The sequence below is a fragment of the Rattus norvegicus genome, chromosome 6 (genome assembly GCF_021556685.1).
Source record: "Rattus norvegicus strain SHRSP/BbbUtx chromosome 6, alternate assembly SHRSP_T2T, whole genome shotgun sequence".
NCBI lineage: Eukaryota > Metazoa > Chordata > Mammalia > Rodentia > Muridae > Rattus > Rattus norvegicus.
The window spans coordinates 19,152,827-19,224,915 of NC_141539.1; the positions used below are offsets into that span (position 1 = coordinate 19,152,827).

Genomic DNA, 72,089 nt, shown 5'->3' on the forward strand with positions numbered 1-72,089 from the left:
CAACAAAACTCTCAATTACTATAGATGGGAGAACCAAGATAGTCCGTGAAAAGACAAAATTTATACAATATCTTTCCACAAACCCAGCCCTACAGAGGATACTAGAGGGAAAACTCCAACACAACAACTACACCTAAGAAAACACAAGAAATTAATAATCTCACAGGAAAACTAAAAGAAGAGAAACACACACACACACACACACACACACACAACCTGAACTACTTTTTATTCAATGATCTCTAGATCAGGGAAGAAACAAAGAAAGAAATTAAAGATTTCCAAAAATTCAATGAAAATGAAGGTACAACATACCCAAACTTATGGGACACAATGAAAACAGTACTAAGAAGAAAGTTTAGACCAATAAGTGCCTTAATAAAGAAATTGGGGAAATCTCATACTAGCAATTTATCAGCATATCTAAAAGCTATAGAATAAAAAGAAGTAAACACACCAAGAGGAGTAGACAGTAGGATATAGTCAAACTCAGGACTGAAATCAATCAGTTAGAAATAGAGAACAATACAGATAATCAGCAAAATCAAGAGCTGGTTCTTTGAACAAATCAAAAATATAAACAAACCCCTATCCAAACTAACCAAAAAGCATGGATACAATACCTAAATACGAAACAAGAAAGAACAAACAAATTAAGGAATTAAAAGGGAGATATAACAACAAACACTGAGGAAATCCAGTACTCCTTAAACATACTCTTCAACTATTGTGAGTAAGGAACACTGCCAAATTCATTCTGTAACGCTACAAAGAATCACCCTGATGTTTGAACCACAAGAAGACTCAACAAAGAAAGAGAATTTCAAACCAATTTCTCATATGATCTTTGGTATAAAAATACTGAATAGAATTCTCAGACATTAAATACAAGAATTCATCAAAAATCTCATTTAACATGTTTTAACCATAACCAAGTAGGCTTCATTCCAGGAATGCAGAAATGGTTCAATAAACAAAAATCAGGAACAAGACAAGGCTGCCCACTCTCTCCCTTTCTATAAATCATAATATTTGAAACTTCAGCTAGGGCAATCTAACAACAGAAGGAGATCAAGGGGATGCAAATTGGAAAGGAAGAATTCAAAATATCAATATTTGCACATGAAATGATAGTATACACAAATGACCCCAAAAATTCTACCAGAGGACCCCTACAGCTTACAGAGAGCTTCAGTAAGTGACTAGAAACAAAATTAACCCAAAGAAATCAGCGGCCCTCCTCCATACAAATGATAAAGAGGCTGAGAAAGAAATTAGGGAAACAACATCCTTCACAACAGTGAAAAAAATAAAAATATCTTGGTGTAACTATAACCAACCAAGTGAAAGAACTTTATGACAATAACTTTAATTCCCCGAAGAAAGAACTTCAAGATATCAAAAGATGGAAAGCTCTCCCATGCTTGTGGATACATAGGATTAACCTAGTGATTTTGGCCATCTTTCTAAAAGCAATTAACAGATTCAATGCAATTCCTATCAAAATTCTGGCACAATTTTTATAGACCTTGAAAAAGCAATCCTCAACTTCATATGGAAAAATTAAAAATACAGGAGAGCAAAAAATAAATCCTGAAAAACAAACTTCTCCGGAGTCACCATTTCTGATCTCAAGCTGTGTTACAGAACAACAGTAATAGAAACAAAAAAGAAAGAAAGAAACAAACAAACAAACAAACAAACAAACAAACAAAAACCCTGCATGCTATTATGGTATTGGTATAGAAACAGACAGGGTGATCAAATAAACCAAATTAAAGACCCAGAAATAAAGCCACATACCTACCCACATTTGACTTTTTAGCAAGGAAGCTAAAACCATACAATGAAAAGAAAAAGCATCTTCAACAACTGCTATTGGTCTAACTTGATGTCTACATGCAGAAGAATGCAAATTGATCTATATCACTCTGCACAAAACCCAAGTCCACATAGATCAAGGACCGCAACACAAAATTAGATCCAATAAATGTAATAAAGAAAAATTGGAAAATAATCTTCAATGCACTTGCACGGAAGACAATTTCCTGAATGGAACACTGATTCAGGCTCTAAGATCAACGATTAAATAACGGGACCTCATGAAACTGAAAAACCCCTGTAAGGCAAAGGACACAGTCAATCGGACAGATCTGCTGCCTACAGGTCAGGAAAAGATCTTCCCTAACCCTATGTCTGGCAGAAGGCTAATTCCAGATATAAAATGAACTCAAGAAGTTAGATTCTAATGAACCAAATAACTAAATAAAAATAGGGTTCAGAGCTAAGCAGGGTGCTCACTAGAAGAGTCTCGAATGTCTTAGAAATACTTGAGGAAATGTCCAAGGCCTTAGTCCTCAGTGAAACGCAACTCAAAATAACACCAAGATCCATCTTATGTCCATCAGAATGACAAAGATCAACAACTCAAGCAACGACACATGCTGGCGAGGATGTGGAGAACAGGAGACACTCCTCCATTGCTGGTGGGATTGCAAACTTGTACAACTGCTCTGGACATCAATCTGGCAGTCCCTGAGAAATTGGAAATAGTTCTACCAGCTATACCGCTTCCAGGCATATACCCAAAAGATAATCCACGTACCATATGGACAGGTGCTCCACTATGCTCATAGCAGCTTTATTCATAATAGCCAGAAACTAGAAACAACCCAGATGTCCCTCAACTGAAAACCGGATACAGAAAATGTGGTTCGTTTAAATAGTGGAACAGTAATCAGCTGTTAAAAACAAGGACATCATGAATTTTGCAGGTAAGTGGAGGGGAACTAGAAAATACCCTGAGTGGGGTAACCCAGATGCGAAAGGACATACATGGTGTGTACTCACTGATAAGGAGATATTAGCCCATAAATGACAGGATACACGTATACACTCCACTGATCCAAAGAAGCTAAACAAGGAAAGTTCAAATGAGGATATTAGAAGGGGTACAAAATAATCATTGGAGACAGAGGAAGGGAGGGACCTGGGTTGGAGAGGGGCTGGGGAGGGAAATGGGGGCATCAGGGTCAGGTGTGGTGTGAAACAGGAGAGAGGGCCCAAGGGTCAGGAGAATGAATAGAAATCTGCAGCTTTGGAGGTAGTCTCTAGCAAGTGCTGGAGACCTGGGATGGGGGAGGCTCCCAGGTGTCAATGCGGGTGACCTTAGCTGAGATGCATAGCAGAGAGGACAGGGAACCTGAAGAAGCCACCTCCTGTAGCCAGACAGGTCCCCCGAGAGGATAAGGATACCAATCCATCCACCAAACTTTTAACCCAAAATTAGTCTTTTCTCAAAGAAATGCAGGGACAAAGATGTAGCAGAGGATGAGGGAATAACCAACCACTAACCAGCCCAACTTGAGGCCCATCCCGTGGACAAATACAGATCCCTGACGCTATTAAAACACTCTGTTATGCCTGAAGAAATGTATCTATCATAAATTTCCTCAGAAAGGCTCCACGAGGTTTGACTGAAACATATGTGACCCACAGCACAACTTTGGATAGAGTTCCATGGGACTTTTAAGAAAGAGTTGGAGGAAGGATTGAAGGCCCTGAAGGGGATAGGAACTCCACAGGAGGGCCAACAGAGTTAACTAACCTGAATCTTTGGGGGCCCTCAGAGACTGAGTCACTAAACAAAGAGCATACATAGGCTGGACTGAAGCCCCCCACATATATGTAGCAGATGTGCAGTTCAGTCTCCATGTGGGTCCCTCAAGAACTGGAGCATGGGCTGTCCTTAAAACTGTTGTCTGTCCATGGAACTAGTTCTCCCAACTGTGCTTCCTCAGTGGGAGAGGAGGTGACTGCACCTGCAGAGACTTGATGAACCAGGCTACGGGGCATTCGGAGGGAGACCTCCTCCCTGTCTCTCTGAGGAGAAAAGGAGATGGGATGTGGGGAAAGACTCTGTGAGAAGGGGAACAGGAGGGCACACAGTGATCAGGATGTAAAATGAATAAATAAAGAAATTAATGGAAAAAAAAGAGAAAGACACAGAGATTTGCCAAATGTAAAACATGGCTTCATTGTTACCAGATACTTTTGTTTCCAATAAACACAATCTCTATGTCAAACATGTTATTCATATAAAGATAATATGACTCTTATTTTCTTTGAGTTATTCAATAAATACATAGATTAAATACTTTTAAGTTATAATGTTAATAGATGTAATTAACCCACACAAAGGACCCAGCTCTGTTTGTCCCTGTGCAAAGGTGACTTAAATTATGTAGAATAGGAACTGCTTTTCGACCAACTGTTAGGTGCTTTGCAATGTGCTTTTTATTACTCAATTGTGTATGGGAAGCATTTGCTCATTACATCAATATAGTCATTCCTATCTGGCCATGTAAGAGCTCGTTGTTTAAATTTCTTTAGTCTGTGAATGACCAGTTCTTAAGCAGGGAAAGAAGGCATCCATACATGAATCCATATACTCTCCATTTCTTTTGGTAAGACAGGATTTATTTATTTATTTATTTATTTATTTATTTATTTATTTATTTATTTTGTCATTTGTTGTTGTGCGCCTGAGCCTTTAGCAGGGGAATCTCTGCTCTTTGTATTCAGCTCCCTTCCCTTCTCTTTCAAAGTATTTTGTTTGTTTCATTTTTTTCCACTCAGATAGTCTATGAGTAAATGTGACTATCATAAAATCAGTGAGGAAGATGGAAAGCCAGTCATTAATTAGGCATTTTCTTATCAGCTTGAACAGAATTCCTATAATCATAACAGCTTTGGGGAAAGAGACAATGGGGAACACCAAACACAATTGCCCCAAGCCCACAGGTGCCCAGCTGGTGTGCATTTAATCAAGAACAAAGAGTTTCTCTGTGTTTCACTGGGGTTGCTACATGAATATCAAAACAGGCGAACCCAAGTTACATTTTACTCATGTGTCTTAGGCACCGAACTTTAATTTAATTTAAAATCTCCCCAATTTTAAATTCCATCTGCTTTTATTCCTGTATGATCAACTATAGTTTTACTTCTGAATGTTATATCTCAACTTTAAACAGCTTAGATCATGGTGAGAGGAGTAGGATATCAAAGTCAGTGACTCACAGTATAAGCATGGAAGTCATATGGAAAGAGAACATCTCACATAAATAGTGGGTTCTCTTCTTACATTTAAATCATTTGACAAAAAGGGAACAAAAGATGGTTAAAGGTCAAGAAATTAGAAGCCAGACCTTTCAACTCCACTGTCTGTCTATCTTTCTATCTCTGTTTTGATGGCTCAATATTTCAAGTAGAAGATAGTCACGTCTTCAGATCATAATTGTATAACACTTTGAGAGTGACTTGAAACTTTACATATTTCATTTTGAGTAGCAAATCAGCATCCTATAGAAGTAAATACTTTATTGCCTGTATCACTTTGTTGATAGAGAGGCAGCTTAAGTCAGAAAAAGTTAACAAAGGTAAGAATAGAAACAGAGACAAGGACAAGATAGACATATATTCGAATGATCTACAGCGCAGTGACTTATTCAGATTTGAATAATGTCTCAGGAATTTAACAACCTCATTAGAAACCACAAATATCCTGTTTACAATAGTCTTTCTTGTGTGGTCTTTCCTTACATTGTCCATGAGACGAGTTAATGAGGAAAAGAGTTCTGTTGTGCAAACATAACAAGTAATGCAGTTTACAGTCTGCAGTTTCATGAGGTGACAGTTTGGGCATAAACACATTGCATTTATGGAGCTGTTTCTAGGGAAACTCTGGTTGGAAAAGGAAAGCAAGTCCTAGCACTGAGATGCAAAATTCATAGGCACTGGGGTTTCCTTCATAGACCTTGACTTATGGCTTCCTTAGCTTAAGAATTGATCAGGCATCAGCAACAGTTCTGAGAATCTGTGTATCTGAAATACACAGATAAGACAATCTTAACAAGGTACAAGTGACTGCATTTATTTAAAGGTTTCATGGGGAATTTTTTTTTTTGGTTATTTTGTTTTGTTTTGTTTTGGGTTCAGCTTTATTATTTAGCAATAGATCTCTAGTCTTAGGCTCTGCTCCTTATTTCTTGCCAAAACTATAAAATCTTAGCTTTATATAAGGAGGATAATATTTCTTTGAAATTATAGCATTCAGATAAATGTACATGTTGCTGTATATATTGCATATATGGTATATTTTAGTTTATTACTATGATTGTATGCAAAATCTTATATATTCAATCACTCATCAATTGATTAACGACTAAACAGATGCCGTTCACTTATAATGTATTCTGAATTGTGGAAATTATTTACAGTCTCTAACAGCCAGTGCATTCAAAAATCTGAATTCAGCACACTGTTTAAATCTAAATCCTGGGTTTATTTCATTTGCTTAACCAGTGACCTTGAATTGTGTGAACCATTTCTTTGCAGTCCAGATGGAAACTTAAAATGAAAGATGTTCAAAAGATATTGTGGACAATTTTTTAAAAATTTAATATATCCTCTACAAAGTAATAGGTTATATTGTTTCATCTTTTATCAAAAACACATAAATTATTTCTATTACTATAGTATTCAGTACTTTCAGTTCAGTTTGCTTTGATCATGTTATACACTGTAGTGAGCAGTAAATAATCAGATGGTTTAGACCTAGACATTCTTACTGGTTCTGTGAACTATAAACCAATTTCCATATTATTTAAAAGGTCAACCCATGACAGTCTCTTTAGTTAAGGAAAACAAAACGAACAGAGACAAAGCAAAACAAACCCCCAAAATGCAACAAAATAACAACAAAAACAAAATGAAAACAAAACCCTAGCTCTCAGGGAGACGTCTGACTTAAAGAAGGATGGCAAAGGAAAGTTGTGATATTTAAGTTCTATTAAGTTCATTCTTTTTTTTTTTATGAAAAGCCTTGTCGTTTATCTCATTTTGCCCTGACAGAACTGTGATAAAGTAGGTATATTTTAATCAGATTTGCTAGTGATGAAAAAATGAATTGTAGAAACTTTCAGCATCTTGCCCAAGATGTAGCAAAATTGAAGATTGGGGCAAAGACAAAAATCCCATCATGGAGGAGAGGAAGTAGACAGAGTCCCACCACAAGGCAATCCCACCACGAGGCAACCCCACCACTAGGCCACCCCACCACTAGGCCACCCCACCATTAGGCCACCCCACCACTAGGCCACCCCACCACTAGACTATCCCACCACTAGGTCAGAAGCTGTGAGAAACTACTAGCTGCTAAAAGAGGGACGATCATTTTTCTCAGTGGAATGACAACTGGCTATAACAACGACACCCAGGACAGGTCACATGCCAGGAGCAGTTGGACAATACAAATCAGACTTTATTGACCACTTTTGTTTGTTTCTGTTGTGTTTTGTTTTGTTTCCATAAGAGAGAGAAAGAAGATGAAGTTAGGTACACAGGGAAGCAGGGAAGATCTGGAAAGAAGTGGGGGATGAAAAATAATATAATAAAAAGACACTATATGAAATTCTCAATGAATACATAAAGTAAAACAAATTTAATAGGTCAAAATAAATAATAAAGGTTAGGAAAAGTTTTGTTTTGTTTTTCTGGAATGACAGTCTAAACTTCCAGCAATTCTGCTACCAAGTCTGGCAAGGCCTGTAAATGAGACATTTGTCTTAAGTTTGCTGGCATTTTATAGCATCTCATTACAGGAGGCAACTGTTTTTAGATTAAAGTATTTGGTATTGCCCCTCAAATCTCAGGGTAGCATTGCTGATTCAGAGATTTGTGTCTTGCTAACTCTCTGCCCATCTCCCTAAGTTACATGCAATGTTTAATTTAAACGTATGTCATTAAAACTTTCCCTGCAAGCATCATTTGACTCAGTGGCGGGTTGAACTGAAGATGGACACACAAGAGTAGAAAACATAAGAGAGAGAGGGAAGATGGGGTTGGGTATACTGGCAGCCCCGCCTATTCTGTCAGTCACTGAAAAATCCCTCCCTCTACTCTGCCAAGAGAGCCAAGGAGGAAGAAAAGGCAGAGAGGAAGAACTGTAAACAGAAGTAGGAGGGTGTGTCCATCATCTGTTTGCAAGTCCAAGACCATAAAAACGTTTCTCTTTTTTCTGTGTCATCTGTATCCACCATTTTCTAGGTGTTCTAATTGCTGAGTGGTCTGCCTACGTATATTCAATAAATGGTTCCCAGTCTAGGACGACGAGCCAAGCACTATTCTTTTATCTCTAGTTTCCCCGTCTTCTTGTAAATTCTCTTAGGAAAAAACATGACTTGCCCTTCTTTCACGCTAGTCAATGCGGTGACATGCACAGTGTAGTAAAAAGAGGACGAAACCGAAGAGGAGACACAGCTTGGCGTCTGGAGACGGAGTCCATCAGTCACAGTCAGAAAGAAATTACGAAGATTGCTTTGTTTTAGCCTGTTTAAAGAAGTTGGCTTTGGGGAGAGTAGCATTTTGCTGTCTCTGTGGGATAAATTTCTTCTAGGGGTAAAAAAAAAAAAGTCTCTGCTGGTGAGCATTTTCAAGGTGACCCAAAAGGCTTAGAATTTAAACAACAAAAATGTGAACAGCCGAAAAGAATGCTGGGGAAAATAATGTTGGTGCCTTCTGAGAAGAAAGTACAGCGATTTAAAAATGAACGCAGTTGGATCTTTTGATGATTGGCATGCTTTCTCCCCAGAGAAATTATGTGCAATTACAGTTGGGAACTAAGCAGTAGTCTGTTGTGTATAGCTGGATTTTTTTTTTTAACTCACAAATTATCATCAATAAGCAAGTCAAATCGAATCTTCCAGTTCTGGGGCTCAGCAGGTGTTGGGAGTTGGTAAAGTCTGTGGTAGAGGAGAGAGAATTTTTCCTCTTGCTCAGCCTGTGCGGTAAGAGAGGGTTGGAACTGGAAGAGAGAATGTGTTGGAATGAAAACACGGAAGTTGGTGTGTGAACACATTTTAGGAGCCTGTAAGGCACACAGCAATCAAGTTGAGTTTTAACCACAGTCATCATTATTGTGAAAGATACTGCTTGATTTCTATTTGACAAATGAGAAAATTTAAGTTTTATAGGCGTGTTTGGAGAGATGGACTTAGCTAAATGGTAAAGGTGCTTCTACAGCTGTGAGGACCTGAGATCAAGTTTCTGGGACCCGTGCAAAAAACCATGTGCATAAGGCAAGTACTTATAATAGAAAAGGGCAAAGGGAGAGGAGGAGGAGGAGGGGGAGGGGGAGGAGGGGAGGAGGGGGAGGAGGGGGAGGAGGGGAGGAGGAGGAGGAGGGGGAGGAGGAGGGAGGAGGGGGAGGAGGGGGAGGAGGAGGAGGAGGGAGGAGGAGGAGGAGGGAGGAGGAGGAGGAGGGGGAGGAGGAGGAGGAGGAGGAGGAGGAGGAGGGAGGAGGAGGAGGAGGGAGGAGGAGGAGGGAGGAGGGGGAGGAGGGGGAGAAGAAGATACAGAGTTCCCAGAACTGACCTACGGTTGTCTTCTGACCATTACATACATGTATGTACACCTCATGTTCATACGCACTCACGCAAGGAGTGTTTGTTCATTCCATATGCTCAGGAGTTCAGTTCACATTGTTTGAATCCAGTATTTGTACCTAATGAAATGTTATTCAGACATCTGTCTGTAGTGCCGTGTCTCTTAGACATTGTGACATTTTAATCTCTGTGGTGGAGACTCAGAATAATTGTAGGCCATCTATGGTCATAAAGTAGCAAATACACTCAGGAGGAAGTTCATCTGTGAGAGGGGTGGCCATCCTGTCCCTACCTGGTAGCTCTTCGCCTCTTTTCCCTGACTGTGGTCTCTCTGCCCGTGAGGAAGCTGGGTTATGGTTCAAACGCGCACCAGGGCACCTTGTAGTCAGTTCCTCTTAATTAACTGAACCTCAGCTCCCAAGGCTGCAAGTCTCTAAGAGATAGCAATGCAAATATTTCGTAAATCTTATGTAGAAGACTTTATTTTTACTTTCAAGACCATTCATAGAGGTTTGGGGAAATCTTGAAACAGTTATTTAAAAGCTCACTACGCCCAGCTTCAAGCTGATTGACGTAGCCGTTGGGAGCCAAGGCAGTGAAGTTCCAGATCCACACTCTGATAAGTTGCAAGTACTGAACAGCAAACGGGACGAGTGACACATGTGACGTGTGGTTGCTATTTAAAGCATGTCCCTTCCTGAACATTCCCAAAGTTTAAGTAAATCATCTCCTCAGAAAATGGCCAACTTTATCATAAAAATTAAAAAAATATGTGATAGCTTGCTGTGGTGCTGACAAAGGCCAGCTTTAGGAACACTTTTCCTGAGTTGTACATAGTTGAGTAAGCTTATTAAACTATTAATTATCAATTTTGTTTTGACAACGTTCTATGTTTGCTACAGCTAGCTCTTTCTGAATCATGGATTTCTTGAACGATAATTATTACACCATTGGTTAGGGACCATCATGTCAAGGCTCTGAACTCAAGCTCCGTGTAGCTGTGTTCCAGCCCGAAGTCTCAGCCTAATTCTAACCCGTCCATTAAAAGTCAATGCCTCTCAATTTTTAATGACAGAAAGAGAAAGAAATAAAGAAAAACCAAGCCAAAAATATTATGTTAAAAATCTCAGATAAGTCAGAGCCCAAAATTTTAACAAAATAGCAATTAAAAGTATAACTATTTTTCAGGATTGTATTTAAAATTAGTATCTTAGCTATAAATTATATAAATCTATTTACGCACATATCAATATATTACTTATCTATTAATTTAATAGTGATTTTCCCAGTGGTATTTCACTTATTTCCCAATATTGACATAATGTGCATTACTTTAGATGTCTATACTTACTGACATAACGGTGAGCTCCCTTCTCTAAGTGTGTAATGAAACCATATGCATGGGGCATCAGTGTTCTGATTTTTCACAATTGCTTACATTATATGGAACTGTTCCAAGGATGTCCTCAGATTTTATCACTGCTTCCTTTGTCCCAGTTACATAGGTAGCCCTGGCTGACATAGCCCTCACTTCAAGCTCACGCAGATCCACCTACTTTTGCCTCCCAAGTGCTAGGGTTAAAAAGCATGTGTCACCAAACCACTGCTCCTTTTATTTGCTTTTAAAGCGAGTGTTCTGACAGATTGTCATATTTCTGAGGTTTGAGAAAAATGCAGTTCAGCATAACATACCTTTCAATCAAAACAGAAACAGATTTTCAAAGATTTATCACACAGACATTTACTTAGATGTTTTCAAGTTTCGTTGGAGTAGTACGTTGTTTCTGTGACATCCTAGTCCTAATATGTTATGTGAACATTTAAAATCTATTTTCCTGAATGCTTTTTGTTTTACTTTATTTCTATAAAACCCAAAGTTGTATACAATTCAATTTTTCTCAGATTTCCCTATCACATGATCAGATTCACTACTTTGTGGTTTGAAGATGAAATTCCCTATAGGCCTATGTGTTAATATACTTGGGTCCCAGCTTGCAAGAACCTTGAGGTAGGTCCTCAATGGAATAAGGCTCAAGGGGAGGGCCTGAGGTTTGACTGCTTGGTCACACCTCATGTGAACGTAGATGAAATGTGACTACTGTGTTAAACTCCTCCTGATAGGACTTCTGCTAAAATGGTTTACAATGTGAGACAAAATAAAGACTCTTGTGACAGGGATTAAGTAACACCATTTTCAGTGTTAGATATAAATATGAGAAAAGTCATGAAAACTTTTCCTAGCCCATGGAATCTTGAGTAGTCTGTCCTCTGTCTTACTTATTTTCTAAGAGGTTTAATTCTCTCTCTCTCTCTCTCTCTCTCTCTCTCTCTCTCTCTCTCTCTCTCTCTCTCTCTCACACACACACACACACGTGCATACCAAACAAGTCTGTATTTTCTTATATAATGCTGCCAATTTACATTCTATTTTGACATTTTCTTAAGTCAGAGGTCTATTCTATATTAGTACAGGCTGATGGTAATGATTAATAATATCGACAAAATTCATCAAAGGGCAGCTACTAATAAAACAGAAAGAGCAGAGAGGGAAATGCCAGGGAAAACTTCCAGTTAGAGCACCAAATAACTTGGCTATCTGAAAACAACTTAACCCTTCTTGTACCCCAAACCATTCTACACTTGCTGTGGTTCCCATGTCTGTATAAGCACTTTTTGTTTATTCTGTGAATAACACACACATTAGAGACAAATTTCTTTTCACATCTAATGGTGGCAAACTCACGTTTCAGGCTTTAAGCATTAATGCCATCTTTGTTTTATCATTGTCAGACATAAAGTAAGAATTTGTGTTTTCAAACTTGTTGTTTGGAAATTCTCATGCTCCACGATCTTTCAGAAACAAAGATAATTGCATGTTGATTCTATACTTGAATTAATGAATAGGTGAAAGATTTGTATATTTTTATTATGTAAATAGATTAATACATATATTGTAAACTAAAGACTGCACATGGCAGACATTCTTAACTCCTGCAGTGGGAAAATAATACATATAATCAGTTACTATTATCCTGAATCCAGATAAATTGTTTTGTCATGATAGCAAGAAAGAAGAAAATTTAAGATTTATTCATGCTGCAATCAGTTTAATAATTCAAGAAACTGGGAGAAGTGTGTATCTTATGTCTGAGTAATGACTCACAGTGTGGGAACTCCTTCAAAGGTCAGTTAACACAAAGAATACCCTTGCTATAGAATGCTCACTGATACAATAATATCATTTATTATGTGAATGAGGACATCAGGGAATTTAATTGCTTTTAAATATCATCTACCATGTGGCCAGGCTTCTGCAGACCTGGGAAATCCACCAGCAACCTCACAAAATCCTCTTCTCATTGATTGTTCATTCATATTTTATGAAAATCACATCAATTTAAAAGAACAGGAAAACACATTTTATTTCCCATTCTAAATATAATCAGGTCTGAGTGTGTAAGAAAAAACCTCCAGGAACGGCCGAAGTGAGAACAGCAAAAGGTCATTTTAGATTTTGTTGTTGGAAAACAGAAGGCAAAATAAAACCTGTAAGAAGAAAACGTAGAGTGGGGTATGCTTAGTAGATATGTTTGAGTGCAGAATAGCAAGGCTAATACATGGATGTTTGAGCAGCATTGATTTGGTTGGCTCCTCACATGACAGTGATAAGTGGATTCATGCATTTTCACTTAGGAACTGATCCCTCGCCTGGTACCACTAGGTTATAGTTAGTTGTTATATATAATGGAGACATTTATCTAACATTCAGGAATACGCTGGCAAGAAAACAAAAACAAAAACAAAATCTAGAAGAGTCCATTTCTTTCTCAAACTTTGGCTTATTTGCATCTTCTATTTAGTGGAAAAATAGTTTGCTACAGATTGTGTTCTTAAATTCACATCTTTCCCATTGTCTGTAGCCTCACATGCTGCCTTCCTTACACTGTTTGCTTGTGATTACTGTGCTCATCTGTTCAAAACACATCCAAGATCCACTTCGAATATCACCAGCACCTTTCCAAGTTCCAGACTTCCCTAGACACTCAGCAGTCGCAGCCCCATAGACCATGGATCTTCCCACCAATCAGGAAGAAGTTAGCACGGTCTAAAACAGAATTACCAAATATTCCAGCTCATTATTTTCTTCTAGTGACTTAAAACACATCTGTGGCTTAACTGCATATTTCATGTGAAATAGAGTTAAAGTCATTTTCTGTGAGAGTGGCACACTTATTTTCTAAGTAACATCTCCCATGGGGGTTTGTTGTCTAGTACAGTCTATTTTGAACCATTCACACTCGCACACAAACACCCACATTCTTCCTCATTTGTCTTCAAAATACAGCTTAAAGTTCCTGTTGTTTTTTAAAACATTTCATTTAGCTTTTTTAAAGTTTTTAGAATTCCATACGTTGGTACCATTTTTATGTCATTTCCTCTTATTCTCCTTTCTACCTTTCAGCTCTTCCTTTGCCCCGTGGCTTTATCTGGAATTTATGACCTCTTCTTCTTTAAAATATGTTCAGTATATGTGATTAGCAATGCTCTAGGGACATGTGTTTAGGGCCGGCCATTTGTGACTAGGTACTTAAGAAAGTTTGATTTATTTATTTTTTATCTTTTCTTTCCAATACCAATTATAGTGGATATGTGGTAAATACATTGGTAAATTAAAAAAATTAAGATTATATTACTAATGTCTAATATGGATTTTCATGAGTATATCTCCTCCAAGAAATAACTAAGTTTATTTGAGATAAGTGGAAGTGAGCAGAATCTATTCCACACATCAGATGACCCCTGGCGGTATCAATTTTTGTGTATCTTCCTATTGACAATGCAAAGCAGATTTCTCCATGCATTAAATTCCCCTCTCCTGTGTGACATGGTTAGGCTGCTGAAACCAAAACAACATCTATTCTCTAAATAAAATAATCAAGATTGGAGGAGAAGGAAATTTCACCATATTGATAAGACCTCTACAAAAATACGCATCTATTTTCAGACTAAATGTGGAAATGCTCCAACATAAGAAAAACAAGTTGGACATTCAGCCTTCGTTTCTTCTGCATATTCGCAGCATGAAGGTCAAAGTTTGTAAAGTTATATTTGTAAAGTAAAATAAAAGCTGTAGACCATGAAATATAAGTAAAATTGTCCTTATGTTCCAATAATACAATATTGTAAACGAACCCCTAAATATGTATGTTTAAAAAAAATTTAAGAGTTATTTTCAAATTGCTGATTTTAAAATACTTCAGGAATATACAAAATATACAAATTATTACATAGACTGACTTGAAATACACTGTCAGATATTGAAATAGTTTCTAATTGAATCTTAACATAAGATTTGCAAAGGGCAAACACTTTAAACTATAATTTGATATGAAGTAAAGCTAAATGTAGAAGTGTATGAGCACACATACCATGTCCATGGATAAAAATGCTCAATATTAAAAAGGCACCCACGTTCTAAATTTATCTATGGAGTTGGTACAAGCCAAACTAAAATCAGAGCTGATATTTGGTTAGAAATAGACAAATTGTTTATATGAATCAAATCATCTTGAACCAAAAAACAGTCAGGAGGGTTATCAATGAACCCTATAATCAGTTTACCAAAAAATTGGAGCAATCACAATAATATAATATTAATGAAGGTAATAAATTTAAGACAATATAAGACTCACTCTAATAGAGTACAGTAGAAGTATTCTGAAGTGGAAAGTTCTGGTTGTCATATGATGCTTTCCTGAATCAGATTCATGTGTTGTTTTGCTGAAGCAGACCGGTGAGAAGACACGTGATATTTGGAGAGAGTATTAGTAGGTCCTGACAGAGTGACGTGCACTTGCATTGCTAGTCAAATGCTCCATTGGTCTTGCGTCTTAACTGATCTTCACATATTGTGAAGAGAGGCATGGCTGTTTCTGCTGGGTTGGGCCACAAGCAGCTGATTCGTGTTTGATGATACTTTTCAACTAGATGGTTGGTATCCTGACACTACTAAACGGGAGTGTTGGTATGTTGACAGTGGAGATTGGAATCTCCCCGGAAGAACTATGTCTAAACAGCTCCACATCCCCGTGTCTTATCTTCAATCTTTTCTCCACTACCTTTGGTCAGTGGGCTAGGAGGGTTGAAGTATTTGAGAACCTGTATTAAAGTGAGTTTTGAAAAATCTAAGCCTACAATACTCCACTAGAATCTTTTTTCACAGACAAGCTCTATACAATAAACCCAAAACAGATCATACAGTAAAGATCTTTCTCCTAATAGCTAAGCATTTAAAAAGCACAACTGCAGTTCGATGAACTTAGAAGCCATTCTGCTCACTCCTGTGAGAGAACTGACTTCAGAAATTTGCATCCCTAGTCGGTCATTTTGATCCATGAAGATTTCTATTCCTACCCTTATGGAGAACATGAATGGACAAACATATTAAATGGTACTTTGCTCACAGGTATCATTTCGATACTACAAATCAGTTACCAAACATAGGGAAGCCTTCCTTTTATGAGATCAAAGGGTGACATAGAGGCTGTGGCTTCTGTGAAGCTTTCTTTAATGATGTGAAAGGAAGAGTAATAGGGCCCAAAGCTCACAATCTAAAGTTGTCTTTTAATGAAGGGCCACACTTGCTCCTTCTATGATATTGATCAGGCAGCCCAGCTACTAATGACAACTAGACTTTACTCTCTTAATATACTCCAAGTAAGGGAGCACAACCCTGAACACTGGAGGACAGCAGAGAGCAAAGGGCAGGGGTGAAAGTGTCTTGCAGTAGACACAGGTATCTTTGCCATTATTCAATCAGCAACTGATTCAGGAGGCACTGTGGCCAGCTATTTGAACCCTGAGTCAGGATCCCACCTAGTTACACAAAAAATGTACTTAAGTACTATCTACAAATATAGATAGGTTAAAATGTACACCTCTGGTTTATTGTGACAGTGGCAAAAAGTTTGAAATGTTGGAAGAAGCAATTCATAGGACTAGAAAAAAATAAAGACTGGGGAGCTAGAAAAAAATGTTGATCTACTCTAAAAGTGTGTGTGTGTGTGTGTGTGTGTGTGTGTGTGTATGTGTGTGAAATCAATTAATTGCAAACATACCACTGTGCTCATTTACTGGATGCTTTCCTTTGAACTTATTATATTTACTAGATTTAGTAAGCAGGAGGATTTAATGAAGTTCAGATGTGACAAGGACATTGTATATTTAAGATGAAACATTGTGGCTGTAAAGAGAGCTGACGGTGTCTTCTACAAGATAGAAACACGATTCTTCTCTGAAGGTATGACTTAAAAGGCTGATGTTAAACAAACACAAAGCAGGGTAGAAAGGCACAAGTAAATTAAAAACACTTGAAGTATAATGGGAGATAGATAGCATTCGTCAAAAAGCAAGCCAGAATCAATACTGTAAATGCATCTAAGGCATAAGAAGAGTAAGAAGAGTAAAACAAATGAAAAGTAAAAAAAAAATCTGGATTTATCCCATCTGTACGGTTGACCTTTCAGAAATTAATTAATAGAAAGATGGCAAAAACAAGGATATTTCACCTTTGGACTTAGAGAGTAAGGATAAGAAGAGAGGACAATAGGTTGAGGCAACTGTCTCACATGTTTTTAACTTGATAGGCAAGAGGTAAAGAAGATGGTGGATGGTGTGCCATCTAGAGAAAAAGGGATGGCAAACTAATGGATACACTCTTGCTTTGGTAAGGCATCTAATGAACAGCTCAAACCATTAGATTCAACTTGCTATTTAAATAATTGTGCCAAAATCAAAGGTGAAACACAAAGTGCTTTGTATTTGAGCCCAAATAAGATATTGGATACTCATCCCCATGTTATAATGAAGGCTTACTACTTCCTGCAACTAACTGGATAGACTCAAAGTGATGCTGTAGTGTTGAGAGCTGCAGCTCGCTGTGGATCATCGTAACAGAAAATTTTAAGTTCTAATTGTGTCCGGTAACTTGGCTATGAATCAGGTAAGAAATGTGTTAGTAGAAAGCACTGTTTTTATATCATTTTGATGATAGATATCATAAAATATAAGTTGTGTTTATGTGAGTGTTTCATTCTCCAGCAGAACAATAAGCAGTAAATCTTCCTCTGTAAGTTCTACTCATTAGCTCTCACAATCCTCGTGGGACAAGAAAGTAGATGTCATTTACTTTCTCTTTTCTGGTGAGGGTTCAAAGACGAAATAGAATGTGTCTGCAGAGACCCAGCAAGTATATCTGAATAGATTAGCCAGCATTTGTAAGAGAGGAATGGGATGCCTAGTATATGCCACAAATGCCAAAATAGCCTGGAGAGCTATCATACCCACTGGTTACATAGCGGTATGCAGAAGTCAAAGTTCCATGCTCATAATGTCTATAGTACAGAGTAGAATGGGAAAGCTCCTGTGAGTTGTAAGACACTGAATTTAAAAACTGAAGTATTTAATCAGACACCATAGTAATGTGCAATTTGTGTGCACATTTTCGATTTCTTAAATCATTAGAAAACAAATTGTATAAAATATTAACACTCAGAATCTATTAGTCCAACTAAGTTATTTTCAGGAGTCTGTGGCAAATTCTGAGTTGTGGTTCTTTGAGGAGTGAAGACACACAATCACAACAGTGAGGACCACTAAGGACAGCAGAAAACAATACTAGCAAGATTTTTATCTTAATTCAGCATCACTAAACAGACTCTGCATTTTACTTAAGTAGTTTATAGGAAAGTGCACCAGATATCTAGAAGGAAAAACTGTGTGCTGTTTACTAAGGATCAACGTTTGAAGTGTTTTCCAGAAACCTCATCTGAATTGACTTATACTAAAATGTCCATATAAACTACAAGAGTAGAATTTCTAATGTTAAATTTTGGAAATATGCTCAAAATATTAAAGAATTTTATTATGTAGAAGGCTAGGAAGAAAGTCATTTAGGCACCAGAGGAACTTTGATATTAATTATACCCCAGCACCAATACAACTGGTTATTAAATACACATTTCCAAATATTGTTGTATTCTCCAGAGCTTAAAGGACAAGATAGAAAAGGCAATAAAAGTTTAAGGAGATTTAGTAACTCTTATATTTCCCATCAGTCTAGAAGCTTAATTACCTAATCCATTTGTTAATTTTCTTCTCACTATCTTTCAAAATAGCTGCTCCTAGATACTCCAAGGGGGAAAATGTAACAAGAATCTTGTAGATATTATCTCCGGGCCAGACTTCTTGTACATTTTGTTTACCCAAAGATGTTCAAGCAACAGCCACAGAGAGCTCTTTGCTCTGATATGATTTCATCTCCCCTTTGCAGGTGGCTTAAAGTAGTAGTAAGTGCAATCAAGTTAAGTGACTGGTATTGCAGGGAGACTTAGGCAGGATTAAAGCCTGCTTTCTGTATTTCATACTTTTTACTGCTAATTGCAAGAACACAATAAAACATAGCAACTTAAGTTCCTGTGAGTTTTTTCCTGCTGAGAACATGGGCCTCTGCCCTCTGCCCTCTGGCTACCCACCTTGCACCATTGATCCAAAATAGTAATCTGTGATCCTGCCTCAGACCCAGAACCCAGATTGACTGCTGCCCCGAAGCTGGAGGACAACTCGATCTGTCCCGGCCTGCTGAAGGAAGAGAAAGAATAGCAAGAAGCAACTGAACATACTGATGAGTACAAAACGAAGTAAACAGACTTAATGAACAGGCCAGTGAGGAAAGTTTGAAAGTGGAACAAAAACATAACAAAGTCCGCCAACCATTTTTTCAGAAGAGATCAGAAGCGATCCCAAACCCCAAATTTTTTAGATAACAACACTTGTCAGCCATCCACAAGTGTCTGTACTGCTTGGGGAGGAGGAGGGGGAGGAGTCTCAGAGCTGAAGTAACAGACTTTGAAGACATTAAATCAGGTTTACAGAATATTTTTGATGAAAATCCTTACTTTGGAAATGAAGTTTTCTCCAAATAATTACATCTGAATGAGAATGATGACCCGTCTTCAAAGTCCACCGAAATCAAATGGAAATCTGGAAAGGATTTGACAGAATGCTCAAGGCAAAAGCAGAATGAGGCCGGCAGGAAGAGGCAGAGAGCGTCTGTACCTCAGTTACTGAGCGTTCCGATGCGGGTGCTGACGAGTTAGAGAGGTCATCAGCTATATTTGGCCCAATCCCTCGCAGTACTAGAGGCAGAAGATGATGACTACAGTGACGACAAGGACAACAGTGACAAGGAAGACAGCAATGAGGAAGACAGTGACAAGAGGAAGGGTTGAAAGATATTGATGAAGAAGTGGATACGGATGAAGATGAAAAAGGTAAAAATGGCGATGAAGGGGCAGAAGGAAAGGAGGATGAAGGTGAGGATGACTACACAGAAGACCGATGGATTCCAAATTTTTTATTTGTTTTCTTTTTCTTTTTTAATTTTCTCTAGTCCCTGCAACCAAGTTGCAGTCATTTCCTCGCCCTCTCTCTTGGACGATTTCACCCTAAGCTCTTTCAGCATCATGGTTCTCAAGGAACTGGGGGGCAATACCTTGAGCAAAATACAACAGGAGAAGCATCTTCCCATTTCTGTTCTAAATTCATTTCTATCCTCCTGTCTCCAAATATGTGGATTCAAAACCATCACCATGCTCCGTGGGAAGAAAGAAAAGCTGTCTAGTTTCATTGGCTCTGCTAGAGGCTGTAGGTGCTAGGTCTCTGTGTCATAGTGCATGGAGTTCTAGCTTTTTTCCTTTCTCTATATATTGGGCTCAGAGATTACACCAAGTCTCCAAATACATACAGCATTTACCAATATGGGTCTGTCTACCTTCTTTTGTTTAATAAAAAGAAAGAAGCGAGGGGGGGTACAGTCAGTAAGGGTAGGTTTGATGTCCCTGGGAGCGGGTGGTAAGTAGTCATTTGACAACATGGCTTCTCATTTAGCATGTTTAATTGTGATGTTTATCAGACATCCTTGCAGTTTATGGTGATACTTTTAACCTAAAATTTTCTCCTAACGATGACTTTTCCCTGTCACTCAATGGGAGAATCAGCAAAACCTGTAGTATTTTATTTGGAGTTAGCATTCTCTGTTGTAACTTTATTTTTATTATGCATTTATTTATTTATTTATTTATTTATTTTGTTTTTTCACTGTAGGGAAATAGATGCTCATTTTAAATGTTGAAGAGTACAAGTTGCTTTGTTACAATAAAACCAATGTGTAAACAAAACATTATTATAACTGGGAGCTAGAAATACGGTAACAGCTCTGAACACCTCATTCCAAGTTCCAACATTCATGGAAACACAGAGCACATCAGTTACCTCAGGCCAAAGAGGTCAGACACAAGGATGTCCCGAAGACTCACTGACCAACCAGCCTAGACAATCAGTGAGCTCCAGTAGCAATGAAATATTATCATTCACCAAAAACATAAAGAGAGAGCAGTAGAAAAAGAAACTTAGGTCAACTTTGGCCTCCATGCATTCACAAAAGCACAAACATGCACATGTGTATACACACATACACACACACACACATAAACACTTTTTAATTTTTTTGAAGTCAGATAAGGTATGATACACACTTATCTTCAACACTGAAGAAATGAAGACAAATGCCTGGAGCTCACTAGTTGGCCAGCATATACTAATTGGTTACTCCAGACCTCAGTGAGATGTTTTCCCTCAAAAATAACTAGAGGGATCGGTCCCTGAGAATTAAACTGGAGGTTAACTTCTGGCATCCACAGGCACACTGTATACACAGGCACTGTCAACTATATTTACAAGTTCACACGCATATCTGAACAGGTATACATACCCACACAGCCACACCTCATCCCCTCCCCCACCCCACACACATACTTCTAAGTTCTTATAATTCAGTACTGTGCATAGAGCTGCATTAACAGCCATATTGGAACTGTAAAGAACATTCTGTATATTGATCCCATTCAAAACATACTTTTCTCCTCTGAGAGGCAATTGCATCTTCAATCCTACCAGTTCAAATTACACACTTCTTTTCTCCTAGAAGCCTGGTTTCTTTTATGTTTGGCCTGTTTGCACTGGGGTTCTGCTAAAACCCAAGTCACTAGACACTCATTATTAAAGTAATAGAAAGAAATGGTGTGTTCTCCACTAGTACATTTAAAAGCTCACATCTCTCCAAAAGAAGCTTATCACAAAGCCCCCTGCTTCCTCCTAGAAACATGATCAAGATACACACACACACACACACACACACACACACACACACACACACAAATTCTGGAGAGTTATACAGAGAAATTATTTTCTTATGTGTAAACTTATTTTCTTATTATTAAATATGTAATATTTAAAGACACTTCACTGGTATATTTAACTGATATATTTACTGAATGCCTACAGCTTACCAAGATTTGGTGATACATAAAAGTAAACAAACAAAAATGATAAATATACATGATTCTGATAGAAGTTCATTCCTAGTGAAAATAAGTAGAACAAACCAGAATCAATACTTAAGTTACATGATGTGTTTGGAGGAGCCAAACACTTAAGGAACAATCTTGAATGGGCAGAACCAATTGGCTTGGGAATCACCAGTTTTCATCTAATTGTCAGGGTGATATTTCACAGAAGAGTCAGAAACGAGGAGAGAGTGACTTGTGCAAATATCTATGGAGGGAAAAATACCCCAGATACCCAGATACAGGAATGCCTAGTGCACATACTGATCAGAAGTTGTGGGTGTCTGAAACTCTTTGACATGAAACTACATTTTCATTGTAAGGATTCAGACTTCGATGTAAATATCATTTCCACAAAGACACCCACACCTACCCACACCCACCCATACCCACACCCAAGAAACAAAAAACACACAAATAGACATACAGACACACATGTCACACCAAACAGACACACATACCCCCCCCCCTCTCTCTCTCTCTCTCTCTCTGTGTGTGTGTGTGTGTGTGTGTGTGTGTGTGTGTGTGTGTGTGTGTGTGTGTGTGTGTTCTTTCCCATGTCTCTGTCTCTCAGGATGCCCAGGTATGAGACTCGGTGTTTCAGATTCAGCAGCTCTTTTTATGTGGTTGCTGCAGACCAAAACTGAGGTCCTCAAGCTTCTAGAGCAAACACTTCAGATCCTGAGGCATCTTCTTACCTGGTAACTATACAAGCTCAGTTCTCTATGGATGCAAAAGTGACAAGTACTGTATCTGCTTGTATTCTAATGCTAATTGTGGTTTAAAACAAAACAAAACAAAACAAAACGCTTGCACTAAAACAGATGCATGGGAACCTTCCCCAAATTGGTTCTGATTGGTAAATAAAGATGCCAACAGCCAAGAGTTGGGAAGGACAGACAAAGGAGGGATTTTAGGGTTCCTAGCGTTGGGACCAGGAGGAGAGAGAAAAGCAAGATCTGCCACACCTGGAGAGTGTGGAAGAGAGGAGAGGGGCCAAGCCTGAGAATAGTGGAGAACAGGGGGGCATCGCCACCATGTAAAGGAGCCAAGAGAATGTGGCCTAGAGTGTTGTCCAAGATCAGTCAAGATATAGCAGCATTAGCAAGAAATAACTTGGGATTAACTGCATGGAGATTAGGCAGTAGTCCAGCTGTTGTGCTGTTTAAGGCACACTAAAAGGTAAAGGCAATGTGTGTGTCTTTCATTCGGGAACCTAGACTTCCGAAGCTGAAGTGAACCTGCCGCTGAGATTTACTATTGTTTGTTTAAACACAGTTCAGCAACTGTCCCAGATTTTTTTTCCTTAAATCTAGGGAAAGGGAGATGTTTTAGCTTTCAGCATCTGAGACAGATGTAATCCCTTCCTACCCCTTTACTGTTCCTAATGGTATATTATATTTTAATATGTTTCATATAATAATATCTTCCTTAAATGCATCTAAGCCAAAGAATAAACATTATTTTTTTCTGTTATATGTTGAACCTATGCTTTCTAATTCTAAGATTTCATCATTGACATATATTATAAATTCAATGGTTGGAAAAGTTTCTACTTCATTTACACAATTACCTCAGATGATTTCTATTTTTTTTCATGAAAATTACTTTCCTTCATGAATCCATTAGCTTTTATAAAAAATCTATTTTTCATTTTCAGAAATAACAAATATTTAAACCATATTAATTAAGATTTTTCTATTAAGTGTTTATTATAAAACTAGAGATGTTTCACTCATCAGATTTGGTAATAAACATAATTTTTATCATTTTATTCCCTTACATCATATATTTTCCTCTATCTTGGGTTTATTACTTGAAGTTATAAATTGCAGAGAACAGATTCTATTCTGACTCCTGTAAGCTTAATAGGATTTTTGAGCATTTTGGCTAGGTGCTTTTCCTCACTGAAGTCTGAGATGGAGCCCTGAGGGAATGAACTTTGTTGACAAGCATATTTATGTGTAGGTTTTATGGACTCTGAGAAATTCAGTTTACAGATTTCTTTTCCTAGTTTCTGATAAAAATACAAGCTTATGAAAGAAAAATAGTATCAAAAAATAGTATGCAAAATATTCTGGTGTCTCCATCCAGAAAGGGTGAATGGGAGATGGGGGTTGGGGGAGGATAACATAGATATTAAAAGTAGGAACTAGAGTTCCATCTGTAGAACTCTATGAGGAGTGCTCTGGGTACATTCTGGATAAAAGAGAGGAGGAATTGGCCAGTTTGAAGAGCTTCTTTGCCTTCTGCTGTTCTTTCTCCTTCTTTTGGTGCAGATGCACATAGATAGGCTGTCTGCAGCTCTCCATGCTATCTGATGTGTGACTTGAATGTGCACTGGCTCAGCATGGCAGAGCAGAAGGAACTTAGCTGCATCCTTCTTGATACTGCAGGGTCCTCCTGCGTGTCCTGGACTCCCCATACCTAAATTCCTTTGCTTTAAATGGGAAGTGTTTCCTTTCACTTAAACCATGTTAAAATGCCCATTTTATTTACAAAAGATCCAATTCCTTACTTATACAATCATTTGAATCTAGTCTTGGGAAATAGAATGCAGTGTTATGAAGAAAAAAATGTTATGAAACTAGAATAAGAGGATTAAATGTGGAGGAAGATGGGAGCCAAGGTAAAGGGTGGCATGAGAAGAGAAACTTGTTGGGTTTTTTTTCCTTTACTGTCTACTGTAATGCTAAGCTCTGTCCCCCAAGACCTGGAGTCTGCAAGTAGCCTCTGGGACTCTGTCCCAAGTTAATTCTGATCAGTGAATAAAGATGCCAGCAGCTAATAGTTGGGAAGAAGAAAGATAGTTGGGAGCTGAGTCTTTGAGGACTTGAGTCAGAGGAGAGACCACAGGAGGGAAAGGAGAATTCACTATGGAAGAAGAAGAAAGTGCAGGAGGGAGAGAAAAAGCCACCATGGGGTAGAAGTACACAAAATGTGGCCATGTGGGCTGGCCAATTATAATCAAGAGCAGCCCAGGTGAAACATAGTAAGTAATAACTTGTGTCATGGATAGAAAGATGTATTCTAACAGCACACAGGGTAGGCAGCTGCCCAGCTATTGTGTTGCCTAAGGCAAATTCTGGGAACATAAATGGTCTAAGGCAGGTAGGGACGCCATGCTGGGATTCCTTAATATTTTATAGCAACTGACTCTAATGGTCTGTTGAAAAACAAGGAAACCCACTGTGGAAAAGGCCCCAGGGAGTGGGGGACGTCTGGTGGGGTGAGGGTTAGGGGGTACATTCTCTTGGAGTCTGGGGACGAGGAATGGGATGAGGAACAGTCAGAGGGTAGACCAGGAAGGGCATAATTGTAAAATATGGATAATTACCAGATTGTAAAAAAAAGATTTAATAGTAATAATAATAATAATAATAATAGTAATAATAGGAAGAAGAAGAAGAAGAAGAAGAAGAAGAAGAAGAAGAAGAAGAAGAAGAAGAAGAAGAAGAAGAAGAAGAAGAAGAAACAGAAGCAGAAGCAGAAGCAGAAGCAGAAGCAGAAGCAGAAGAAGCAGCAGAAGCAGCAGAAGCAGCAGAAGCAGAAGAAGCAGAAGAAGCAGAAGAAGCAGAAGCAGAAGAAGCAGAAGAAGCAGAAGAAGAAGAAGAAGAAGAAGAAGAAGAAGAAGAAGAAGAAGAAGAAGAAGAAGAAGAAGAAGAAGAAGAAGAAGAAGAAGAAGAAGAAGAAGAAGAAGAAGAAGAAAAAGAAGAAAAAGAAGAACAAGAACAAGAAGAACAAGAAGAAGAATAACAGTCCTCTGGAATGCTTTTGACATAACAAAGTTTGTAAAAATGCCTGAGGCTTATGAACTCTTTACATTAAGAACTGCTGGGGTTCACAAGACATAGATGCATAGCTGTCTTTGTGATATCTTTTTTCGATTGGTGGAGTCCATACCTACTCCACAGAGAATTCCCTCTATTTCAGCCCAGACTCCAGTGCTAATATACTTTCCTTTAAAAGAAAGGGTGAGGTGGACAATGCACTAATTGGATTTTTACTGTACTATGCATTCTCTAAAGTCCTGTTCATACAGGTATTTATTGTGTGTACATAAATGCATACTGCATATGTGTACAATAATGATTATAACTTCATAAACATTTATTGAGCATCTGTAATTTGCTCCATTTAGAAAACTAACATATTTTTGTCATTCTTAAGATTTTTTTTTGTTTAACTCAATAGGGTTAAAATGTATATTAGTATTAATAAATACTTGAAAATATTATGAAACAGGACATTATGCTACAACAGAAAAATGTATTTCAGATATGGTTGGATTTAATTCTAGGAACATGATTACCTGGTGATTACTTTCCAAAATGAAATGGGCTTACCTGAGATGATTCTCCTTAAATTAAGAGAAATGAGAAAATCCTTCCCATATTAGAATGCTTTGTTCTTGCTGCTTGCGTTGTCCTGGAAAGCCACAAAAGCCCAAACAAATTAAATAGTGAAGAGGAATTAACCCAAATAAATTAAAAATTAGGCTTTTAATTAGGTGGTTCAACTTCTAATTTGTGTTACTTTCTTTCAATGCCAATGAGTTGTGAATTTATATTAGAGTAGCACTAGCACCCAAGTGAGACAAACATAATCCAAGGCATAATATCTGATCTGAATTCTATTGCTAATACGCCTTGAGGAAGTTTACCATAATAGACTGTGTTCTGTGTGTGTGCATGTGTGTGCATGTGTGTGCATGCATGTGTGTTTGTAGGTTTTGGAGAATCACAAATTCAGAAAAATGTTAACTGAATACTCTACATTGATTTCAATGAGACACCTATGTTGTTGTATGCACCCACCCTTCAAGTGGCCGAAGGAAAAATGACTTTGGAATCATCGCACTGTACAAAGATACATGATTTACTACTGACTAAATGACCTCAGAACAATTTAATCCATCTCAGCCTCCATTCTGTACCTGCCCTAGCTCTTACTCCTGGCCCATAAAGCACAACACCCATGCTTCCTTCCTAGCTTTGTCACTGATGTCCTCCATAACCCTCAGTGTGTGTCACTTGTTTGAATTGCACTTCAGATTACTTATAAAGTTCAAGGTTCACTTATAGAGGTCAAGGTTAAAACAGACATCTCCTTGCATTTCACTTCTTTTGTTGCTGTTAACTTTAATAAAAAATTATATCAAACTTACAGAAAGGATGACTAGCAGTAAAAATATCCTCCATATCCCTTCCCTAAGCCTTCTTAACTTACACTATATTTCTATCCTTCTGTCTTACAAAGTCTGTACAAGTATAATTTTCATTTGCATAAATTATTATTTATGTGTCATTTGGAAATGATGACCACATATTTTCAGTTTACCCATTCGTGCATATGTATATTTCTTAATGTATACAACTTATTTGACTTGATCATATTCAGATTTGAGAGATTATTTCAAACTATAAGGAATATATAAAATGTCCTGTGAAATCCAAAGAACTAATAAAATTGTAAATTGTTCCCTTTAGAAGCTAATCCAAAGCATGTTATAAAAGTCCTTGTGACTATATTTTCATGAAATCCTAAGGAGATGAAAATTTCATAATTTTTAAGTCTTTTCAAGGTGTTGGAAATATATTTATAATTGCCAGCAGCCTCAGGAAAAGTATTTTAGCATACTTAATAGATAGCATATTCTATGTATTAAAACACTGCATAAAGGTCCAAATTTACTTGCTTAAGTACATTTTAATTATATAAAATAAAGTCTACTAAAAATAGTATGTCCCAAGTATCACTGATGAGGGTTTTATCCCCAAATCTGATATCATTTTGCTTTTATAAATGCCTCATTACATTAATACATCAAATGTTAAATTGCCAGTTCAGATAGAATATTGCCATTTATGAAGCACGGTCATTTCTAATATTAAAAAAATGACTAATAAAGAGGCTTGTAAAACTTAATCCTTGCCATGGGCCAATCAGGCACATGTAGTATGTTGATGGTAAGGAGAGGATGTTACTTTGAAGGAAAGACATGTTTAAGGCAGAGCTAAGTGAAGCAAGACCACCCCCTCCAATTTTAAAGTATGTGTAACAAAGGTGTATTGAAAAATGACAATCCCTGGATTAGTTCTTAGGGGAGTCCCACTCTAAAGGGAAAGAAAAGTGTCTCCTACCTCTCTACCACCACAGGAGGCCAATTCTGCTGATGGCTGCTGTTTTCATTCCGTTGCCATGGAGAATGAAAGCATGTGTTTTGAGACCCTATTAAAAAGGTGTTTCTTTTTAAAAAATTTTTTTGAGATTATATAATTACAACCTTTATCTTTTCCCTTGATTTCTTGTAAAATATATTTCAATATCTGAAGAACAATATTGCATTTTCCATGTGATATTAGAAGCTTTTGCGATTTTGATCATTATGAGTTCCTCAAGCATATGCACAATTATTTCACCAACAGTTGTCTGGTGTTTATTTCAATACTTAGTGATTTAGTATTTTATGCAGAGAGAAATCAGGCTGGTATGGACCTGGAAGCTTCCTCATGCTGGCTAGCTTTTATAGTCCCAGAAGGTGCTGTGAAGTTTGCTGGGAGAAAAATAGTTATCAACAGTTTGACTCAACTGTAGACTTTGCCAGCTACAGAAACAACTTGCCTGGCTAGATATGTCCAATGATGCAATAGTGGTGTGAATATTTCAGGGACAACCAACAGTTCTGTGGTTGCATTTCAGGCTTGCTCCAGAGGACGGAACTGTAAACATAGCTTGGAATGTCATGTGCCCAAGAGAATACAAGCTATCGCTTTATTACATGTACATAGCATCACTGCCTTCTAAAGAGCTGTCCTCATATTCATAGCTTTGTGTGTCCCTTAACCCTTTTCATAGAAGCTTCTTATTGTTGGGGGTGGTGCTGAATACAGAAACCTAGAGCTAGTCAAAACACAGCAGATACATGACTGTGGAGTGGTCAGCCCCGAGGCTCAGGAAACATTCCTGTAAAGTTGTAAAAGTCAAAGATCAGAGGTCTTTAGGAAAGATTGCTGCAAAACAATGTCTTCTGGATGTAATAGGGTCATTGAACTAGGAAATCATACCCATTGTCATTGCCTAGTATGACTGATTCAAGATCAATCCATTTAATCTTCCAACATGGATGGGGTAGATGTTCATGTGATCCCACTCCTAGCTGAGAGTCATTAGCACTCAATGCCTAATAGAAGAAGGAGACATTTCAGTTTTCTTCGGGGGTCTGGCCACGTGTAGGTTGCCTGTGCCCCTGTAGATGGGCCTACAGCATGCACCTACATGGACTCAATGGATTATGTAGAAAAAGCAAGAAGAGAATATGAAGTCCTGAGGAAAACTTAGGAGTTTCTGGGAGTGTTGGGTAGAGGTGACAAAATATATTGTACAGAATTCTCAGTAGGTAAATTAAAAGTGTTCAGTTTTATAAATCTCATTTTGAGCTGTATAATTTCATCAGCATTTGCATACCTTGAAAGCTGCAGGCTAGTGTCATTTCTTCAATAGAATGGCCTCTATCTGGAAAACTAAGGATCAGATAATTTTAGTTACTGCAACACTTCATTTTTCATTAATAATAATAATAATAATAATAATAATAATAACAAAAACAGCACTGTTTTACAAGTCCTAGTTTATTCACTTGTGCTTTTTCTATCTTCATAAGAGGATATTTATTAGCATATCTGTACTAGAATTATCTGTGATTTTTAAGGCATATGTAAATATTGACTAAAGAAACAACTGTTACCTCTAAAATCTGAAACCTAAAGTTATTTTCATACATTTTAACCCATAGATAAATTGCACTTTTCCTCACTCTCTAACCAATGTTTCAGAATTTGAAGCAAGATATCAAAACAATTCTTCTACCTTTTCCCATTTTTAGGACTTTTGTTCACTAACAATAATGGTCAAATAGTGAGAGGTGATTTACAAAACAGGAACAAAATAAATCTAAAAACTGTTATCTTCAAACTTCCTAATTCAGAAAGTAACAAATTGAATTGAGTGTTTATTAGTATTTGTCATGTGTCATTATCTAATACTTATGCAATTAGATAAAGAAAACCAAATGTGATTTATTGGTAAGCCTTATGGAAGGAACGAAGTGTGTCATGTGTTACAGTGGTGGGTCACAGGAAAGAGATTCGGAACAACAGAATGGCATGTATTCGCACTCTGTTATATTAATGGATAAATCAAGGTCTTGTTCTGAGAGAGCTCACAGTAGACAGATTTTTGATAGATAAAGCAGAAGTGGACTTTTATAGCAGAGTCACACTATGGATCTATGGAACTCCGGAGGCTGAATGTTCTGGGTGTCACCAAAGCTTTCCCTTCTTCAATCTAAGAGAGTCTCCAGGTGTCAGATGCAAATTTGTTCAAATGAAGGAAAGCCACGGTTTTCAGAAAACATTAAGGAGGCAGAACCAGCCAAATAACCTCTGATAGATAAGTGAATCCAAGGAGTTTGTGAAAAATCTGGATGATATGCTTAAAACAAAAGGTCAGTGTACCTGTCTTTCTATAAGTTATGTAAAAGTTCCTATAAGTTATGTAAAAAACATAAATCCATTTCAATAAAATCTGGTGCTTGGGTCTAAAGACTAGCAAAAGGAATTATAGAGCAGAAAACTGAAATCAACCTAATTTCTAGAAAATTCATATAAACAAGTAATACTCTTGTGCTTCTGTGATAGTTAAATGCAAATTGTTTTGTTTTAAATGAAATAACTTTATTCTAATTAGCTCACAAATCAAACTACCACACTGTGTAAGGAAGCCACTCAAACCCTTGTCCTTTCCCAAACCCAAGGCATCTCAGGGAATGTCTATGCAGTTAGAATGACCAATCTGAAGCCAGTGAACTCCATTTGTGCTGTACACTGTGACTGTCAGTTATATTTTCATCAAATTACTCAGCACTGGAAAAGGGGGAAACGATATGCAAAGATGAAACTAGAGAAATAAGTAGCTTCTTGTATGACTTGCCCATCCTTTGCCTTGATCTATCCTGACTCGTCACGTTAGAATATCATATCTTCGTTCAAAACGAACATATCTTTAAAGCATTTGGACAAAATTGTTAATATCAACACATAACTAAGAGGCATGAAGTCCATAAGAAAATTATGAACTCAGAGGTGACAGAAACAAAAAATGCTACTCTAATAGATTACTGCTCAGACTGATTTAAAACAGTTAGATGTTTCTTTTAATCTCATGGAGGTCAGCAACATAGATAGAACAGTGCTCCCTCTAGGGGTGACCCTTTGGGGGTCAAAGATTCTTTAACAGGGGTCGTATATCAAATATCCTGCATATGGAATATATGTTGTGATTCACAATAGTCAACAATAGTCAAAATTGCAGCTATGAAATAGCAACAAAAATAATTTTAGAGTTTGGGGTCCCCACAGTATGTGAAACTATATCAAAGGGTCGCAGCATTTGAAATGTTGAGAAACACTAGACTAGACCATTTTATGCAACGTCTTTTCTCTAATGGTTAGATGTGCAGGGGTTGAGTGTCAATTAATTGGTTTTTCCTGCTGGTTACTCTGTTTTGGGAAGCTATGAGACCTCTAAAAGGTGTTGTTTGGCAGACCGTGGTAGGCCACTATAGTTTAGATTGGTAATTAAATACTAAGGAACAATTCCTTAGTCTGGTCTGCACATTTGTTCCTCATGTTACTCTTAGGGCTTTATACTGTGACTGTCAATTACATTTTGTCCAATTATTAATCACAAGAAAAATCATGATGGAGGGAGCAGCAGGTAGACACTCCATCTACGACTTATCTGCAATGGCTGACTGAAATCCTCTGACTATGTTGGTCAAAGTAAATCTTTCCTCCTATGATTGTCTCTGCCGAGTGTTTTGTCACAGCCTGTGAAGGATATTTTTTTTGTTCTTTTTTTCGGAGCTGGGGACCGAACCCAGGACCTTGCGCTTCCTAGGTAAGCGCTCTACCACTGAGCTAAATCCCCAGCCCGCCTGTGAAGGATATTATACATGGCCTTTCCTTTATAAGCCTTCAAACTTGCCAGTATCCCTTGATTTGGTAATTCAATCTCCTTGAGCCCTTCTTTCTGTGTTAGATTTTTAAAGTTACATGCCACACAGGTTAGCTTAATCTCATCCTGAGATCCTTGCTTAACATCAGCTGCAAAGACTCCATTTTTGTTCTTCACAATTTTTCATATTTATGTTACATTATACTTACATCCTTGCATAACCTGCCAACCTCGTGGCAGAAGGTGCTTCATCGTTATTTCTGGCTGCATTAACCCCACCATGCTATTGAAAACCTTCTTCTTCACTTCTTCGTTGTTGATTGCATTTGTTATTTGACTCTTTCATCCATGGTAATACATTCTGATCACTTTTCCCTCCCTGAGTCTTCCCCTATCTCTTATCACACTTCCATTCCTAGCATTCCCTGTCACTGTCCCAGAATCATGACTCTTGGTTTGCTTTTGTGACCATTTAATCTAATCAAGGTCCTCTGTGCTACCAAATGTTTGAAACTGTCCGTTGGAGTCCAGTGGGTACACATGTGGGCCCATAGCTGAAGGCAATGATTCCTATTCCTAAATCTGTCTTAGCAAATAGATCAACAGTGAAGGCTGACACAGTCGGAGCCCCGTCTCTATCCATACCTACTGATATGGATCTGTTCTTATACACATCTAATACCAGCATCCAGACAGACCTGTCAAATTTCTTTTTGTAAAGGCCACCTTACCCAGAAAAAGACATTTTGCAGCTCTTCTTCCCAATGTCTAGCTCCTGCAATCCTTCCACCCATCCTGCCCTGCAGTGATCGTTAAACTTTAGATGGGGTGATAGGAAATAGCATATCTTTTGACATCTATATACCAATTCAATAGGCTCTCTACAGTTGTACACTGTAATAGAATCCCTGTGGAATTATTTAAAATAATTTATCTTTTTTATTTTTTTAAGTAGCAATAGTATAATTGACCAAGCCAGCTCAGTCAGTAAACTAAATGTCAAGGGAGGGAATATAAATTGAAAAGAAAATGACATTAGACAACACTATAATGACTCCAAACAGTGCTGAGGCTGAGGAGGCTTCAGTTTTTCCCAGTCTGTTTTTATAGCATTTTAAGTACATACAAATGATAAGGACACTTCTAGGCCAAGGAAAAATCAAGGCAATAAACAAAGTCCTGTGATCACTCTTTCTAGGATTTATCAGGATGACAGAGATAAAAGAAATGTGTCACATTCCCAGCTGAGTTTGCCTTGAGTTTTGTATTAGGCAAAATGTAAATATTCTTAATCAGAGCCTGCTTCCTGACTCCTAGACCAAGGCCAAATTCCTGCCAAATTTCTACAAGGTAGCCCCAAAAGTTTTCCACATCTCCTCCCCATTTTTTATTTCATAAACAAGACAGTGTCTGTCTTGGGTTGTTCTGACAAGAATGCCTTACTTACCTTAATGAATTATGTATTACCACAAGCAATGTATTTCTGTCTTAGGTTGGTATGGCTCTGTGCAAAAACTTACTCATCATTGACTGCCAGACTGTTAAATTGAAAACTCTGTTTGGGAATCCATTTTAGTTTCAAGCTAAGTATTTCGGCTGTCAACATATTGGTGTTGTTAAAGGCAAGTTTTATCATAGTGGGCAGGATGGCACTTGAGATGGCTTCTTACTCTTACACTCTGAACTTCCTCTCCAATAATATGAATAATATCATAAACAGCATGAATCCATTGTTCCAAACACCTATCTAAATCCTCTTGAATACTCAGAGCATTAGTAATATTTTTGCTAAATGATTAACAAAAGTAGCTGTCTTAACTTCTTGTGTCAAAGCAATTACAGAAGCAGGGATGCTCGTTATTAATATAATCAAAACTGCTAAGCCAGCAATAATCAAGCCCACTACCCTCTTGCTTCTGCTCAAAGTCTGATTCACTTCTTCCAGTATTAGCAAGCTTTTTTTAGAATACTAAAGTCCTATAAAACTCACAGGCAATAAAACAAAAGCTGGTTGATAGACTACCTAACAGGCATGCCAGATTTCAATACACCAACACAATTATGAAGTGCACAATCAATGCAACTTATATTAAATATTGTAGATGAGACACAAGTGATTTTAACATGACCAGTTAATGAAAGAGTAGGAGCCTTAACACATGTACTAACATTTGTTTGAAATCCAGATCCTGTCTCAATTTTATCCAGTACAAATCTAACTTCATACAAGGCAACTGTCAATTTTCAAATACATCTCTGAAAATGTCCAGAAGCAGCTATCCAAATGAAGATGTGTCTTTTCCTTCTTTCCAGTATTGGATTGATTTCCAGACCAGTCCATGGTTGAATCAGAATAATTGATCATATTAAAGGAAAGAGAAAGATTAGTATAACTTCTCCTTTTGATTAGCTTTTTGAAACTACTGACCACGATCTCTGTCTTCTCTGTCCCACAAGGTCTAAAAATTTGAGGCAAGGCAATTTGTCCAGTCTGGGATATAGGCAAGCAAATGTGGGTCAGGAACATATGTCTAATACAGCTTCCCTGTCACCATTGTCAGGACACTCAGCAAGTCAAGATGAAGTCAGCATCATTCTTTGTCCAAGCATCAGCATGTCTCACAATCACTCTGGAAGCCATCACACTACTTCAGCATACTGCAGAAAAACACAAACATGCCCCCTTCCCCATATTACTGCCTGATCAGGAACATGCCATAGGCTAGTAAGTGGATCCTTGCATTTCACGTAGGCATAAGTATGCCTAGTTGTAGGATGCCATAGACACTCAGCAAAGAGTTCCTTGGCACCCAAATTTTAAAAAATTTAAAACAAAAAGAACATGATTTAAATAAATTTGTGGTGTATGGGGATATAATTACCCATTTTTTTTTATTTCATGAAGATATTGTTTTAAAGTTCCATGGGCCTGTTCCACAATACATTGTCCTGAAGGATTATAAGAGAGCCCAGTAATATGGGTAATATCAAACTGTTGACAGGAAGTCTCAGATGCTCGTCTGCAGTAGTTAGGTCCTTTATCTGTTTTAATCTTATTTGGAACACCAGCACAGAGAAACAGCATAGGCAATGACTAATTACAATTTTACTTCCTTCTCCTGTTAAAGCAGTTGCATCAAGAAAGCCTGAGAAGGTGTCAAAAGTCACATGTACATATTCTAATTTTCCAAATCAGAAATACGAGTAATATCCATTTGCTATAACTGATTACTTACAAGTCCTTGAGGGTTAACACCATTATATGGTACAAGAAAAAAATTGAGGACATGATGGACAAGTTTTTACAATATTATACGCACATTCTCTAGAAATACCAAGTTGTTATCTCAAGCTATTACTACCTTGATGATGTAAAGAATGAGATTCTTCGGCTAATTGTTCCTGTGTAAAGCCTTTAATCTGCCTGGTATGCAAGTCTGAGCAACCCAGTCTGAGCTCTTAAATTTCATTCTCTTAAATTAATTTGTATTTGCATAAATGATTGCAAAACTTTGGAATTAGCAATATCTAAAAATGAAAATTTCAGACAATTTTAAACCTTATATTAGCTATCAATATACCAATTAAAAGTTTGATTTTTTAGCATCTCAAAAACGGTGGCTACACCACATAATTCGATTATTTGTCCTAAAGCAGGAAGACACTCAAGAGAATAAACATGTGATCCAACTAGGTATGATGCCTTCCCATTAGATGAGCAGTCTGTAAATACAGTAAGCACATTCTGTATTGGTTGTATCCACAAATTTGCAGGAAATACAAAATCGTGCTTAGAGGCTAATTGTAACAACTTTTCTTTTGGATAATGATTATCAATTTTGCCTGAAAAGTTTGCAATAGACCAAATATCAGTATTCTGCAATAACCAATTTAATTGTAGTTTGGAACAAGGAATAAATATTTCATCAGGTTCTTTCCCAAAATACTTTCATGATTCTATCCTACAGTTATGATTTAACACAGCAACAACTTCATAGTATGTTGTTAAAACTTTACTTGGAGATGAAGAAAGATGAATCCACATTAATGGTCCCTTTTGTCAAAGGATCTTTGTGGGTGCATGGGAAGTAGTAAGAATACAAACAGCCAACAATTGGTCATAGTCTGTATAATGTATTTGCTGTTTACTAATACCTTCCTCTACTTTCTGCAAAGCTAAATGTTATCAGCTCCTTTATCAGCTAAATGTTGAAGAGAATTAGGATTTGCATTCCCCTTGAGCATATCAAACAGAGGGTTAAGTTCTCCTTTGAAAGATTATGGCAAGGCCTTATCCAATTAACATTTCCTAGCAGCTTTTGAAAATCATTTAAAGTAAGTAAATTATCTTTCCTTATTTGAATTTTCTGTGTCACAATTTGTTTAGCATCTAACTGATATCCCAAATATTGAAAAGGATATTGCCTTTAAATCTTTATGGGAGCAACAACTAATCTTCAAAATTTTAAAGTTTGTTATGTAAGAGCAAAAGTTTGCAGTAAAACTCCTTCAGAGGGATCAGCTAATAGAATATGCATATAATGAATAACACACAAAGAAAAGGTCAAAGTCCTAACTTCATGTATTGAAACGGCAACAAATTTTTGCCATAAAGTAAGGCTACTAGCCATTACTTGTAGGTGCCCCATGTCCGCACTGACACGGTACCGAGAATCGGGCAAAAGCCTGCGGGATTAAAGAAACACACACACACAGGTTATTCGTGTCAAGCCAGAAGAGGAAGAGAGACTCCTGTAGCTTTATTCACCACTTATATACCCAAGTTCACCAGGTAGAAAATATCTGGGAAGCACAGTGGGAAACCCTGGCTCATGACTTCTTGGCTCGTGACTTTGGTAACGAAAGACCGACTTCAATTAGGGAGAAATCCGAGAAGACCAGCCTAAATCTCAAGGACAAAGGCAGAGAAAACAAAAGGCAGGAGTGAATTGACCACCGCCCAGGTGTGGCCCAGGTGTGTCGGTTCCACATGCATCAGCCAGGGTCAGCAGAGGTCAAACCTAGGAGGCTCTGACAATTACTTGAGGCAAAACTTTCCAATGACCTCACTTCCTGGGTTCTTTAAAATTACAAGCAGGCCCACTAAATACAACCCTTTTACAATCAAGATGCAAAGGAATATTATTTTATATTTATTTTTTTGGAATGGCAGCTGGAATAGGTAAGCCAGGTTGTGATGGTCCAATAAGTTCCATAATTCATTGACATTTAGTAAATTTAGCAATAATTTCCACTCGCCTGATTTTTTTTCTTAATTACAAATATAGGTGAATTCTAAGGAGAAGTAAAATATGGAACTTGTGATTGAATTGTAAACTGCAGTTAATGGAACATTAGCAGCTAAACTATAATTTTTAAGTTTCTTTTGGAATATCAGAGTATAAACAAAATTCTAGAAAGGAAAACACAATTTTTAACACTCTAAACAATCCATTATCTCTAAAATCAATACCAAATGCATGACATTCATGATAAAAAGATTGGCCTCCAGCTCTTATGTATGAATGCCTGATAATGCAGCTTTTAATACCTCTTTATTAAAGAGACATTGTTTTAAATCCTATCTTTTATGAGTCTTGTTTCCAGGATAAGAATTACATAAAATGCTCTCCCTCATTTAGGGGTATCTTTAGAGACCTGTTTTCCTAGGTTGGAGCATGCCACTTGTTGTTCAGAATGACTCCAACCCTGAGTTACCAATTTTAAGCCATGTTTTTGTTACAGATGTTACAATTTTTTTAACCACATCCAATAACTTATAAGCAAATAATCTATAACCAAGAAGCCCAGAGCATATTTATACATTTAAAACCAGTCATAAACAAAATGAAGTGGCTACACATATCTTATATATTTAGACCAGACAAAATTCTTACTTTTTTTTAAGCTGTAATTTCAAGGGAGGACCACCTTGTCACATGCTGAACTCAATGACTATGATAACAGAGATTTTTCTAGGAGAAACAACCATCAGCTTGAGAAGGTTAAGCAATTCTTAACCCAACCCTGAGAAGGCTCCAGGAAAGGGTATTAGGCCCAAGGGAGAGTTTCATGTCTATAGCCCCAGGACAATTTCCCAGAAACGACTCAGATAAAATATTTCTCAGAAAAACCATAAAATGTACTGGCTAAAGGCTACCTGGGCTCTCTGAGAAAAGAAGTTACCCTACCAGAATGACTGCTATTACTGTAATCTGCCCTCTAAAAAAATAATTATAAAAGGTGCTATTAAGTTGGAATCAGTATCACTTCTACTTCATTGCTTGAGAGAGTGCTGAAAGTCCATCCTGGTGCACTGGTAAAATAAACCCTTTGCTTTTGCATCGATTCAAGTCTCATTGTGTCACACAGGGTCTCCAGGCAGGTAAAGACCCTTTGAAGCTTTACATTTGGGGGCTCATCCAGGGTTTGAGATCCCCAAGTGGGCACTGGAGACCACCCATGTTCTTTTACTTTGGCTGGCAAGCAAGGGAGATAGCTGAGAGGACTGCTGAACAGGATAGTCAATTAATGGCGGGCAGACATGCCACATTGTTGTGACCATGAGAGGTCTGCGGGATGCTTCAGATTCTCCAGAGGTAGTCAGGAGGACTTTCCTCCTTTCTGAATCTGTGGGTAAAACAGGCAGCCAATTACAGCTGAGTCACACTCTAATTCACCTCCTGAAGTCTTGGAGGGTTGTTTCTGTGTTTGTTGGTTATCTGGTTCTGTGTTGTTGGACTTGGACTGACAATATTTTTGGACATGAGGCAGACTGAGTCTACACCGCTGAACATCTTCAGTGACACATTAGAAGGAAGTTAAGGAAAGAGGAGAGAACCTGTCAGTTGTAGTAAAAAAAGGCAAATCGGTTACCAATGTTCCTCAGAGTGGCCTGCCTTTGGTGTAGGGTGGCCCACCATAGGGACCTTCGACTTGTCTGTTATCAGGGCAGTTGAAGGGAGGATTTTTAGACAGGGACTGCATGGTCACCCTGACCCTCTACCTTATATAATAACTTGGAAGAATCTAGTGGAGGAGATCTTCCTCCCCCCATGGATAAAAGCCTTTCTTTCACCAAGACCCACTCTCAAGTCCCGAATGTCAGGAAAAAAAGAAACACGGACAGAGGGATCCAGATCTGAGAAGTCAATTCTCCAAGACCCTTCAACATCGGACCTGTTGCTCTAAAATTCTCCTCCTCCATATCCCCCTACCCTTGCCCCCATAACCCAACCGGCGCCAGCACCTGCCCTGGGATCTTTGGCCCATATGGGACCGGAGCCATTGTATCCTGCTTTACCAGAGGGAGGAGTGGGAGGAGACCTCCAACTTCCCAATCACTGGCCCCAAAGAGCCAAGAGTACTTTGCCTTTGAGTGGAAAGATTCTGAAAGAGGATTGTCTGGGCAACTAACTTGGACACAGCTTCCCCAAGGGTTTAAGAATTTACCCACCATCATTGTTGAGACTCTTCACCAGGACTTATGTGAGTTCTGAGAAAAACACCCCCCAAGTAACTTGCAGTATGTAGACAACCTCTTTATCATCACTAAGACTAGAGAACAATGCCTGGAAGGTACTAAATAATTGTTAAAGGAACTGGGGAAGCTAGGATATCAGGCCTCTGCAAAGAAGACCCAGATCTGCCAGAAGCAAGCAAGCTGCCTGGGGTGGCACCTGGAGGATGGGCAGGGATGGCTCTCCCCAGCCAGGAAAGAGACCATACTACATATCCCCTACCAAAGACTCCTTACCAGGTACGAGAGTTTCTGGGGTCTGTTTGCAGTGTTTTGTTGATTGTGGATACCTGGGTTTGCAGAAATTGCCAGTCTATTATACTGTCTGAATAGAAACAACGAAAGATTCTGTTGGGCAGGGGAACACCCACCTTATACCTGGTGGCCGGACCTTCTCTTTGATCTCTGTAAGTTAGCGGCAGGCCTTGACTGCTGGGATATCTCCACCCTAGAGATACAGGGAGAGGGATTACCCATTTGTGGGGAATTACGGGTGTTAAAATCTAAACCGTGTCCCAGAAGGGGTCTTGGAGGGTGGGGTTTAGTTTGCAGACACCTGAAGTTGAGGAGTATCCTGAGAGAAACTCCCATATATGTGTGCCCCTGAGATGGGAGAAGCTAGCAGCAGGCCCATCAGTGTGTGGATTGGCAACCACTTTTTCAGTGCTACCTAGGGGTGTGAAACTTCAGGAAACATATTCTTGAGACCTAGCTCTTCATAGGATTTGATCACGGTGAGGAGGAACTGTCCCATGATACGTATCGCCAGCAAGAATGACGCAGGACACAAAGGATCCTTCTGCAGAAATAGCTTTAATGCATCTTGAGAGCGAGAGCACAAGCTTACAATACAGAGACCCCGAGTGAGGGAAAGACCATCCCTTATATAGGAAACTATCCTCGCCTAGGACATGTCACTCTCTGGCTGGTCGCTGCCAGATGTGCCAGATGACGTACCACAGCATACGTGTCCCCCTGAGTGAGGAATTTACCAGGCGCTTGTGTATTGCCCTTTTATTAGGTGCATCCTGCCGGATATCGGCGCCATCTTACAATGGAGAATGTGAGGACGGCCCTCCACATCTCCCCCTTATCTGTTTTTAAGCAAATAGGACACCCATAAATAGGAGAGTGAAGGCAGAGGTCATATCCTCGCACAAAGTTGGCGAACCTGTACAAGAGAGATACCCTTAAGCTGTTGTTGAGACTCAGGGCACTCCCGACCGGTCGCACTGCCATTTTTTCGAGGGAGGGAAAACTGGGGCAGATACCCTCATGTAATATGACATGCCTTCCAGGGAGCGTGTTTGGTAGAGCTTCCCAGTGTGATGCTAAGCTCGTCATCCCTCATGGGTTGCTCAAGCTGGACACTCTAATCCTGTGCAATGAACCGAGGTTCTAGGAGTGCAAGAGCTGTCCAGCTGGCGACCTATTGCTTAAGCATGGTTAACCAAATATCGGCTGATGCTCCTTGTTCAAAGGCTATAAGTGCCTGAGCGATCACAATTTTGTCCCTCTTTGTTTGAAATCTTAATTTGCAAAGCAACCAGAGGAGTAACACTAATCCGCAGCAGAGGACTGCTCCAAAAAGTCCCACCCCCACCCATTCCTTAAAATAAGAGACTGCTGAGGTGATCCAGGATGACAATCCTTCTGTTAAAGACATATCCAGTCGGGTAGAGTTTACTTGAATGATGGCCGCTCTCAATTCCCTGAGTGTCTGCTCAAAATCCGAGGTCCAATTCTGTAACAAATGCTGTGAAAGGGTTTTAGACAAATTGGCAGCTTTGGTAAATTGTTCATACTGTATAGACGTGACACAAAGGCCGGGGAGCTTTTGTTCACAGCCAAGCTGGGCCAGTTGCCATAGGATGTCTAGTTGCTCTTGGACCAGATCTATACGTTGGTTAACAAGCATGAGGCCTCCTTGTATCTGAGTATTAGCCGAGGCCTGTCTGTCCAGAGCCACAGAGACAGTAGCCGATAAATCATTGATAGTTTGGGTTGTCTGTACTGTGTTTGACAAGGCCAATGCCGAAGCAGTAACTGAGGCAGCAACTGCCGTTGTAGCAATAATGCCAACAATGATCACAGAAATGCCAAAATCTCTCTTTCCTCTAAATAAGGTCAGGGTCCCCGGAGTCTCAACAGGGACCGGGATAAAGCAAGGCATACGGGTAACTACCGCTATGGGATATTGGCTAGCATCCCAACACAGGGCATAAAAACATGAACCGTCTGTACAATTCAATTTAGAAACTTTAGTGGCATTACTTATAATCCACACAAATGGCGGCCAGACACAAACCGGAGCAGGGTTAAACCCCGTGCTCCAGTAAGGTTTATATTTTATACGAGTAGCTGTCCAGACAGAGGCTGAAGGGTGGATATTCCCCGTCCAGGAAAATGATAACCGTCCCTTTCCGCCCTTTCCTCCAAGTAGCATCGCCATGGGCGTAAGATCAGTGCAGCTACCATTAACGCCACAAAGCATCCATTGATCAAAGGGATTATTATTGGACCGTCTAGGATCAATGGTGGTGAAGTTCACTCCGCCTCCCAAATCAGGGGAGAAGGAGAAAAAATTCTGGACTGCCCAGGCAGAGTCCCGGGACTGGCAACCAGTCCACGGCAAAGTAAGTTTTTCATCCTGGGTCCCTCTACAAAAGGGTGCCAACTTTGGTTGACGGAGAGGGCAGGTGGAGGAGTTAATGTAAGGCCACCAACCATACAGAACTGTGGCGTTAGCCACAATGTCTTCCTCACCAGTTCCCCATGTGGCCTCCCTTAACCAAGCAGAAGATTGATTACTCAACATAATGCAAGGAAGATCAGAAGATATTTTGTTGAATATGCCAAAACAAAGGCTCCCCTTAAGGGGAATGGTCCTATTTTCTTTTACTTGCTCTATTTGGGAATCTAGTGGTAAATAGGCTAGTCCCAATTCTTTGTTGGTAGTAAAGAAACGTGGAAACACTTGGGCACTATACATCACCGGCATCGGGAGGGGGAAGGTTGACATAATTCCCCACCATAGTTTGCTCTGCTCTTTTATTGGCATTCCCTGGATCAGCATGAGGATCACCAGAGTTGTCATCTTCTTGGTCCTCTGTCTTGATATTCCGAGTAAGTCGTCCAGGAACCCAAACTGGATTTTCATTATCCTGTGGAAAAACACAAACAGCTCCCCTGGATCTTATCAAAACAGGATCCGGGCCCTTCCATTCGTTTGTCAATACATTCTTCCATTTAACTAATTCTTTTGTCCTTTTGGGCTCTGAGCAATGTCGCTCAGCCTCTGTTTGCCCAGCTTCATCAAGATTTAAAAAATTTAAGGTAAAAAGGGCCAAAGCAGTGGCCACTCGGGGGTGTTGGGGGGAGTTCTATCATAATTCCCCCTCTTTGTTTTATTAAATATGATTTGAGCATCCGATGAGCGCGCTCTATGATTCCCTGTCCTTGAGGGTTGTAGGGCAGGCCCGTCAGATGGGTAACTTGCATCTGAGCACAAAACTGACGGAATTTTTGAGATGTATAGGCGGGGCCATTGTCAGTTTTTACACATCTTGGCTTTCCCCAAGCATTCCATGCTTCAAGGCAGTGCTGAATGACATGTGTTGTTTTTTCTCCTGTAAGTAGAGTGGCATGTAGAATGCCAGAACATGTATCTATAGATACATGCACATACTGTAATTTTCCAAAAGTAGAATTATGAGTAACATCCATTTGCCAGATTTGCAATGGCTGTATTCCTCTCGGGTTGACCCCGATGTGAGGAACTGGGAGGAACTGGCAGCACTGTTGGCATTGGGTGACTATATCTCGTGCCTCTTTTCTAGTTATAGAGAAGCGGCGGCGTAAAGTTTCCAGTTTGGTTTCATCAATGCGCTGCAATTGAGCATCCTGTAAGGCCTTTTCTACAACTTGTAAGGCCCGGTTTGCGGCTGGGGTCAATGCTCTCGGAGAGGAGATATGAGAGTCCCCTTCCAAAATATCAAATAAGGGCTTCAACTCAGCAGAGGAAATCTTTAAAAATGGTCTCAACCAATTTATATCCCCCAATAACTTTTGGAAATCATTTAAGGTATGCAAATGATCTCTGCGAATCTCTAATTTCTGGGGAACTATTTTTTCAGGATAAATGACCGATCCCAGAAATGAGCCAATTTCTGCAATTTGAACCTTTTCTACAGCGACTTGTAGTCCCATCGTCCCAATGTTTTGATTAAGATGGGATATGAGGTCTGTAAGGTTGTTAAATCTTTATCACATCTTAAAATGTCATCCATGTAATGAGCCAGAAGCAAAGATGGAAATTGCTTCCTTATAGGTTCAAGGGCTCGTTGCACATATAGCTGACAAATAGTGGGGCTATTGGCCATGCCTTGAGGTAGGACCTTCCACTGAAATCTCTTATCAGGTTCAAGATGATTAGTAGCTGGTATAGTAAATGCAAACCTCTGTCTGTCCTGTGGACACAAGGGGATGGAAAAGAAACAATCCTTAATGTCTATAATTATTATCTTCCATTGCTTAGGTAAGGTGGAGAGTAAGGGTAAGCCTCGTTGGATCGAGCCAAATAAACGCATCTGTGCATTAATGGCTCTCAAATCATGGAGAAGTCTCCATTTTCCTGATTTTTTCTTTATCACAAAAATAGGAGTATTCCATGGTGAAATGGACGGTTCTAAATGACCAAGCTGCAATTGTTCATTAACCAATTTAGTGGCAGCTTCTAATTTTTCAGAGGATAGATGCCATTGAGGAACCCATATAGCCTCCTCTGTAAGCCAGGGTATGGGCATAGAACCCTCAATGGCACCTAGGAAAAACCCAGGCCTTGTTTATGGGGGTTTTCGACTGGTTCAATGGGCGTGAGACAGCCCTGTTCTAATCGCCCTAGGCCTTTCCCTTCCTTATAGCCCATCCTTGACATCATGTGGGCCACTTGTGGGGAGTATTCGTTAGATAAGGTTAGTCCCATGGTCTGCATAACATCTCTCCCCCAAAGATTAACAGGTAGGGGAAGTACATAGGGAACAAATTGTCCCTGTCGGCCATCAACAGTCGTCCAAGTTAGAGTGGCAGAGCTGATTTTAGGGCACGACTGGTAGCCTAAGCCTTGTAGTGAGTGAGAAGATCTTATGGTAGGCCATGATTGAGGCCACCATTTTGAGGAAATTATACTTTTATCAGCCCCAGTATCCAGAATGCCTTCAAATTTCTTTCCATTAATTTCTAAGCTCAATTTTGGGCGGTTGTTAAGATGAACCACCAAATATGCCAAATCATTACCAGTGGACCCATGGGCCCCTTGGTATCCTGTATTGTGGTTTGGGAGCACGGAAGGAGTAATAACTGTGCTATTCTATCTCCTTCACTTATGGAAAAAACCCCATCGGGACTTGAACAAAGAATCTGAATATCAAGAGAGTGCTGAGCTTCAACAAGGCCTGGATGGACTATCAGTCCTTGTAGGGTGAGAGATCCTCTCCCAAGGACAAGGCCTATGGTTCCTGGGGGCAAAGGCCCCACAGTCTGAGCAGGAATTGGCTGAATGCCCATCTGGGGCATTAGAAAGAAGTCGGAGGCGGCACACAGGTCCAATTTTGTGTCACCTCTTGGGGAGTCTCCTCTGTCAGGGTCATGGCTTTCTGAAAGCGGTTCCCATATCTTTGAGGGCCCTGGGACCGGGGGCCCAACGATCCATTTTTTGACATCTCATTAGGCTGAGCTTCCAAAGGAGGGAGTAGTTTTCCCTTAATATCCCTCACTGAGCGGCACTGGTCAGGCCTATGGTAGCCCTTGCCACATCGGGCACAGATAGTTGCAGGCCTCCTGTCTCCCTTGGTTATCCTACAGTCTCTTTTTAAATGGCCCATTTTTCCACATTGAAAACATGATCTTGTATCTGTCCCTTTAAGGGGGCGTTGCCGGGACTGGAGAATGGCGGCCGCCAAGCCTGCGTTAGTAAGAGGCCCACCGAGTTCTCTGCAGACTCTGAGCCAGTCCTGTAATCCTTTGTTTTTTCTGGGTGCTATAGCCACCCGGCATTCCTGGGTGGCTTGCTCATAAACGAGCTGTTCTATGAGCGGTGCTGCTTGCTCCACATCACCAAATATTCGTCCTGCAGTCTCTGTCATTCTGGCTACGAAGTCTGAGAACGGTTCCTGAGGTCCCTGGATGATACGAGTAAGTTGATTATCGGCCCCGCCTTTCCTAGTGAGTGCCTTCCAGGCCTTAATGGCCGAGCTGGAGACTTGAATATAAGCGCCCCAATGGTAATTAGCTTGGTCCGCTGCGAAGCGGCCCTGTCCTGTCAAGAGTTCAAACGTCCATTCCTGCTGTTCAGGCGTTAGAGCCGTGGCGTTAGCTCTAGCCTGTGTTTGAGCTGCCTCATACCAAAGCGCCTTCTGTTCCATATATTGGCCCATGTTAACAAGGGCCGCCTTCGCAATCATCTGCCAATCGGCGGGTGTCAGATGATTTAGAGCCAGCCTTTCAAGAATGGTTAGGGTGAAATTGGCTGTAACTCCGTACTTTCTGACAGACTCTGCCAGCTCTTTTATCTGATTATATTCGACTGGGGCATGAACCCGCTCACCCTCCTGCATTTCAAAGACCGGGAACGTCATCCGCAGCTTCCTTCTCACCGTATCGGGGACTAAAGAGAATGCGCAAGAGCGCACCTCATACGGAGGGGGTGCGGTTGGCGACTGCCGCGGCAGAAGCTTTTTATTACCTTTCTTTCGTTCCTCGGGGTGATATTTCTCTTCCTCATATCTAGCTGCTTCCTCATCTAAGTCGGCCTCCTCCTCTGAATCTAAGATTCCATTCTCAGAGCTATCAGAACTGTTGAGGTTCAGCGCTTCTAGCTCTTTCACAGGGTATATGCTGGCTCCCCCTCCCGGTTGCTGTGTAGAGAGGGAAGTGCCGGAATCTGAAAGCTTTAACACTCCCTTATCCTCGGACTTAATGGGAGGGCTCTTTTTCTTTCTCAGGACGTCCTTTTTCTTGCACGCGCCTAATCTCTCACTACGTTCAGTTTCTGACATACTGTCTCGAAGTACCTCGAGTGTGGTCTGCCCTCCTACAACTGCTGCCTTGCACACTTCATCTGCTAAGCAATTTTTGACTAGTTTCCATATGGCTTTAGTTCCTAGACGCAGATTTCTCCGCCAATTTTCTGTCTAGGTCCCTTCCAAGTTTGTCCCATGAGGCAATTGTAAACGAGCCTGAGCAGGCAAACCACGGAGCCACTCTGTCCACTTCTTTCACAAAGTTTTTAAGTGTTCTTCCTCCAATTTTAATGTCCCTCTGCTTTAGCACCGTTTCCAGAGCCGTGATCACAGACTGTGAGGATCCCATGAGGGACCAAGAATGCCCAGCGGCTTATCTACGTCCGTCTGACAAGGCGTGAGTAGAAACAGACACGCTGCTTTCTTACATAAAGGAGTCTTACGCGCACTTCCCGGGTGGTGCTATCGCGTCCCTGCTCCCCAACAGTAAAGGGGAGCTGCGCGAAGCTCACTTATTTACGAGAGACTGAGACGCGCCTTCAGCTGCTGTCCTTTTAGCAGCGGAAACAGTGAAAACAGTAAATAATAATAAGAAAGAGTAGGGTGGCTCCGAGAACAAATACCATAGCCTCAACAAATCCTTCCCAAGGTGGCGACAACCCCAGACCAAAATCCAAGAAAGGCATGCCTCTCTGAACGTATTTTTTTTTTTTACCTGCAGTTCTGAATCCTCCTTGTCACCAAGGGGTCTCCGGAGGTGCTGATGAGGTCTTTTTCCCGGGTTTCTGGCACCAAATGTCCCACGCTACGTCTCGCCAGCAAGAATGACGCAGGACACAAAGGATCCTTCTGCAGAAATAGCTTTAAAGCATCTTGAGAGCGAGAGCACAAGCTTACAATATGGAGACCCCAAGTGAGGGAAAGACCATCCCTTATATAGGAAACTATCCTCGCCTAGGATGTGTCACTCTCTGGCTGGTCGCTGCCAGATGTGCCAGATGACGTACCACAGCATACGTGTCCCCCTGAGTGAGGAATTTACCAGGCGCTTGTGTATTGCCCTTTTATTAGGTGCATCCTGCCGGATATTGGCGCCATCTTACAATGGAGAATGTGAGGACGGCCCTCCACAAGGAACCATATGGGGCTGGGCTCAGGAAGAACCAATGTAAGGGATATCAACAACCCTCGGGATTTAGCAACCAACCTAAGGGCACTTGGAGAGGAGGCAGTCCCTGTCTATCCCTTACCTGTAACCCTGTTGTTATCCAGTTTACGCAAAAGGGAAAGGAAGCCTGGGACTGGACCAAAGGAAAAACCTGGGGCCTATGGTTATTCAAAGGAGGGTATGATGATGGACTTCTATTCAACGTCTGCATGAAATTAGAAGTCACCTCTGTATCACTGGGACCTAACCCAATGCTAGCTCCCCGCCAGCCTGTTTAGGTTCAAACTACTGCTTTGCCCCTGATATCTTCCTCAGTACTGGGAGGGGTTCCAAGTGACCCTGTAGCCCCCTTGACCATGCTCATAGAGAAGACCTTGCAGGTCCTCAATGAAACCAACCCCAATGCCAACCATTCCTGTTGGCTTTGTTATGCTGTGGCTCCACCATATTATTAAGGAAGAGACTTAATGGCTCAGTGACCTCATCAACCAATGCCTCACTGTACTAATGGCAGCAAAAGACCAAGCTGGCTATACAGGCTGTAACATGGACAGGGCTTTGTATGGGTAAGGTCCCACCAACCCATCTTCAGCAATGTTCACACATCATAGCCACTACTGACTCTCCTGTCTACTACCTGCTCCCCCAATATGGAGAGTGGGCTTGCGTCTCAGGATTGGCTCCTTTTGTGCACTCTGATGCCCTGAACCAGTCCTCTGATTTCTGTTCAACTGATCCCAAGGCTTATTTACCCCCCCACTGAGAGCTTCCAAATAGACAAGACAATACCCTCCATTGAACAAAGAAGGAACCCTTCATAGTGTCCTTGCTGGGAGTGGCTGGAGTGGCTCCTAGTACCTCTTCCTCGGTGCTACAGGGTCACCAATACCAGAACCTCAGGGCCACCATAGATCTGGACATTGAAAGAATGGAAACGTGGATCTCCCACCTACAGGAGTCTCTGACCTCTCTGTCAGAAGTGGTCCTACAGAAAAGAAGATGGTTTACTGCTCCTCCAACAGGGAGGACTGTGTGCTGCCCTCAGTGAAGAATGTTGCTTTTATATAGACCTTTCCGGGGTATATAAGGATTCCATGTCTAAGGTTAAGGAAGTGCTAGCTAAACGGACGACAGAGAGAGAGAGAGAGAGAGAGAGAGAGAGAGAGAGAGAGAGAGAGAGAGAGAGAGAGAGAGAGAGAAATTGAATTTGGTTTGAATCTTGGTTTAATTCCTCCCTGTGGATGACAACCCTAATCTCCACTTTATTGGGTCTTATTTTTATTTTGCTGCTTGTACTAACTGTTGGTACTTGCATTATTAACAAGCTGAACACCTTTGTAAAAGATAGAATAAGTACTGTGCAGCTGATGGTTTTAAGGCAACAATATGAGTCCCTAAGATCAGGAGAGGAAGAATATGAGATAGCCGAGTCTTATTACCGAGAAGGAAGAGCAGAACTCACATGAGAAAAAGGCAGAATGATAAGATTGAGCAACTCTGACCCAACCCAAAGATGACTCCAGGAAAGGGCGTTAGGCCCCAAGGGAGAGTTTCATGTCCCTGGCCTCAGGACAATTTCCCAGAAACAGTTCAGATAAAATACTTGTCAGAAAAACCATAAAATGTACTGGCCAATGGAACCTGGGCCCTCTGGGGAACAAAGGTATCCTCCTGGGACGATTGCTGTTACTGTAATCTGCCCTCTAGAAAAATGTATAAAAGGTGCTTGCAAGTTAAATCAGAATCACCTCTGGTCTCTTGCTTGAGAGACTGCTGAAGGTCAATCCTGGTGCACCGGAAAAATAAACCTGTCTCCTGGCAGGTAAAGATACTCTGGGGCTATACAAGCTCTCTTACCACAGAAGCTGAGAAAATTCTGGCCCCTGTAAGAGTGGCTTGTGCAGATAATCAACCCTGGACGGGCTTCTCCTGCTCAGCTAAACTCCTAGCTACAGGTGCGAGGCAAGTTATCAGTTTTTGTTGTACAAATTGAGACAGCTTTTTTCTTTTTTTGAAAGAGGTTAAAACTAGATCAAGGGGTGAACAACCCACAAATAAATTTTTAATCGTTTTCTTTTCTTTTCAACATGGAATGCAGAGCAACAATCAAGCAAGGACATGAAAACTCAGGCATAAACTAACAGACATGGACAGATGGGCCTGCTCAGGACAGACAATATACAGAGAGGGAAGAGAACTAGATGTGCCAAAGGGACCCAGATATCCTACCCAAGATACATGAACCAGAACTAAACATTCCTCCAGTAGGAATCAAAGGAAGCAGGATGTCTCCTGACCTCCTCCTGTCCCTAGAAGAGCTCTGAAAAGCTTACATTCATTTTCCTCCTCTTTTATCAAATCATCTCCGGATAGGCTAGGAGGACTGCTTTTTGGAAACCTATTCTCCCTCTCATGTCTAGAGTCTAAACTATCTCTAATCAGGGTCCAAAGACTAAAAACATCTATGAGAAATATCTTTGCTTCTCTAGATTTCAGCATAACTCTAAACACATACACAGAAAGTATTCTACCATTTCCTTGTCCTTTTTTATAGGGTTTATTCACTGCTGGCCCAAATCATATTTATTTTCCTTTGCACAAGCTCCTTTCCCCTCTGTGTCCTTCACAGTATCTCCTATACTTGAGCTCCAAGTTGAGGCGCCATCTGACCAAGCCTGCTTAGTCATTCAACCAGTTCTCAAGGAAGGGGGTAGAGATTGAAAAGAAATAAGACAATTAGACAGCATAATAACATGATTCTAGCAAGTGCTGAGGCTGAAACAGGTTTATTTTTTCCCTGTCTGCTTGTATACCATTTGAAGTACATGCAAGCAATAGGTCACTTCTAGGTCAAGAAACAAACAAGGCAATGACCAAAATCCTGTGATCACTGTTTCTAGGGGCCTTATCAGGATGACCAAGGCAAAAGGAATGCCACATATCTTAGGCTGAGTTTGCCTTGAATGTTGTATTAACCCAAATGTAAATATTTTTAATCTGAGCCTACTTCCTGAGTCCTAGCCCAATGTCAAATTCCTGCCAGATTCTTACAAGGCAGCCCCAAAAGCTCTCCACATAAAATAGTACAGAAAAAAAAATGCCCAGAAAATTTACAAACCAGAATGTCAAGTTACCAATAGTGTAGATAGTGAAGTGAATAAGTGGATAAAGTGCATGGCAGTGACACAAATGGGATGGTAAGAGGCTGGGGGTGGCATGTGTAAGTTTGGTAAGGTTAAGCAGTGTAAAGGATGGGTGAAAGTTGCCTACTGTCACATGCTTAATGATCATGTCAGGAGACTAATGAGTAATGAGAGATATATAACACATGAGAACATTAAACTGAAATTAAAATATATTTCAATACTGTTACAAGGAAAACAATTTTTATATTCAGGAGTCATAACCATTCGCATGTAGGTTCAATAAGGAAAGGGATATTAACTATCTATGAAGAAAGAACAATGGATTGAAAATAAACTTCTCAAAGGAGTAAAGCAAAGACAGTAGAGTAAAGCTAGACACAATGAGAACTGTCCTTTCCCCAACATTTGTTCTTAAGTCAGGGTGTAAGATTCTCAGACTAAACATGGCAGGCCTTCCAGATGTTGCCACCCAGAAGGCTGTGGAAGGAAAAGGGTTAAGCATGGTCCTACTGGAACAGCTTAAGCCTACAGGCATGGTGTGTCTTTCCACACACAGCTAAGCTCTTTGGGTCCTGGAAGCCAACATTAGGAGGGCAGTTTAGGGATTGTGGAAAAATTTCACATCATCCAGTTCTGATGTGATAATTCAGAAATCATGAGGACCAGGCTTGTAGCTTGTTTCTCTGTGGGAGTCAATAATATTATAAATACTAAGCTGGTCTTACCAGATATTTAAAATCACCCCAGGGAGGGGGAGGCTTGGGAGGACTGCAGGCTCTGCTGATAAAGTCTTTGATCCTAAAATTGATTTTAGGCAACATAGTGAAAGGAAGATAAATTGATTTGGCCTCTCAAATAGTCAGCTTGACTACAAGAAATGCTGCTCACCACTGTACTGGAATACCTGAGCAGTTCGTGTTATCTGACATTGTGAATTGACCTGAAAAATCTCCAATTTGAGTATGCTACCCTGACAAACTGAATGGCACCACACCCCACTGAGAACTACAGGTATGTATACCTGATTATAACACTCCAGAGCAGCATAAAAAATTAAAATAACTGGGCCATAGCTTTAAATACTTTGATCAAGGCACAGAGTAGTAGAAAAGTCTATGATCATTCTAAATTAAATTCTTTTCTAAATTAGCTGGAGGCAAAGATCAAACAAAATTTCATCCCGTAAGATGCTAAATTTAAAGATAGATTAACTTTCCAGATCCACTAAATCTCATATCTAAACATTGACAGTGAAAGATAAAATGATTTCTGGCTGGTCAAGAATTTCATATTTGAATGATTTTTATAAGTTCATGTATTTTAAATATCCGAATCAATTTTGCCTGCCACTCAATTCAAAATAACCCTCAGATTCTGCATAGGCTCCTGCTCTAGTGAAATCCAAAAATGACCTGCCAGGTGGCTTTGGATAGATGTCAATTATGTTCTCGCTTGACAACTACTGTTTATTGCCTCTAGAACTGTATTTAGTATTGGTATACCTGCATATCAAAAATGCCAATTAGCGTCATACCAAGAAAAAGACAATTCCCCATGCACAAATCATCACAAAATACGAGTAGACTGAGTATTTAAAGTATTTGCTGGAGCTCCATTGAATTTTACTCAACCTATCCCCCACCATTCAGACATGAATGGTGAAAAGGCAGCTTATTTTGACAAATGGCAAAAGGGCAAAACTGGTATGAATAGCCTCCCAAAAGACCTTTAGCTCATCCTTCTTTCCTGCTCATTCCTCCTGCAATATATATGCATTTGCTAAAGCTATAGATGTCATCTTGAACCATGAAGAAACTTTGGTAGAAAAATGTGATTGGGAATAACAAATAAAAAAATATTTTGAATCCTGAAATTTCTGAAGGAGGTGAGGCTTCTGACTGTAGAATTGCCAACTGCATTTCTGTCAGGTGAAGGTAAGCTTCTATCACTTCACAGCCTCTTCAATTTGAGTTTTGAGTTGGAAACTGATGAATCAATCCCTGGGGATAAGGTACCAGTAGTTATTCTTTCTGGCCCACAGTAAGAACATCCATTTATACCTTAGATTATTAGAAAAGAAATCACATGAGTGTGAGTACTCCATTTAGATTATCTATGAGACACCTCAGGCAACTTCAAAAGAAAAGGCACTTCAAACGATGGAAGACCCATCCTGATTATAGACAACTCCATTCTGTAGGCTGTGCTCAAAAACTTAATCAAAGGGGCAGGGGGAGTGTGAGCACCAGCAGCCATTGTTTCTCCACTCTACACTTTCTGACCAGCCCCCTCAGACTCCAGTCACCTTTTCCACTGCGACAGACTTTGATTGTTACCTCATGTTCCGACCACTGCAATGGACTGTACTTTCAGCCCCTTCAAAAAATAAACTCTTTCTTTCTAGTTGCTTTCGTTGAGCATTTGTCATGCCTGGGAGGAAAGTAGTTAATAAAACAAGCTTCTAGTACTTTGGAAGATGGCATCATCCCTAAACCACACAAAAGTACATGATTCGATCCTGAAATATGTGACAAGTATTTTAGAAAGACTCATGGATGCCAGACGCATAGCCACATATAACCGATGACCGTTTTAGACACCAACCTGTTATAAAAAGGAGGACAAAGGCAGCGGAATAAAGTCATTAGACTGTGGAAAGGGCCTCTCCTGCTTTTCTAAGGCTGATAGTCTCCTTGTGAGCCCAGAGAATTCTTGATGTTTAAAACTCAGCCTCAGCACCAAGGGATCCAGTGTTAACTGGTCTTTGTTGGTTTCCTTTGTCATACCCATGGAAATAAAGTCACACAGATCTAACGCACAAATCAAAATACAGGCGAACAGCAGTGATGGTTAGGAATTTCTTTCATCTGGACTGCAAGGTCTTCAGATTGAGTAGATATCTGTCCACCATTTCTACAGAAACTCTTTCTTTTCAACATACACTAATAGAGAGGGGAGAGGAACCATGCCAAACTAACCTCGAATGGGAGTTTTCAGAAACAGCTTTTATTTTTATTCTTAATTTTGTTCTCATTTCCAGAATGAAGAAGGGGGAAGATGATCACTGAGCTTATGTTCTCTGAGTTAGAGAAGACAATATCATCTATGTGAGCCACAGTGGTGACATGGTCATTCCCAAGATGTGTCATATATGCTGAATGAAGCTTGATATTGACCACATCCCTAGCATTAGCTTGTCATGTCCTGGAGATAAACTTTCATGACACATGCTAAACCAAATGTCCTCTTATTAATTGTATCATTAAATTGTAGCTTAATTTATCTCTTAGTTTATTTGGGTCATTATTGAAAAGGGTCACACATAGGCATCTTTATAAAACAAGCAAATGTATGCCTTTTCATCCCCAGAGACTTTGACATTAGACATCAAGGCACTGACAGATTAAGTGTCTGAGAGTTCTTTGTGCTATATAGCTCTAATGTTATAGGGTAAAGTGAGTAAAACCTTATAAAGTATGACACCCTTTCTTTCTTTTCTTTTTCAAATTTTAAATGACTACCTCCTTTAATTGAAAATAGACTTTTTTTCACATAATATTTCCTGCTTATGGTTTTTCATTCTTCCACTCTGCACAGCTTATCTCTACCTCTTTTCCAATTGAGATCCATCCCCATAAATGATAAATGTAATCCGCAGTATAAACAAACTGAAAGACAAAAAGCATAGTATCATCTCATTAGATGCTGTAAACGTCTTTGAAAATATCCAATACCTCTTCACAATAAAACTCCCAAAGAGATTAGTGGTACAAGGGACACACCTCAACATGATAAAGGAAATTTATAGCAAACACATGGCCAACATAAAATTAAATGGATATAAACTCAAGGCAACTAAAATCAGAAACAATAAAAGTCATTCTCTCCATACCTATTTACTATATAGTATTTGAAGCCTTAGCTACAGCAATATGACAAGAGAAGGAAATCAAGGAGATACAAGTTGGAAAGGAAGAAGTCAAAGTATTTTTCATTTGTAGATGATATAATAGGATCATATCTTATGTATATATAAGTCCCCAAAAATTCTGCCAGGAAACTCCTATGGTTGATAAACACTCTCTGCAAACTATTTGGATACAAAAACTAATGCATAAGAAAGTCAGTACATACACACACACCCCCATATACAGCTGTCAAATGGACAGAGATAGAAATTGGAGAAACAACACCTTTTTCTACAACCTCAAATAATATAAAATATCTTTGGCCAATTCTAACCAAGCAAGTAAAGCCTATTTTTCAAGTCCTCAAGACCCATTCATGAGGGCTCTGTTCTACGTATATCAGTTCACATTACTCAATGTGGGATAAAAGTGTCAACACATGAATGGGAGAGGGACAGACATTCCAATTGTAACAGCTTTATGTGTACTAAAAAAAAGTTACCAATGGTCCAGGTCCAGTAGTTGCTCGATTTGCTGTGGTCATAAAGTACCCTATTGTCTCTTTTCCCCACAAGAATGATGACTAGTTAGTGAACAGTAAGTATTTGAGGGCTGCCTTACTTAAACTGCTCTATTAAGCAATTTGCACAAAAGGAAATTCATATTAAATTTTAGCTTTAAAATCTATTTTTGGTCAGTGCAAATGTCTCATGAGATAGAAAACCTATAAAGTATTTGTTATTAAATGAAATAAATTTCATCTCAGTTTTGTGCTCTATCTAGAAAGTCTAATTTTACCTCATAAATGTAAATTTAAAACATTTACTTGGATGGATAAGGTAGTTTCCTTCATTTACTCAGGACGGTTTTGCTTCTCATTTACCTGAAGTAATTTAGACAACATCACAAAAAAAAATGCCATGAAGCTTGGTCCCCATTCCACCTAGTTATACGATATCAGCTTTTCTGTTACCCATATTATGCTGAGAGAACAAGAGCTTCTGGAATATCAGAGATCTGAAAGGAGCGGGTCCTTTTGTTTTATCTCAAAAAGCCACCTCTTACACTCAGAGACTGACTTCCTACTTTCTGAAAACAAATGACATTCTAAGGCTTTTTTGAGAGATCTCAGGAAAGTCCACCATTGTCCTTCCTGTACTCAGTCCAAGAAGTCCAGAGCAACCTCCCTAACTCAACACAACACAGCTTTTGCTTATCGCAACATCTTTTTCATTCAATAGAATGAAAAATTATAACATCTGCCTTTATTTACAACACAGATTTACAGATTGTGGGTCCAGTAATTAGTGCCTGTTGTTAATTTTATAACTTGTTTATGGTAACATAATTCTTTGTTATCATGGTTCACTGTGTCCTAAATAATCATGCTGAAGATTTAAATATTTGTAAAACAATGTTACAATTTTTTGCAAATCTGTTGAATAGAGGAAAATTTAGTTCAAGAATTAATCAAATTAGACTTGCATAAAATCATCAACTATTTGCCGGAATACAACCTAAATATACGGGAGGTTTCAAACATACAACTAATTTGTTTTAATTGGATACATTTTATTTACATTTCAAATGTTATTCCCCTTCCTGGTTTCCCATCTACTGGCCCCCTATCTTATCTCCCTCCCCTATTTCTATAAGGGTGTACCCCCCTCCCCAACCACCTCCCATTTCCGTCTCCCCACCCTGACATTCCCCTATACTGGGGATCCAGCCTTGGCAAGACCAAGGGCTTCCTCTCCCATTGGTGCTCAACAAGGTCATCCTCTGCTACATATGCAGCTGGAGCCATGGGTCTCTCCATGTATATATACTCTTTGGTTAGTGGTTTAATACCTGGGAGTTCTGGTCTGTTGGTATTGTTGTTCTTATGGAGTTGCAAGCCGCTTCAGCTCCTTTGATCCTTTCTCTAATTCCTCCAATGGGGACCCCGTTCTCAATTCAATGGTTTGCTGCTACCATTTGCCTCTGTATTTGTCATGCTTTGACTGAGCCTCACAGGAGACAGCTATCTAAGGATCCTGTCAGCATGCACTTCTAGCATCAGCAATATTGTCTGATTTGGTAGCTGTATATATAGGGATAGATCCCCAGATGGGGTAGGATCTGATTGGTCATTCCTTCAGTCTCTGCTCCAAACTTAGTCTCCAAATCTCCTATGAATATTTTTTGTTTCCCGTATTAAGAAGAACTGAAGCATCTGCACTTTGGTCATCCTACTTCTTGAGCTTCATGTAGTCTATGGATTTTATCATGGGTAATCTGAGCTTTTGGGCTAATATCCACTTGTCAGTGAGTGCATACCATGTGTGTTTTTTAGTGATTGGGTTACCTCACTCAGGATGATATTTTCTAGTTTCATCCATTTGCCTATGAATTTCAAGATGTCATTCTTTTTGATAGCTGAATAGTACTCCATCATGTAGATGTACCACATTTTCTGAATCCATTCCTCTGTTGAAGGGCATCTGGGTTCTTTCCAGCTTCTGGTTAATATAAATAAGGCTGCTATGAACATAGTGGAACATGTGTCTTTGTTGTATGTTGGAGCATAATTTGGGTATATGCCCAGGAGAGGTATAGCTGGGTCCTCAGGGAGTGGAATGTCCAATTTTCTGAAGAAACTCCAGACTGATTTCCAGAGTGGTTGTATCAGTCTGCAATCCCACCAACAATGGAGGAGTGGTCCTCTTTTTCTACATCCTTGCCAGCATCTGCTGTCACCTGAGTTTTTGATCTTAGCCATTCTGACTGGTGTGAGGGGGAATCTCAGGGTAGTTTTGATTTGCAGTTCCCTAATGACTAAGGATGATGAACATTTCTTTAGGTACTAACCAACCATTCAATATTCCTCAGCAGAGAATTCTTTGCTTACCTCTGTAACCATTTTTAATGAGGTTATTTGGCTTTCTAGAGTCTAACTCCTTGAGTTCTTTTATATGTTGAATAGAAGCCATCTATCAGATGTAGTATAGGGCAAGATTTTTTTTTTTTCGAATCTGTTGGTTGCCATTTTGTCCAAATGACAGTGTCCTTTGCCTTACAGAAGCTTTACAGTTTTATGAGGTCCCATTTGTAGATCCTTGATCTGAGAGCATAAGCCATTGGTATACAGTACAGGAAATTTTCCCCAGTGCCCATGTGTCTGAGGCTCTTCCCCATGTTTTCTTCTATTAGTTTAAATGTATCAGATTTTATGTAGAGGTCCTTAATCCACTTGGACTTGATCTTTATACAAGGTGATAAGAATGGGTCAATTTGCTGACCTCCAGTTGAACCAGCACCATTTGTTGAAAATGCTTTTTTCCACTGTATGGTTTTAGCTCCTTTGTAAAAGATCAAGTGACCATAGGTGTGTGGGTTCATTTTATCACAATTGCTCTGTAATACAGATTGAGATCAGGGTGGTAATTCCCCTAGAAGCTCTTTTATTGTTGAGTATAGTTTTGGCTATCCTGATTTTTGTTGTTGTTGTTGTTATTCCAAATGAATTTTTGAATTGCTTTTTCTAACTCTATGAAGAATTGAGTTGGAATTTTGATGGGGATAGCATGGAATCTGTACATTGTTTTTGGCCAAATGGCCATTTTTACTCTATTAATCATGTCAATACATGAACACAGGAGATCTTTACATCTTTTGAAATCTTCAATTTCTTTCTTGAGAGACTTGAAGTTCTTGTCATACAGATTTTTCACTTGCTTGATTAGAGTCATGCCAAGGTATTTTATGTTATTTGTGACTATTGTGAAGGGTGTCATTTCCTTAATTTGTTTCTCAGACTGTTTATTCTTCGACTAGAGGAAGGCTAATGATTTGTTTGAATATCAGGCTTGGTAGTTCTCTGATCAACTTTTGGGGTCACTTAAGTGTACTATCATATCATCTGCAACTAGTGATATTTTGACTCCTTCCTTTTCAATTTGTATCCCTTTACCTACTTTTATTGTCTGATTGTTCTGGCTAGGACCTCAAGTACTATATTGAATAAATAGGGAGAGTGTGGACAGCCTTGTCTAGTCCCTGATTTTAGTAGGACTGCTTCATTTCCTCTCAATTTAATTTGATATTGCTTACTCATTTGCTGTATATTGCTTTTACTATGTTTAGGTTCGAGCCTTGAATTCTGGTCTTTCCAAGACTTTTAACATGAATCTTGTCAAATGATTTCTCAGGACCTAATGAGATGGTCATGTGGGTTTTCTCTTTGAGTTTGTTTACATAGTGGATTACATTGATGGATTTCCATATATCAAACCGTCCCTGCATCCCTGGGATGATGCCTACTTGATCATGATGGATGATCCTTATGATGTATTCTTGGATTTGGTTTGCAAGAATTTTATTGAGAATTTTTTCATCAATAATCATAAGGAAAATTGGTATGAAGTTCTCTTTCTGTTTGGTCTTTGTGTGGTTTAGGCATAAGAGTAATTGTGGCTTCATAAAAGGAATTGGGTAGTGCTCTGTCTGTTTCTATTTTGGGAATAGTTTGGACTGTATTGGTATGTGGTCTTCTAGGAAGGTCTGATAGAATTCTGCACTAAACACAACTGGTCCTGGACCTTTTTGGTTGGTAGATCTTTATCAACTGCTTGTAACTTCTTTCAGAGTTATGGGACTGTTTAGATGGTTTATCTGATCCTGATTTAACTTTGATACCTGGTATCTGTCTAGAAATTTGTCCATTTTATCCAGATTTTTCAGTTTTGTTGAATATAGGCTTTTGTAGTATAATTTTTTGAATTTTCTCAAATTCTGTTGTTATATCTTCCTTTTCCTTTCTGATTTTGTTAACTTGCATATACTCTCTGTGCCCTTTGGTAAGACTGGCTAAGGGTTTATCTATCTTGTTGATTTTCTCAAAGAACCAGCTTAGCTTCTGGTTTTGTTAATTCTTTGTATAGATCTTTTTGTTTCTACTTGATTGATTTCATCCCTGAGTTTGATTATTTCCTGCTGTATTGTCCTCTTAGGTGTATTTGCTTCTTTTTATTCTAGAGCTTTTAGGTGTGCTGTCAAGCTGCTAATGTATGCTGTCTCCAGTTTCTTTTTGGAGGCACTCAGAGCTATGAGTTTTCCCCTTAGCACTGTTTTTATTGTGCCCTTCATTGTCATTAAATTTTTAAAAGTCTTTAATTTCTTTATTTCTTCCTTGACCAAGTTATCATTGAGTAGAGCATTTTTCAACTTTCATATGCACATAGGCTTTCTGTCATTTTTGTTGTTATTGAAGAACAGCCTTAGTCCATAGTGACCTGATAGGATGCATGGGGCTCTTTCAATCTTCTCATACCTGTTGAGGCATGTTTTGTCACTAATTATATGATCAATTTTGGAGAAGGTACCATGAGGTACTGAGAAGAAGGTGTGTTCTTTTGTTTTAAGATGAAATGTTCTATAAATATCAGTTAAATCCATTTGGTTCATAACTTCTCTGTGTCTCTGTTTAGTTTCTGTTTCCATGATCTGTCCATTGGTGAGAGTGGGGTATTGAAATCTCTCACTATTATTTTGTGAGGTGCAATGTGTGCTTTGAGCTTTAGTAAGGTTTCTTTTATGAATGTAGGTGCCCTTGCATTTGGAGCATAGATATTCAGGATTGAGAGTTCATCTTGATGCTTTTTTCCTTTGATGAATATGAAGTGCCCTTCCTTATCTTTTTTAATAAGTTTCATTTGAAATTTAATTTTATTCAATATTAGAATGGCTACTCCAGCTTATTTCTTCAGACCATTTGCTTGGAAAATTGTTTTCCAGTCTTTTACCCTGAGGTAGTATCTGTCTTTGTAACTGAGGCATGTTTCCTGTATGTAGCAAAATGCTGTGTCCTCTTTACATATTCAGTCTGTTAGTCTATGTCGTTTTGTTGGGAAATTGAGTCCATTGATGTTAAGGGATAATAAGGAATAGTCATTGTTTCCAGTTATTTTTGTTGGTAGAGGTGGAATTATGTTTGTCTGGTTCTCCTCATTTGGTTTCATTGCAAGGAGATTACTTTCTTGCTTGTTTTAGGTTGTAGTTTCTCTCCCTTGTTTGAGTTTTCCATCTATTATCCTTTCTAGGGCTGCATTTGTAAAAGATATTGGGTAAATTTGGTTTTGTCATTGAATATCTTGGTTTCTCCATCTGTGTTGAGAGTTTTCCTGGATATAGTAGCCCTGGGCTGGCATTTGTGTTGTTTTAGGGTCTGTATGACATCTGCCCAGGATCTTCAGGCTTTCATCGTCTCTTGTGAGAAGGCTGGTATGATTCTGATATATTGCCTTTATGTGTTACTTGACCTTTTCCCCTTACTGCTTTTAATATTCTTTATGTGTTTGTGCATTTGGCATTTTGACTTTTATGTGACAGGAGGAGATTCTTTTCTGGTCCCATCTACTTGGAGTTCTGTAGGCTTCTTGTACGTTGGTGGGCATCCCTTTCCTAGATTTGGGAAGTTTTCTTCTATAAATTTGTTAAAGATATTTATTGGTCTTTTAAGTAAGGGAGTCTTACTCTCTTCTATACCTATTATCCTTAGGTTTGATCTTCTCACAGTGTCCTGGATTTTCTGTATGTTTTGGGCTAGGAGCTTTTCTGCATTTCTACATCATTTTTGATGGTTCTGTCAATGTTTTCTATGGTATCTTCTGGTCCTGAGAATCTCTCTTCTATCTCTTGTATTCTGTTGGTGTTGCTTGCATTTATGACTGCTGATCTCTTTCCTAGGTTTTCTATAACCAGGCTGTTCTTTTTTTTTGATTTCTTTATTGTTTCTATTTCCCTTTTTAAACTAAATGTTTTTCTTCAATTCCTTTACCTGGTGTGTGTGTGTGTGTGTGTGTGTGTGTGTGTGTGTGTGTGTGTGTGTTTTCCTGTAATTCTTCAAGGGATTTTTTTTCCTCTTTAAGGGATTCTACTTTTTTTTACTTGTGGTGTCTTGTATTTCTTTAAGGGAGTTATTTATGTCCCTCTTAATGTTCTCTATCATAATTATGAGATGTGATTTTGAATCCAAATCTTGCTTTTCCAGTTTGTTTGGATATCCAGTATTTGCTTTGGTGAGAGATCTGGGCTCTGATGATGCCAAGTAGTTGGTTTCTGTTGCTTATGTTCCTGTGCTTGTCTCTCATCATCAGGTTGTCTCTGGTGTTAGCTTGTCTTGCTGTCTCTGATAGTAGTTTGACCCTCCTGTAAGTCTGTGTTTCAGCACTGCTGTAGAGCTGTTTTCTTTCAGCTTGAACTGGGAACAGTGAGCTGCTCCTGTGTGTGTCTTGAAGCTTCTAGGTGGGTTGCTTGGAGTAGAAAATTTGGTCTTCCCTTTGCTCTCAGGTGTGTCAGTGCTCTATGCAACTTGCTTTTGGCTCTCTGTGCAGGCAGAAATCAGAAGGGTCCTGCCACTGACTGCTCCTAGGTTCCCATATCTAGAGGGCACTCTGCAGGTTCCTCTTGGTCTATGTATTTGAGCAAAAGTGGCGATCTTCCCTGAGCTCTCATTAGTGTCCTCAATCCTGAGAGTCCAGCTCTCTCCCCCATGGGTTTTGGGTACAGAGAACTGTGGGAGCAGTTCAGCTCCAGGTCATACAACTAATTTTTAATGTCTGTGGCCCATTCAAAAATTGTGCGAGCGCAAGGCCCTGGGTTCGGTCCCCAGCCCCGAAAAAAAAAAATTGTGGGGGATGAAGGACTGGATATACAGCATGAATTCTAAGCAACGTAAATTTCCAGAAAATTATGTATGAATAATTAAATCAGACAATGTTTATGTATATTAGTTAACCTTGCCATAGCAAAACGACATAGAATGGGAGATTAAACAAAAATCATTGCTTTCTGACAGTTTTAACTTAGAGAGTCTCAGATCAAAGCTGCAGTCTGCAAAGGAATGAAAATTGAAGAATATAAATGTTTGCAATATTTCAAACATTACAGAGTATAGACATAAATTGAAGTATCACATGGTACTGAATTAATATATTTTGGTTAAAAATGTTACATTTTTGTAATGTGCTTTTTTTCTCAGTTGCTCTCTTCTGATCATATTTATCATGTCCTCAGATGATCTTTCCTTGGTGTATGTTCACTCATGGAATTAGAGAAGAATGACAAAGATAGGGAAGAGAAGCTACAGAGAGGGTTGTGTTTATAATGCACTAACTATTCTGATCATGAGTTTAATTGTCTTTCAAAATGCAAATTTTCATCCAATATTGGAAGCTAGGAACATTCAGTCACTGTGTGTGTGTGTGTGTGTCTGTGTGTGTGTGTGTGTGAGAGAGAGAGAGAGAGAGAGAGAGAGAGAGAGAGAGAGAGAGAGAGAGCGCAAGAGTTCACAGTTTCTAAACAGGCAGTTTTAATTATTCTTTATAAGGAATTGTTTCAAAAAAGCAAAACAGTTTGGACATCATCCTAACACATTCATGCACTGTCTTTGACTTAGTGACAATATATGATAAAAACCAATCCAAAATATAAAAGCAGTAAATATATATAAATCATCAGTAACTTCTCTGAAGCATTTCAGAGGACAAGCAAAAGATCTATGGCTGTCTTTACTTACCTAACAAACTTCTGGAAACAGTGCTTTAATTTATGCATGCTAGAGAGTGAGAGTGGTAGATCTTCCAATCTAATTCTACTAGAGCATCTTAGTGGCCAGGAACATTGCCAAGAAGCTAATGAACAGACCCTGACCAACAAGACAAAGGGAATAACAATCGAAATGTAAATAAGAAATACCCAAGTTAATAAAGATGAAAAATAAAGATAGCATTTAACTGGGGGCTTGTTTACAGTTTCAGATGTTTTGTCCATGTTCATTAAAAAGGGAACATAGTGGCAGGTAAGCAGGAATGGCTCTGGATAAATACCTGAAAACTCAAATCTTAACCACAGATAGCAGGCAGAGAGAGGGAAAGAGGGGGAGAGGAAGAGAGTCAGAGACCAAGAGGCAGACAGAGATAACAGAAAAGAGAGACAGAGTGAAATTGGACTGGTGTAGACTTTGGAAATCATAAAGTCTACGCGCTGTGACACACCTCCTCAAACAGGGCCACACCTTCTAATCCTTCTGAAGTAGTTTCAATGGCTGGAGACCAAGCATTCAAATATATTAGCCTATGAAGCCATATTCATTAGAACCATTGCATGCTTAAAAGCATGCTTTCTAGTTGGCCACTCAGAGATTTAATTGAGTGATTCACAGAATCTTCTTCTGGATATTAGTAATAGAAACTCTTGGAATACACACACTAGAATTGAAAATATTTTCATTATCTAGGAACAAAAGATTTATATCATACAGCTCAGGATGGCCTTGAACTTGTTATATAACAAGTGATGACCTTGAATTTCAGACTCTCCTGTCTCTATCTCTCCCATACTACATTCACAGGTTTACTCCATCATATCATAGTGTGATGCTGTGCTATGGTCAAACCGCAGGCACACCACTATCTAGGCAAATGCTATATCCACAAATTAAATCCACAGCCCACAGCTCTCTAAATACATGGTTTTTTTAGATGTAGATATTATAAACATTTAAGCACTGAAATTTCCATGTAAAATGCCCCATGTAAAATGTAGGCTACTAACCTGCTGGTGAAAATGACCAATCTTCTTAGGAGGATGGAAGTGCGAACATGTTCCTATACCCTAGCTAAGATTAAAGACTGAGCTAACACCTCCTCCACCTCCCATGTGGGATGTGTGTGTGGTGGGGGTGGGGGTGTCTGTGTTAGTGGTAGCATGTTATCAATTTCACCTTAGCATTAACCCCAATTATCCCGTTAGCATGAGTTTCAATAAAGACAAAGAACACAAATGAAGCTTTTCTCAAGTCCTGGGAGTCTCATCAAAATCTTGGTTGCTGAGGATAATAAGAAATTCCATGCGTAACTAGAATAACTAAGTGTCTAAGTTCAGTAAATGAACGGGCAGTGGCATACCATTCTTATGAAAAGGGATTTGCTATATTCAGTCTTCCGTCTCAATAACTGTGCTCAGCTGTGAGCTGTGAGCTGAGTTCTTGAGGGGAGACAGGTGATGAGTGATGAGTGGTCCTCACCCATTTCCTCGATTCAGTCACCCCTTCCACTCCGTGGCTGTCAGTCAAGAATTTAAGACTGGAAAAAAAAATGAAAAAGATAGAAAACTAAAGAGAAGAACGACGAGAAGGAACAATAACAGAATAATCAATGACACTGAAAAATTAAACTATGCTTTTCTTTTGTGTGTGTGTGTGTGTGTGTGTGTGTGTGTGTGTGTGTGTGTGTGTGTGTCTGCTTTTCTTTTTATATGTGGAGGGGGTCAGCAGAGTTTTACTGCACTGTTCTTTAAGAAACTCCTCTGCAGGCTCCTCCAACAGCACTGCTATTTATAGACAATCTACTTCTGCTTTCTACTTCTGCTTTTAAAAAAGCCCAGGGTTTCCAAAATCTACACCACACATATTCTCTCTTGGTGGTTTATTTACTCTTCCAGACAACTGTTTAGGGAGGTTTTAAGAGATCCTCAATTGACACCGTTATTAGGAGTCTGATCCCTGGATTTTGTGCAGCTTTGATTCACTGAATGGCAAGGAATATGACTGCCTCAGACAGCACTCTCTGCTCTAATATCACAAGCTTCTCCAGGTAATACAAGAAACTAGATAACTGTTCTATCTCTTCCTCTCAGTTGAAACATTTCTGTCTACACAGGTGCGCATGCGTGCGCGCGCGCGCGCGCACGCGCGCACACACACACACAAATCACATTATGGAAATAATATAAGAACCATCATTTGGCTATGAGTCAATTTTTTGTCTTGCTTTATATAAATGATACTCTGTTAGACAATTTTGTGATGAAGTCAACCCGCAATAAAAGCTAATAATCATACTATCAGTTCTTTCTGCATTTAACTCCTACCTTAGAATTTATTTGAAAAGTTTGCAATAAGTTGTAATGCTTTCTTTAAAAGATACAACTTGGGCTTTCATTCTGACTTTTACTCACCATTTTTGAAACATCACTCATTTTTAAGGGCTTGGGTGATGGTTTAGAGACAAAATATAAGTGTAAATCCCAGGTTAAATGTCCAGTATTGCCAAAATTTTCTCATCATGTAAAACTTATTTCTTTCGAAATTGCAAAACACCAAAGGACAAAATATACTCTGTATCATTAATATTCCATTTTTATTTTAAGTTAATATGTGGGCTAATTTTGTTTCTCTGCTTGTCATTAAACATTTGAATAAATAAATATGATTTTCAAGTTTATGTAAGTTACTATGTGACTTTCTTCAGAAGCAAGTAAAAACTGAAATTTTGTTCAAGATAACCCTGTATTATATTACTATATGGAAATTCAGGGGAATTTGTTAGAAAATGTGATTGACAGGTGTCTATCTGATGACAAGATAATTGTGAAAAAGACATAATGAAAGTGATTAAAATAATGAGAGCAACTAGATTGAAACATAAGCACCACCTAATTAATATTTCCATTGATAATGACTAAGAAGTATCAGAGAAAAAGCAATTGCGTTCATCCTAAAATGCAAAATAGTTCCAGAAAACTTCAAAATGACCCTTATTGTATAAACAAACCATGGTTCTGTTTTTCCAAAACGCCATCAAACTGAATTACTAAAGTAACAGTCAGAGACAGGAGAAGAGAGAATTTTATGACAGCCTGAACTATGTGGTGAGTAGCCTAGGATAAATATGAATATTTTGTCTAAAATAGGAGATAGGAGGAAGGAAGGAAACAAGCAAGGAAAGGAAGGAGGGAGAGAGGGAGAGAAAGAAGGACAGAGAGAGAAAAGGAGAGAGAGGAAAGGGGGATAAAGGAAGGGAGAAACAGAGGAAAGGAGAAACGGAGAAAGGAAGAGATGAAGGGAGGAAAAATAAATATAACCTTTACTAATTTAGTTAAATTTGCATTTTCTATCTCCATACACCCACTCCTAACCATCATGCCTTAAAAATTGTTCAGTTTAGACTCCACCTTTAAGACAGAACTAAATCACACCATTAAGTAGTTTATATGGAAGTCCCTAGTACTTGCCTCTATGGTTTCCATGTGTCTCCTTCTATTTATATCTCTGTATATCTTATTAGATGAAATTATGACTAATACTCAAAGAAAATCTGAATGAAGTTTAATTTGCAGTGTTTTGTCATGGTTTGTTAATATTCGGCAAACCAGATATCTGTTGCATAGTAATCTAACTTAGAGAAGCCCCATAGATCTTTGCAAAGAGCTGTGCTCCTGAAGGAAAGGCAAAAATTCAATTCATATACGTGGTAGTCAGCTTTGAATGTCAATAGTAGCCCAAGGCAAGAGCACATTCTCATTTCTGAATATTAATAAATGGGTTTTGTCTTTTTATCAGAGGTCAAACTACGATGGAAAATGTCTTGGTAGAGGTAGAAAAGTACTTGGGTGGACCTATGTGAGTTGGCACTGTGAGTGCAATTCTTTATCTGTTATTAATTCACATTGGAGATTATCCACTACAGCAAAGGCTGTTATATAAATCTCAATATAAATCACTAATGTGCAAACTTTGCATCCAGCTGTGCTCCAGGTTTCTGCAATAAAATAAACAATTGTTTAGCATCCATTATTTGTATTCGAGACAGGAAACTAAACTGTATTACAATCCCTGAAACACTTACTGTTCATGATGTACCTATTATTGCCTAGGTGCTCTATCAAAAAAATAAAATGTTTATGAATAAATGTATATATGTGGGCATTGGTTTATATTTAGGAATAGAATGCAAATGAGTCAGCTATGTTTTCTTTATGTCATGGTATCTCAATTATGAATATTATTAACTTGACTACATCCCATTAATAAAAAGTTTTCTCTTTTAGAAAATGTTTAGATTTATTTAATAGATATGATATTTTGACTGCACATATGCCTCAGTATCTGTATGACCCGAGTGCCCACAGAAGTCATAAAAGACAATGGTTTGCCTAAAACTGGAGATACAGAGGTTTTTCCGCTACCATGTAGATGGTAATTGAACCCTGGTCCTCTGGAAGACTAGCCAGTGCCCATAACAGATGAGCCATTTTCCACCCTGATTTCTTTTCTTTTTCAATTTTTAAGATTTACTTCTCTATTTTATGAATATTGGTGTTCTATCTGCTCGTACAGATCCATGGCAAAAGAGGGCATCAGATCACATTAGAGATGATTGTGAGTCACCATGTGGATGCTGGGACTTGAACTCAGGACCTCTAAAAGTGCGGCCAGTGCTATTAACTGCTGAGTCGTCTTTCTAACCGTCTGTTGTTGTTGTTGTACCCCATACATTATGACTAACTATGTAAACAATTATTAATGTTCCTCTCTAAGTTTTGTCCTTATTCCTCTTGCCTGAACTCTAATAAATTACTTTGACCTAATTAAGTGACTTTGACCTAATTCATTTTTTTTTTTTTAGATCTGGTCTCAAGTCCCAGAACCAGCTTTATAAGGCCAACGAGCTCTTCCTCTCTGGTGTTTTTCCTCATTGTGCAAAGTATATTCTAGAACAGCTTTGTAAGAAGTGCTGTGGGTTTGAGATTGCATACCACAGCACTTTCTCCTTAAACACAAAACTTGCTGGTAGCTTTCTTAAATTAGTAGGACCTGTAGACATTTCTGTGCCAGTTGATATATGATTCTATTTAAACTTTGTATTCCGAGGTCCCATTTTGCTACATGTAAATATGCAGTTTTGCTCTACCATTTGTGCAATAAGCACAGTTATTTAAATGTTACTGTATGTTTTGACAATTTTCTGTCTCCTGTTGCCTTCTTTCTACTTTTCAAACCTTTACTGAATTCACCAGTGATACCTATTATATATTCTTTGAATGATGTCTACAATCTGACTATCTCTCACTACATTCACTATCATTGCTGTCCTAGTAAGGGCTTCTATTACTGTAATGGAATACCATGGCCAAAAGCATACTGTCCTGCCTCCTTGCTGGCTCCTATTGGAGAACTGCTTATTTCTGGTTCTGGGCCCTTTAGGTAGGATATCTGGGTCCCTTCGGTGGGACACCATCTAGTTCTTTCCCTCTATGTCTATTGTCTGTCCTAGGTGCACCAAGCTGTCCATGAATGTCAGTTTATGTCTGGGCTTTGCTTCTCGTTGCTTGAGTGTTTTGTGTTTCATGTTTAAAAGAAAAAAAATGGAATGGTTAAGACTTTAAATGCTGGTTGATTCACCCCTTGATTTAGTTTTAACTCCTTTCACGAAAGGAACAAATAAATAAAAATCAGTTTCAGTTGTCTTTTGGAGCCCTGCATCTGTAGCTAGGAGCCTAGGTCTGCTGGAGAAGCTCCCCAGGGGTCTGGCTAAATGTTTACACTAGCCTATCTAAAGGTGCCAGCAGCTTCAAAACTTCTATGGTAAGGGAGCTGATTCTCTTAGAAAAATCTCTGACTGTGATTATTGAATTCAACAGGTGACAAGGTGCTTCTCTTAAAATTACAGTTAGAAAAAGTAAAAGTGGTGTTTGATCTAAATATTAAAGATATGTGTGACCACTTCATTTTCTATTTCTGATTAGTTTTAAATGTATAAATATTCTCTACATGTCTTGGTTATAGGTTACTGGCTTTTAAGTTTTTGGGTATGGCTAAAAATTTGTTAAATTGGTAACAGAAAGTTGTCTTAAAACTGGAGTCTTTCTAGACAACTTGTGGGATGAGTCAACCCAGGGCTAATATTTTAATATAACTCTTATCATAGAAACCAGACTTAGAAAAGAATTTGGGGGAATGTCTGTTTGTTGAGGTATTAGATCCTGCACCATCATGCATTCATATGCAAGAAATGGCAGTCAAACTTTATAGCATGAGGAATGGACTTGGTGTTTTGGGGAGACTGGATTTTGGGGAATAGATTGTTTGTTGGAGGTTGAGTTTTGCTTTCCAAAGTTATGGTTGTGCTCTGGTGTTACAAGGGAAACTTAAAGATTGTGGTTAAAGATTGCCAGTGTTACATTGGCTACAGTTCACAGTTTGATCACAGATAGGCTCAGGATTCTAACTCACACATATCTGTAATTAAGAAAAAATCAAACAGGTGGAGATTGTTACAGGATTTACGAAAAGCTGATGAGGGTATGGAACTTATAAGAGTATTACAGCCTGTTTGCTTACCACAACTACTATTTCAAGAAATACATATAGAATTATTATAAATTTTAAAGATGGTTTTGATGCTGTTTCTTTACACCCTGGTGATTGTGAAAGATTTTCATTTAGTGAGCTTGCTTATAATTTTGAGAGCTAGAAAGGCCTCAGTAAGCAGGATACAGAAGGACTGTGGGAATTGGAAGCACAGGCAAAGAAAAATAAAGATTTGGGCTAGTGGTGAGTAAATCTTGTAAAAATGGACAAGGTAATAATAGTAAAATTTTTTGTGTATGTGTTCTTTTTGTGTATGAGTTATGCTAAAATCTAGAGAAGAAAAGTCAATTCTCATAGATGCTTTTAGTCTTTGGACCCTGACTAGAGACAGTTTACACCCTAGACATGAGAGAGGATGGGTTTGAGAAAAACAGTCCTCCCGGACTCTCCACAGATTCTTTGGTGAAAGAAGGAAAATAGCTTAAGCTTTTTTGGAGCTCCCCTAGGGACAGAAGGAAGGCAGGAGTCATCCTGCCTCCTTGCTGGCTCCTATTGGAAAACCACTAATTTCTGGTTCTGGGTCCTTTAGATAGGATATCTGGGTCCCTTCGATGGGACCACATCTAGTTCTTTTCCTCTATGTCTTTTGTCTGTCCTTGGTGCACCAAGCTGTCCCTGTATGTAAGTTTATGTCTGGGCTTTCTACCTGCTAACGAATGACCTTTGACATGTCTCTAGAACTTTTCTACTGCTTTTGCCTCTTGTATATAAGGAGATCTCAGTAAAGCCCGGACCACATTCTCTTACACAAATGATCTGGGTCATTTAAAGTGTTCAGTTATTGCCATAACATTAGTGCCATTATTGTACTTTTGGCCACATACATAGGCTGTTCATTCTTGTAGCTTCCAGAGTATGTGTTTCTTCTTATATCTCACAGGCCTATGCCTGGTTCTCAGTGTCATGATGGCGTAGGCATTATCAATGCTGGAGAAGAAAGGGTTTATTTGCTTATTATTCCCACATCACAAAACAACACTAAAGGAAGTCAGGGCAGGAACTCAAGTATGGCTAAAACCTAGAGGCAGGAGCTGATGTAATGGCTATGGAAGGGTGCTTCTTACTGGCTTGTCATAATGGCTTGCTTTGCCTACTTTCTTATAGGACCCAGGACCACCAACCCAGGGGTGGCACCACACACAATTGGCTGTCCCCTCTAATCAATAACAAGTTTAAAAATACAGCTGGATCTTACGGAACATTGTCTCAATTGAGGTTCCCTCCCTTCAAATGACTCTAGCTTGTATCAAGTTGACATAAAATTTAGCCAGCACAATTACTGAAGAATCCATTCTCCTGTGTGTCAATGATGGCAGTGGTCTCTTCTATGCTGTCTGTCATCTGCCATGCTCTCCTCCCTGCACACAGTCCACTATCCACGTGGAAGCAGTGTAAATGTGCTCAATTACAGCTGATGAACCTCAAAACTTTCCAATGGTTTCATGCCATACTGAAGTATAATCCAGTGTCCCCTCAGTGTCCTCCAAGGCCCTATACAATCTAGATACCTCTTCCAGTTGATTACTTTGCTGGGATATCGCCTACTACTGTGTCCTCCTTACCTAAGAACTACATTAGTCTTTTTACTTATCTCAAAGAAAACCAGATGTACTCTCACTGCTGGGAAGTTGCAATATATGAACTTCTTTTACAAGAATTGACTGGCCCTGTCTCCCCCCATCCCCAAATGGTAGAACTATCACTGGGAAAAGACACAGAGAAAATATGTATAAAACCTAGGTCAGAAGAAGAAGAAGAAGAAGAAGAAGAAGAAGAAGAAGAAGAAGAAGAAGAAGAAGAAGAAGAAGAAGAAGAGGAGGAGGAGGAGGAGGAGGAGGAGGAGAGGAGGAGGAGGAGGAGGAGGAGGAGGAGGAGGAAGAGGAGGAAGAGGAGGAAGAGGAGGAAGAGGAGGAGGAAGAGGAGGAAGAGGAGGAGGAGGAGGAGGAGGAAGAAGAAATAAGAAATAATCTACTATGTCACCTCTCAATGGTGGTAAGAGCAGATTGGGAGTTATAAGAAACTGCATCAAGTTTAGCACTAAGTCATTTTTATACCATATGCATTTGGCAGAATAATAGTATTTGGTTCTCCCCTAAGGCCTATATTCCATATACTACAGGTTTGTGGTCCCTCTATCAGTGACAAGTTTGTTTGACCTCTTGGAATAAGATTTAAATCCAATTAGAAAGTGTTCAGTTATTGCCATAACATT

General features: G+C 39.2%; 2 pseudogenes; one reads left to right on the forward strand and one right to left on the reverse strand.

Moving 5' to 3' along the window:
- The first annotated feature begins 8,273 nt into the window (after window positions 1-8,273).
- Set-ps7 (Set nuclear proto-oncogene, pseudogene 7) lies at window positions 8,274-19,893 on the forward strand (annotated as a pseudogene).
- A 25,320-nt stretch (window positions 19,894-45,213) lies between these two features.
- Window positions 45,214-46,498, reverse strand: LOC148005070 (igE-binding protein pseudogene; annotated as a pseudogene).
- Window positions 46,499-72,089: the final 25,591 nt, after the last annotated feature.